This window comes from Camarhynchus parvulus, chromosome 2 (assembly GCF_901933205.1).
Source record: "Camarhynchus parvulus chromosome 2, STF_HiC, whole genome shotgun sequence".
Lineage (NCBI taxonomy): Eukaryota > Metazoa > Chordata > Aves > Passeriformes > Thraupidae > Camarhynchus > Camarhynchus parvulus.
Genome location: NC_044572.1, coordinates 85944078 through 86016166, shown reverse-complemented (window position 1 = coordinate 86016166; position 72089 = coordinate 85944078). Strand labels below are relative to the sequence as shown.

The window sequence follows — 72089 nt, the reverse complement described above, 5'->3', positions numbered from 1 at the left end:
CAGACATTTAGGAAGGGTTTGGTGGTTTGGGGCATTTTTTTTACTTAATTCAAAGCCTGGCATTATCAGTTAACAGCTGTTTTAAGAGACTTGATTTAGGTGTTTCTTTTTTATTTCAACCTATTTCTTCTGTGCCTATGTAACTGAAAGGAAGGATGCAATGGAATTGACTTTTTAGAATTTTTTAGGCTGAGAAACATGGTGGCTAGAAGAAGCACATGTGTACTTACGTATACCTGGACACTAGATAAGCCATTTTTCAGCTGGATCTGAGTAATAATTAAACCTCTTGAATGACAGGGACTGGAGTTTATTGTGAACAACCTCCTCCTGACTACAGGTCACTTTCTGTTCTGATCAGTATGGCACCAAATCTCTACTGTAAGGACACTGGAATTCATTCAAGTGACCAAGGAATGAACTTGTTTAAATTAATAAAATAGGCATGCTTTTAAAAGTACACATGAGGTGCATGAATGCTGCCACTAAGCCTACAGACTGGGAATCAGGGAACATCTGATAGTTCATTGAAATGTCAAGAAAGGAAGAAGAGGGATGATGAAACAGGAAAAAGCAGGTCCACAGTTGTTTTGGTTAGACCTTGGGTTGCAAACGATTCATTGTGTTGTTCTGAAAAATTTCAAGGGAAGAATTGACCTCATTTGTGAACTCTGTGACCCTCAGTGATAATCACAGGGCTGTTGTATGAGACAAAACTGTTTGGTTTCTTTTTTCACAAAACAGCAAAAATGGTGATGTGTTGCTCCCTGAAGGATAGAGTGTTGATAGAAGCACCTACCTACATCACTGGTTAATGGACTGGTGAGGGAATTGATATAATATTGTGTTTAAAACAGGAACTCATTCCTGTGTGGATCTAAAAGTACACATTTTACCTTCCACAGTTCTTTGGTCTTAAAAGTAAGCATGGCCTGCAATTTATAATTTATGGCCATGTTCCAATAAACAGTTTGTATTATTTAGTCTAAATCCCATGTATTAAAAGAAGAATATTAAAAGGGAGGAGGGAGGCTCATAATTATTTTTATTTCAATGTTAGCTTTCATTAAAGTAACACAGGTAGAGTTACAGTATTAGTAACAATGAAATAGGGAAGCAATTAAAAAAGAGTTATGTTTGTCTGTCCTGGGGCTATACATATATGTGTGTGTATATATATATATATATCTATATATATATATACACATATGCATGCATGCTTTCAGTGGGTGGCCTTAATTCTATTTTTGATTTTAAAATTTGCTCATCCTGATATCTCCCAAAGGCCAGGATTTCCAAAAAGTTAAAGCTACAGGTTTTCTGACTGACTGCATCTGACTCTGCCTGCATTGAGGAGCAGAAGTAATCGATAGCGAGACACCTACAAGCTCCATGTACCTGCTACACAAAAAGCTCCATGAGCTGGGAGAAGGCCCTTGCAGTGTCTTTTTTGCTCTCACAATCTGGAGGGTGCTCTCAATTTCACAGAGTGAGAGCCATAACCAACACATCTGATCCTTAAGCTGACCTCTGCAAAACTAAGTTTTGATAAAGGAAAATTAAAGTGATTACATCATTCTGAATATAGTGCACCCCTCTTCTGCTTCTATTCCATTGCAATTATGTGGGTGAGACTTCTCTACTGTAAACTATGCTTCCCATAGTCTGAGGACAATTTAATAATTTATTGGTGTAATGGATCTTAAACAGAGGATTCAGTCTTTTCTTGAAGCTTGTAACACTGAGCACTTTCATTTTCTGCTTTCAAATATATGATTACTACTCAAGTGCTTTTTTGTGAGAAATTCTTCATCCTTTTTTATGTGATCATAGTACAAAGATCCTGGCCTATCATCAAGTTAATGTATGAGAGATATGATTTCAGCTATATAATTTGTGTGCCTGAAGGAAATAATTTTCCTTGGAGTACCGGAGATAGTTCTAGGCAGCCAGACCTTAAAGCTTACCTGCACTTTCTAATTTAAAGATAAAGAAAGAAGGCAGTTGATGGCAATTCACCCCTTAAAGCTGGTACTTCAAAGGACAGGGTGAACCCTTTAGTGTCAAAAGTCTCTCAGGCCTCATCCCTCTGTGTAATATTATGTGTTTATTCTTGAAATATGCTTTACTTTATACGTACAAATATATGCAAGTTTGTATACATATATTTGCCACAAAAGATGCTGAAAAGGATGAAAGTCTATGGATTTCAGATAATGAAACTATAAAGAGAACGTATCACCCAGCAGTCATGTTATCATTACCTCAAAGTCAAAAATACCTAAAAAAACCGAAGCAAAATGTTGTTAATATCTCTTGTTCTTGACTTAAAACCTAGCTCTGGAGTTTTTCAAAGGCTTCTATTAATAAAAACTGGTTGTAGCTTTTTATTAATCTAGTAAATTCTAATCTCTTCATGGTTTATCTCAAGAGATAACTTTTAGAGAGCGTCCACCATGCTCATCCTCTGGGAAAAGAGGTCATTGCAACCTGAGCTTCCAGCCTCATCGTCTTCCCATCTGCTGAGTGTTGTGAAATGTGACGAGTACATTTACAGTGCTTTGGAAGGGTGTGCAAATGAAAGGAAGAAATAAATGAGGTAGCTGAGTGAGTTCAGAGAATCAGCCCTGCTAAAATGAGCCCCTGCCCCAGTCTTGATTCAGCCCTGCTGATAGTTGGGTCAGGAGCAGGGGGAGTCTGGGCCAGGCAGGACCCCATCACTGCATAGGGCTGTTGCTGCTCTTCTGGGACAAAAGTGCCCAAGTATGTAGGGGGGTAGAATATAAGAAAATAAAGATAGTGTAGAAAGTAATCTTACCCCTAAGGAGTTGCAGCTGGGCCAATTATCAAAGATTAGGAACAGGCCTGACTTTAACAGGCACAGGTGTAACCAATGAGAAGAAGAGTGCTATAAAAGAGTGGGATGGCTGGTTGAGAAAGGAACTGGAGTTGGTCGACTACTTTGTGAGGATGAAAGAGTCAGTGCTTGGAGGAGCTGCCCATGAGAAACACCAAGGTATGAAACTTTTATAATAAGGAGACAACAGTATGGAATCCCTGCAATAAGATGACAACACAAGTATCCATTCCCAGAATGCAGAGCACGGAGTTCAGGCTTAACCTAGCCAGCCTAGGAGCTGCAGCAATCTATCCGTTCAAACTTTGGCTGCAGAGGCTCCACAAGGAATTAGCTAGGTTGGGTGTGATGCTTGAGCTGGCCTGCTTGCCGGTGACCCATATAAACTGCAGTCTCAGCATTCCTGAAGCACACAAAGCTGCAAATCACTGTATCTCCTTCTAATGAATGTAGGCTCTGTCCACGCTTGGCAGATTTCTTCAGCTGTGCTGGTTAGACTAATAAAAGATGTTATCTCTCTCTGTGAGTATTACCTCACTTGTATCCTGAGATTATCACAGCTTTGCCACTTGGAGGTCAGACAGAGTAACTTTTTGAGATTAGGAAAAGCTACAGTGATACCAGAAGAAATAACCTGAGAATTATGTTCTTAAACCAGCACAATGCAGAAGGCCAGGGAGGGGGCAGTTGACAGGGCTTTGCAGTCCCTCAGGGTGCTCTGGTTTCATTTAGTGACACAATGCATTGCCAGAGGCTTTCTACCACTGAGCTCCTTTGGCATCATGCTAGGCAGTGTTTCTTCCTGAGTTGTGTGCTGTGCCTGGTCTTGGGCAGGAGCTGTTGTTTCTTTTATAAAAACCTGCCTATTTTTGCTGGGCTTTGAAGCAAGCTGGTCTTAGAACAATACTGGCATGATCTCTTGAAAGAATTTCTGTGGATTGAGGGGAATTTTGAAAGCTCTTGTGTGCATTTGTTGCATGGATTTTACCTCCTTCTGCTTCCTACTTGCTAAATCATAACAAATAGAGGATTGTGTTTCATATTCTTCACTGACTTGGTCATATTTTCAAAAGCTATTTATTTTCAATATAAACAAATGCAACAACCTGCCTAGCCTTTTCATATCTACAACCCCCCCTCCTCTCCATGTTTGCAAAACACTGCAGCAGCCTAACAAAATACTGTTTCTGGTGTTTCCTGCTGTGACCCAAAATACCCACTTGTGCTGTAGCCCAGCCATGCAGGTTTGCTGCTTTTGGCTATGAGCAGTGAATGCTTTATGGCACTTAACTGTTATATTCCATAGACACACATTATCCTATCCACATTCCCTGCCAAGGCAGTTTCCTCTTGCAAAACTTCCTTTGTCATTTTCCCACACCTTTCCCATAATTTTTTTTTTTCCTCTTATCCAGCACAATTATCTGGTGTTGTGAAATGCAAAACAGCTCATTACTTGTAAACATTTCTTTCTTTTTCTCTTCTGGTGCACCTCTGTTGGATTTGATATTTGTAAGGTCTCCTTTCACACATTTCATTTGTCATACTTAATTTCTGACACACTTGTAGTTCTTGTGTCTTCCAGAGCCATGAGCTATTTGTGCTATTATTGCATTGCAGCCTTGTTCAATACTCTTCTCATTTCTATCTTTGCCCACTTGATCTTTAGTAAGAAACAGTGGTTTGCAAGCATTACAGTAATGATTGTGCTTAAATGCACAGTATCGTCTGACTTGGAAATGGCTGGATTTCCAGGCATGGTCATTTGCCAGGATGTATGTCTCAATATTCTGGTAAAAGTCCTTAGAGTACAATGTGTCATATGAAGGGCATTCTGCTGTTCCATCCCATGCCAATATTTGTTGTCCATTATTAAAAAAAAAAGGAAGAAAAACCAAAATAACAACACAACACAAAAAAAAAAACTCCAAAGAAAATTAAAAGCAGCTTGTCAGTGCTTGCTTAATGCAAGTTGGCAGTAGTTAAATCTCATACAGAGCAACAACTTGCAACTTCTGCTATAGGTAGGATATGAAGTTTTTTGCAGGTACGCTCTCCTTTGAATTGAGTTAGGCAATTGAATGGGAATTGGTGACAAAATAAAATAATGTTTCCTATTATGGTGAGTTGCAGTGGTCTAATACATGTTCAGTTCTCTGCATGGGGAGGGGTGTAGGAGGACTAGCCCTAGACAGGAGAGCTGGAAGTTGCCTGTGTGGAGTGGCACACTTTCTCGAGATAGTCAGACATCAGGTTTCACTGGTTTTTCCCCAGTCCAGTTAATTTTTTAATATATACATATCGTTCTTTAAGTTACTAAAACAAAACCCATGTCTCAAACTTCTTATGTGTTACAAAGCTGCTGGAGTAGAGAGAATACCAAGCATGTGTAATAAGTAAGGGGGAAGAAGAGTGAGAGAGGCATTATCACAAATACATTCTAAATTTGCATTTGGAATAATATTTTTATAAATACATAAAATATTCTGAAATATTTATAATAAGCATGCAGATTGAAAAGTCAAACCAACTCATTAAAAAAAACTGAAATATTTTGTGAAACATGAGGTTGAGTTTGTAAGTGGTGAGAAAGTTAATTTCATACCAATTTCATACTAAGAATCTGAATTGATTGCAGAGCAATGGTGTTACAAAATCTGTAGATGCAAGTAAAAAAAATTAAATGGACGTTGCACAGGTCAGAACTGTTTTACTCGCGAATTCTAAGTAGAAAACCAATCAGATTGTAACACAAAAGCCCTCCACAGCTTCAGTGAGGCAGTAAAACCAGAGATCAACTACAGGAATGCCTGAGTCCTGGCTGTCTTACATCCTGTGTCATTTGCACTAGTGCTAAATCAGAATGAAAATGTGTCAGTTTGGATTATTCTGTCCATTTCTCTGAGCTGCAGCAAGTAACACCTTGGTCTTATACACCAGCAGTTTCTACACCAGACTTTCAGATTCATTGCACCTTGCCTGTGAGTTGTGCTTAAACTTAGAAATAGGATCCTGGATTCTGGATCCCTGTTTCCAGAGTGGTGAGGTGCCCAAGGAAATAAAAATTAGAGCTCCCTGTTCATTGTTTTTGTCCCATTCAGTTACAGAGGCCAAGAGCAGGCAAAGTGAAGTGGGTTTCTTTTGGTGGGGGCTGCGAAGCCCAACCAGACATGCAAGGAAATCCAAGCCCTGCACTGGCAAAATCCTTGCTGGTTTTACTGGCAGGAGAGGCAGAGGGGACGCATGCCTTCCATGCCACGCCAGCAGCATTGTGCTGTAGGGCCTCAGCAAGATCTGGGGTCACTGAGAAATTTGCAGAACTGGAAGTCAGCACATCCTCTGCCCTGTACTGTGGTGTTTATGTGTGGTGGGGATGACAGTGTCTGTACACATAGGCTGATATACTGAGTATGCTTGCCAGATATCTAAAGATTTTGTGCTTCAAGGCTTTAAGGGTTTCACTCCAAATTACCATCCATGTACCTCAGGTCACAATTTGCATTTATTGACAGACTCTTCTTAGGAGAGCTGAGTAGAGACTGGAGGTGTCTTGTGAGGAGAAAAGTAGCTTCTCCTCACCAGACCTCAGGTCACAGGCAAGGCACAGGAGCAGATGCAGGCAGGCACAGCCTGATCAGCCCTGCCTGCTCCTGAGTGACCAGACAACCAGCCTCCAGCTCCCTCCACTTCTTCCTTTCATCATCCTGCACTTCCAAGGAAAAATAATTTCATACAAATTTTAGAGGAACATCCAGTTAATCAAAACACAGCAGGCTGCCAGCGCAGCCTGAGCAGAACGGTGCTATCGCGCACCATGGCAATTTCAATTCTGCTGCTTCATTCACTTGACAGAGATATTAACAAAAAGAGGAAACAGGCTATTACCATGACAAAGGCTTTGACAGCACAGGGAAAATGGCATGTTAACTCAGCATCAGGCAGGCTGAAGCTGGCTGGTAATAACCATGCTCCACTCACACACTCAAATCCTTTCTCACTGCTGTGTGGGTGGGTTTGTATGTTGTGGAGCAGGGCACGTATTTCCGTGCACTTTTACCCACATTTTACCCACCTGAGTAATCAGATATTGTAGCCAAGATCCCCACTTTCAATAGAATGGGAAATTAAAAGATCATCTTTAGCCTCTTTTGTTTCAGACCTCGAACCCTCTAAGTTACATCCACTGATATCTGGAGGAAGCAAGTCAGAAGTCACACTCTATTTAATGGATGGGAGGGCTCCTATTTTAAGGGGCAGGCATCTTCTGCTGAACATGTAGAAGCACTGTCATCTGATTTTATTGCAAGCAGATGTTGGAGTGTGCTTGACTTGGAAAAACCCATGAGGCTCAGAATTAGCTACGCTAATTGAGGTCATTTGGTAAACTGGGTGTATTTTAGTTGCTTTAAGATCCAATTCAAGGTTGCAACAAACAAGGATCCATTTTCTCTGGGTCTCTAAGAAAGCTCTGGCCATTACTCCATTAATTTCTCCCTGTTTGAGACCCATTATGATCAGTGTTGGGGAGGCTGCTTTTTTGGGGTTAGGATGCGGTTTAGAGTGCTTTCTCTCTGCCAGTCCCATGCCATGGGTCACTGTAGCAGTAGCACACCTTAGGCAGCCCTGACATAGGGCTATTCTGTCAAACCCCTGTCATTAAATTGGTCAAAAGATGACCAATTACAGTTTTGGATGGCACTCCAGCCATTTTTGGTCTATGACTTCAATTGCTGTTGCTGTTCTCTGGAATTTGATAATCAAAGTAATTTTCCTGACCTCCTCCCTAAGGGTTTATTTAGGTCCTGAATTCCTTAAGCCAGGAACTGCCCCTCTGCCCACAGAAATAAGTGGGCTCGCTGTATTCTTGATCAGTGTGAATAGTAACACAGAGACCAGTTTTGCACAAAGGTATAGCCTCTTCTGTTACATCCAGAAATATGAAAGAGAAAGATAGACAAGCCTCGGGATGTTTATCAAGTCTGACAAAGCAACAGTAAAAAAAACCCCAAAGATTTACAAGGTCACGATGATTGGAGGGTGTCCAGCTACCCAATCTTTTTAAGTGATTTTCCTGGAAAATAGAATAAATGTAAGCAAGTAAGTCTCCTCTTTTCCTTTTCCCTTAGTAATGGAAGTTGGTTTAATTAAGTCAAGCCAAGGCCAAGCTGCTGCCAGACCCTTCTTCCTCTGCCCCTTATTCCTGCTTCTTCCACTGGACAGGCACTGATGCAGGGATAGACATCTTGAGATCTGGTTAAAAGAGCTTATCTGTCTTGATACATATCCCTGGCCCCCAGCTGTTTCTGACCCCAGAGTAGCCCTATGCTCAGGCTAGCAGAAGTATTTCTATGTCCATCCAGTGGATGACGTTGGGAAACTGATCCAGCTGAAGAATAAACAGGGGAACATAATGCTCTTTTCTCCCAGGTGAGCCAGGTTCCTAATTTAATATGCTGAACTGCTGAGAAAGTACAGTTAGAGGCAAAACACAGGGCAGGGGCAAGGATGAGATCATTAGAGAAGAGGACAAAGTCAGCATGAAGACAAGTGGGTTGAGCTGTGTCCTTGGAGCTACAGGCAGATCTAGGCTGCAGGGGAAAGTAGGGCATTGTGACAGCTCTGGCTCATCCCGGGACGAGAGGGGACCCTCCTGCAGCAGCTCTGTGAGCAGACACAGATCTTTTTGAGAGACCCAATAATAAATAGTTACATGCTCAGACACCAGGTCTTCAGAGCAGCTCTGGATGCAAACAGGGAAGTGGTATCCAGATGTCAATTAAGAGCTCTAAATAACCTCTCCTTGTCTCCCTGTCAAGGCCTGGGAATTGCAGCTGTGGGACTGGGGAATTGGGGGTATTAGGACTCCTGCAAGGGAGGAGACCATGCTGTGGCTCCCAGCTGTGTTCAGACAGTGGCTTTTCTGCTGTGCCCAGGATGCGATGGGCAGCTTCTGTTTCTTACTTGAGCACACAGCTGTTGGTTTCAGTGTGTTTTCTTATGCTTCAAAACAGACAGGAAAGAGAGAGAAAGTGATCAGATAAAGGTTTAGAAAACATACAGAGGGTATAGGAACAATCCTTACTAGAGATGGGAGCAAATGCTTTGACTGAAAGAGGAGTTTATATCTGGCATTAAGGTCTAATGTGGTTCCACAACCTCCCCTTTGCCCCCAGGGCTCTGTGGGGCAGCACTGGGCAGCAGTGTGGGTCTCCTCACAGTCTTGATTCCCCAAGGACATTCCAAGGTTTCCATCAGCCCTTGAAAGGAACATGGGCTTCCAGCATTTTTGAAAAAGGAACCAAATGGCTGAAAAAAAAAGGTCTTGTCTTTTGATAGCTGTGCTGGGTGCTGCTGTTGTCCTTTTAATATCAGCCTACTCCACCCCAGCACAACGTCCAACCTAACAATCAGGAAGCTCCAGCTCCATGTTTTGTAAAAAGCCAAACCAACCAAACAAACAAAACTTCTGAATTTTTTTAATGTCACTCCTAAGAAAAAGAAGAAGTTTACCTCAGAGGTAGATAATGTTAATGACTGTAAAATGACAAGAATAAAAATGTAGGAGCCCATAAGATGTATTTTAATGTGAATGTTTACCTGGAAAGTGAGTCAAGGTATTTTGCCAGACTGGTAAATTCAAGAGAAAACTAATAGCATTTTCATTTTCTCTAGTGTTTACCACAAAAATAAAAAATAACACAGGCAATATTGAACTGTTCAGAAATATAGATGCAGCCATCAATATAGGAAGAAAGATTGGTAGGACACTTTTCCTCTCTTGAAAGTAAACTTTAAGTGGCTGCAAAATTTTTAATGATGTTGACACTTAAATGGTCACAGTGAACCTTCAGCACAAAAGTCTGCTGGAGATGAATGAAGCTGCTTATGATTCAGAAATACTATTTCAGCATATGATAGGTGCTGTTTTCAGACACCACATCAATTACACCTTTTTTCACGATAAAGATTTTCCTCACAAGCAAAGCAGAAAGGTTATACAAACCATCAACCAAAAAAAGTCTTTATATTCTGAAAAAGAAATAATAGTGTCAAATGAAGGGAAAAAAAAGGTTACTGAGGAATTTTATTTTACTCTGGATGAAGGTTTTGGTTAGCTATAATAATTTCTCTGCTAGCAAATATATTCTTTGTGCTTTACTGCTGACATAGCCTCCCTTCTTTTACTTCTCTGACCTTCAATTTCAGACTTTGTCTGTATAGTTTTGCTGCCTTCTGCTCCAGGTTGTTGCAGAAATTGTGTGTCTGCTTAATTCTAGTTAGTAATCTTGTGCCATCTGGAGCATGTTTCATTTTTTGTTTTATGTCGCTTATTATCTGTTTCTTTATAAAAAAGACAATTCTCAAATTATTCATGCAAAACATAAACTCTGAATGAGTTCAGAGGAGGGCCAAGATGATGATCATAGTGGAGGAAGTCCTGTCCTATGCAGAAAGGCTGAGAGAGCTGGGGTTGTTCTGTTGAAGTTTCTGTCAAGACACGACAGCATCTTCCAGTACCTAGAGGGAGTATAAAGAGAGATGGAGAGGAATTTTTAGCAAGGTCATGCAGTGCTAGGACAAGGGAGAATGGCTTCAAACTGAAAGAGATTTGGTTTAGATTGGATATTAGGAAGAAATTCTTTACTGTGAGCATAGTTAGACACTGGAACAGGTTTCCTAGAGAAGCTGTTGATGCACCATCCCTGAAAGTGCTCAAGGCCAAGCTGGATGGGGCTTTGAGCAACCTGGTCTGTTGGGTGGCATCCCTACCCTTGGCAGAGGGGTTAGAACTAGTTAATCTTTATGGTACCTTCCTACCATTCTATGATTCTCATTCTGTGACTCTGTGATTTTAACGCTGTTGAAAGGAATTGCCCTGACAGCACCAAGTATCCATTGTCCTGCTCTGCTGACTCAGGGTTACTGGTGCAGGAGGCTCCCAGAAGAAAAGGGGACACGCTGCCTGCAGCCTCCACCCCAGCCAGAGGGTTTTGAGATGCTCACTGGGGATGTGTGCAGTAAAGCCAGTCTGACCTGATTTCTCCTGACCTCCAAGAAACACTCTGCACATGGTGTCAATATGGCCATGTTACAATGAGAAAATGTCTCTCCTTAGGGTACTTTGCCAGGATGCAAAGAGGTGTACAAAATTGCCAGAGCTGGCATCCATGAGGAATCTCACTTTGAGGTATGCCATGAAAGCCTGCACTGAGCAGCCAGCCTATATGCATACCAGAGAATAAGCAATGAGGGTGCGTTTTGGTTTGATTTGTCTTTTTCTGGATATTCTGTTTGGGATTTTTTTTACACAATCAGAGCATCTAAAACAGGGATTGTAAGCTGATGGTTAGGGAAGCCATCATTTACATGATTACTGAAATGATTTATTCAACAGTTACTTATCTCACCAATTCATCATTGTTTAAATTTTAATTCAGTGACAATGTAACCTCTGGAAAACACTGCTTGCATCTATAATTAATAGATTGTTATGCTCCGTAGTTTAAAATTTGATATACTTCCCTCAAAGTCCATGAAGAAATGTTTCATGTGATCTCTTTCTGAATCCACAACAGATGAAAATGGCCTGCTAGGTTTCATACAAGGAGGTTCATTTGTAGGGAGATGCAGATCCAGTTTGCTGTTTGCTGTCTAACACAATTTAGTGGGAACAGCACAGCCCTCCCCTTTTCTCCTGACAGCAATTCTCCCTCCAAAATGAGGTTCTGGCAGTCTGCTTTTGTACAAAGTAGACTCAAATGTAATTATGCTGCTATGACAACTTAGTCTTAAAGCAACTCACAGTCCTTTTTCTTCTCATCTTTGTAGTGCTGCTACAAGTAGAAAGTGATTCTGTGTTTTCTTCTTCCAGTATAAATAGAAATACACATCAGTGAAGTCCAAGTTGTACTGGTATAAGGTCAGGGTCAGTCCCAGTACATTAAACACTTGTCTCTTCAAAATAATGTAATGAAAAGAGGGAGAAAATGTAAACTTCTCAGTCCCCCAGCCCTGTCTAAATGAAGGCCATGTTAACCACCTTGGCCACACATCTACATGGGGAGGGAAACTTTCCCTGTTTGAATATCCACATGGAAAGAGAGCAGCCATGGCCACATCTCTCCCTGCCTCACCTTTCCTCAGGAATAAGCCATGCAAACTCTTCAGAGCCCTTGGCTGCAGTGTTTAGTCCTTGCAAAAGAGTCTTGTCTGTGCTCCCACATGGGGGCTGGGATGGCTTACATCCTGAGTCACTGCCATGTGGAGGTGCCAGCAAGGGAAGAAAACAAAACCCAAAGAACTTCTCTGAAGGAAGGCAGATGAAGGAGCTGGGCTCTTCATGGGAAGAGCCAGTGAGGAGAAACTGGTTGGAAGGACCACACTGTCACCCAGCTTACTGGAGGGGGGTTGGCTGTTCTGGCGGGAGAACATCACAGGAAATGTTAGATAGCTGAGGAGTGTTTTATAAAGAGCAGGCACACGCTTTCTGTTCCCTCCTGCCTGTGTCCTTGTAGGGCTCTGAACCTGACATCTGCTCTGAAAGCAGAATCTCAGCTGTAACAGGTTTCAGCTTCCCCTTAGACCTTCTCATCCAGCCTTTGAGGCAGGCAGTAGAAAATGTCTTTCGAGGGTCACCTCAAAATTTGGAGCAAGGTGCAGGCACACTAAGGCAGAATGCCTCGGGCCAGGCCTGAGGGAAGAACATGTGGTTTTGCCATCAAGATGTCTCCGTTAATTACTACCAAAGCCAGAGGTTTATTCCATGTGTTTACCTTCCATGAGTTATGTCCTGCACAAAATTCTAAGTGTAGCCAACATAACTTAATTCACAGTGACACCCAGGGAGCTATGGAGAGGTGCCAGAGGTGTGATGGAGAGCATTTTAGTTTCGTGTGGCTTCCTGAAGCTCCCTAGAGCACTTGGAAAACAGTCCAGCCATTTTTTTCTTTTTATTTAAGGTTAAAAAATATTCCCTTTCCAGCTGTGAAAGCAACTGCAAAGGCCAGAACAGAAGGTGTTTGCAGTAAAAAGACACACAAGCTTAGCCAGACTATTTTGATCTTTTTTTTTTTTTTCCCTTCCTGAATTCTCCAGGGAGGAGAGGTGCCAGCATCAGAGGACAGAAGAGACACCCAGGGATTCTAATTTCTTTTTTCTATCTGAGCCAAGCTCTGGAAGAACTAGAAACTTCTGTCACTTGTTCTCTCTGTCACACAGGCTGAGACCTGAGGTCAGAAAAAGACTGTTCCCAGCTGGTGTGGCTGAGAGAGTGACCAGAGCCAGTGAAGGGCAGGAGGGAGGTCATGTCACTGCTTCTGAAACTCTTCTCTAGAAGCAGTGACCCAAACCATAAAAGTATCAGGGTCCCTGAAGTCCCATGACCCTCACCCCCATGTGCTTCTTCCTCCCCACCATGCAGTCCCCTTGCAGTGGAGATGGAATTCCCCAGCTTCTCCCTCCCCAAAGCACCCACCCAGAAGCTGCCATGTCCAAACAGGGTGAGCACCAGGGCCTTAGAGGAAGTCACCCCTCCAGCCACTTAGGGTGCCACAATAAAGCCTCAATACAAGCTAAGGAATAACAAGTGCTAATTTTTAGCCCTATATATACTGTGTCTTGCCCCCCTGCCTGTGCAGGGCTCTTTCAAAGTGTGACCCTCCATAGCCCTGGAGCACAGGTGGGACCTAATTCCCTAGACAAGGGAACTCTGACAGCCCCAGTGGGTCTGGATTTCTGTTATGCTCTCCCACCCTGAGTGATTCATTCTGGGTGATCCCGGGTGCTGCGGAGCCTGTGCCTCCTTCCCTGGCTTCACCCTTGGGCGATGTCTGTCAGCATGGGCATCACCCACACCCATGGGTGGCCTAGTAACTCAGACACAGAAAAGCTGCTTTCAAAATGGCATCATCTGTCAGCCCTCTCTCCTCCTCTCTCTCCTGCCTCAGAAACAGAGAACAGACACCACTGCAGGTGTTTTCCCTGTCTCATTTTGACATCTTTGTGAAGTGACACTGTCAGAGAGATCTCTTTCCTATGAAGGAAGGTCTTCTTTTCCACTTGCTCCTTGACATTTTAGTGGGTGAACTAAGAAGATTCTGGCCTCTATTTTAATCAAGTAAGACAGATTTCATGTACAGGCTGGTCGCCCTAGAGCTAGCTACAGCATATGAGAGGTGTCTTGTCTGAAACACAGACCTAAATCCAGCACTCACAGCACAAACACTGTTTCTGTCTCAACCCTCATGTTTGCTTCTGCATGTTTTCTGACCTGTCATGAAGTTCTCTGCTAAGCACCTCCTGGCCCAGACCTCGCATTTGCTCTGGTGGGTGGCTCTTTCTCTGTCTTGCTGCCTAGACTCCCTGTGTTTTGCAGAGTAAGAGTTTGTCTGAGACATTCGTGAAAGCCGAGACTGATCCTTGACAAAGTCATGTTGATCATGGCTGAGTGAGATGAATCTGGAAGGAGAACTTCTGTGATTCCATTGACCTGCTGGTCAGATGGCTGACTGCTGCAGCCTGTCTGTTGTGGGGGCTCCTGGGGAACATTTCCTAGGGGAAATCCATGCATCTCCATATGTGTGATAGCTGTTCTTCTCTAGGCAATCAGTGTTCCCAGGGTGATTTTACATCATGTCCATTTTACTCCCCACCTCCCTTCCCTCTGGCACATACTGCTCCTTACACCTCCTTATTGCCAAAGGGACACCACCACCCAACTTCACCTCTCATCCACTTTGTGCTCTGAGGGTACTTTCCACACAATCCCTGTGCATTTCCACTCTCTGCAGCAGCTCTGCTGTGCTGCAGCTGCAGGCAGAGCTGCACCTCAGCCCCATACATTGGCTGCTTCATCCTGTTCACATGAATGATTCCGCAGAAGTGAAACTCCTGGTTTTGTCTGAGATTAGAATACCTGAGCATGTTCATTACTAAAGTGCACCACATTCACAAGAGAAAGGGGCATATGAAAGCTTTATCTTTTCACAGTCTTGATTCTTCCACAGTCTTGTACCATCAATCATATCCCTGCAGAGTACAAAACAATGCCCAATGCTGTCTCTTGTATTTACTTTCTGAAGATGTTAATGACTGTGGGAGCAAAATGAAGTGGTCCTTCCCTGAGGAGATAATACCATTTTGTTCTGAGAGGCAGGTCATAACAGATGGGATGTATGTGCACTTACTTTCTTGTGTGCACTTCTCATTTCTCCTTCCCTGTGTTTTTTCAGAAGAGAAGTTAGGAGTGACTCATACCAATTGATGGTCAACAGCAAGACAAATATTCTCTGTTTTGAGGGATTTGTAAGAGAAGAAATGGGAATCACACTCTTCCCTCCTTCTCTGCAAAATGAAGTCTCACTAAATGGCAACTTTCTTCCAGATGATTCTTACACCTAATCTTAAAAATAGCAATTTGTGATCAATGAAGTAAAAGTCAACTGATCCAGCATCATAAAAAGAGCTCAGAGCTCATTGGAATTCTAGTTTAGTTTCCTTTGTTGACTTGTATAGTAGTTGGACAAACAATGTTTCCTGGTTCTGATTCCATAATAGATTCTATGTCTCTGTATTTCACAGCCACCATAAAAACAGGTGCTGCAGTGATGGGAGCCGTATAAGAACCTGGATAGATGATAAAAATATTGTTGCTGAGCGCTTCAGGGTGTACTTTGTGTGAGCAGACACTTAATCTAAAGAATAAGGGATTGTTAAATTTTACTATATAGCATATGCAATACTAGAATTTATTAGTCTATTGTTCAATACAGGAACTGATGTGCTGTTTTAAGTATTTTTTTAATCCGTGACATAAAAGAAGTTCCCAAACTTCCTGACTCAGTTTTCCTGTTTGCAATATGTGAACAGTGTTGATACTAAGTGAAAGTGCAGTAAATTAAACAGCAGAACAGGTATATAGCACACAGGTGGAACATGATTCATGTATGTCCATGAAAAGATTTTAGCTTTCCCCAGACTAATAAAGGACTGCTTTCTAGTAAGGTAAGGGCAGAGAGCAGACACTGTTTACTCCCCACATGTTTGAGAGTGTTCAGGAGACCTGGCCAGGGTTATCTGTACTGTGGCACTCTTCAAGCTGCCTGTAACCAATAGTTAATAACACACTGTTGTGTGCAAGTCCAAAGTTGAGACAATTCAGTAACTCAGTCTCAGAGGGCTGAGTACTCATTACTTTCCATGTACAATAATAATTAGTAGAAATTATTTACAACCTTTTTTTTTAATATATACATGCCATCCAATGCATTTTTGGATTCTTGCATTTACATTCAGTTTCTGTTTTAAATTGACAAGTTTAGCCCATAGCTGCTTTCAGCACACTAGGAGAGGAGAGTGCCATTTCTTTACCTCCCTGCTGTTTGAGGGAAAAGCAGTTGTTCTTTAAAATCTCTATCAGTGGCAGCTTTTAAAGACTTTGTTGTGCGATGTCTGAATTTTTAAAAGTTTTGAAGTGCCAGGTTTTTCTGCATAAAAGCTGCTTATTGCTCAACAGCAAGAACTTCAAACAGTTTGCTGACAGCACGTAGACAGCCCCTACTTAAATAACTTGAGTTGGTTGTAGCTTCTCTTGGCAAGTTGGGGAGATTAAGGGCAAAATCCTACAATGATGAAGATCATTATGCTGAAGTCCCTCTCTGCTCTCGATCTCTCCACATCTCCAGGCCCGGCCAGCATTTCCCTGCATTGCAGTGAGTGTGCATCTCTGTTGTGCAGATCCATCTGCAGCAGCCTGTCCCTCTGTGCTCTCTGCATGCTGGAATTTGACTCAGCCAGGAGACAGCCTGGTGCTTACACATGGCTGGGATTGTCTCACACTGCTTTGTGCTAGCTCGCAGAGCTGAAGTGGCTACTTCACCCATTTTGGTGTCTGGTACTACTCCATCCCTCCTCCATGCCTCCAGAGTAGTAGAAGAGCACAGTCCATTTATGCTTTGTTAAATTTGCACAGGAGGCAGAGAGATGCATTTTAATTATTTTCATCTGGGTATGTAGAGCACAGAGGGACAGTGTATTGATTTTTCTGCTTATTTTTTCCATCTCTGAATGAATAAAGCTTTTTTTCTCAGCAGCTGTATGCTCATAATCTCAGGCTCCCAAATATTTGTAATTTCAGTTGACTCTTCCCTCCAACTTTCACCACCCTGTTCATACCTTGAGTATCTACCTTTACTGTAAATGATACTCAGTGTAAGATACACATTGGTATCCACTCCCTGGGTTTTGGGATCTGAAAGGACAAAGTCTCTATGGGAATAGGGACGTGTAGCAGATGGGAAGCTGACCCCTGTGGCTGTGGTGTGTACAAGATGCCAGAGTACCTTTGGGAATACAGACCCTGATGTCTGTGTAAATAGTCTGCTGTAAAAACAGTACAGGGTCTGTGGCATCTCTGTCTGTCTATCCACACCCAGTTTGTACCAGAATAAGCAGAGACAACACAGGTCAGTAGTTATGGGAGAGGAATTTTTTACTAAGGGCTTTTTGGATGCTGTTCTAACACAATTCCCAGCAGCAGGTGCTGGTAAGACACAGGTGATCCTCCTGTGCCTTACCATTCTGTCAGTACTCAAGTCTGGATGCACACCAGGCAGTGGGTGTCAAGCAAGCACTGTGGCCTCACAGTGCGCTGTTTGTCTCTTTTTTAACGTGGTGCAAACACTGGATGTCCAAGGAAATGGAAATTCCTCTCCAACAACAGGCTTAGTCTCAAAATGCTGTTCGTATGGACGCCCATCTTAGAGACCATATTTTCACCTGGCTCACAGGGAAGTCTGCTGCATTTTTTTACTGTAGATGGAATCAAGATAGGCAGCTTCACAAACCTCGTGGAAGTTTTACTTAGCAGGCAGACCAAGGCTATCACTGAATACAGAAAATACTTTTGGAAAGGAGTAAAAACACTGTGAGGCATGGCACTGGAACAGGTTGCCCAGAGGAGCTGTAGATGTTCCATCTTTGCAAGTGTTCAAGGCCAGGCAGATAAGCCCTGAACAACCTGATCTAATGGAAGGTATTTCTGCCCGGGGTTAGGGAGTTGGAACTACATGGTGTTTAAGGTCCTTTCCGACCCAAACCATTCTATGATATCTTCTGTTTTTTGTGCTTGTGCTGATATTCCACACTGAAAATAGCTGATGATCTCTGCCTGGTTCTTTGGACCCCTGCAAAGCTCCAGCAGCCTTCCTGCAAGCTGTTGCTTTAAACCTAGAGAAAAATTAGCAGCTGCAGCCTTTTGGGCTTATTTGGTAACAGCTGTTGCTTGCCAGCGTGCTCTCTCTCTCATCTTGCAAGTATTCCTGTCCTTTTTTCACCTTTGGGCTCCATTCTTCTTTCCTTTTAATGCCCTCTGTGATTTAAGAGAATTGGTCACGAGAAAAAATTGGTAGAGGACACAGAAACTTTCTTTCTGGTACCCATGTGTGGCCGTGTGCTGGGAAACCTTCATGAAGCCCTTCAGCCCTGTCAGAAGGTAGAAATTTGTAAAGCACCAAGTACCACTGCGCTCCTCTGCTTTATCTTCCTTCACCCCGTGCGTGCATGGGATCACTGGTACGAAGGTGATGAGCAAAACCTTCTTCCCTCTGAACAGCCTGGTCCAGTGGAAGGTGTCTCTGCCCATGGCAGGGGGATGGAACTGGATAATCCTAAGGGTCCTTTCCTTCTATGATTTCTCCCCTCTTTCCTGGCAGCCCCATGTATAAACAACCCCCAGCACAGCCATGCCAGTGCCAGCTCATGGGAAATCTCTGCACTGGCAGAAGGTTGTTCAGGAGTTCCTTTCCTTGCCAAGCCCCTAAGTGTGCCTGTCACTGGTGGAAGCTAAGATTTGAAATGCTTTTCCTCTCTTTCTGCCAACACAACATATGAGATGGTTGTACTCTTTGTGATATTTTAGTAGTTAACAAACATGTGCATGCCGTAAGAAAAATCCTGCATGGAAATGAGATGGTGTGTAATGTATGCCTCCCTTTACAACGCCTTTTAAATTATTTTTCTTTTCTTTATTATTTTTTAAGAAGTCTGTGGAACTGGAGCATAACAGAGAAAGACAGGACAAGCTAAGAAGAACCAACTGAAAGGAAAATCTCCAAGTTTGTGGCTATCAGCAAAAGGCAAAAAGGTAGGATTGCATCCATGTGGTTGTTCGTCTTTCACCCACTCACATTGACTGTAGTGGGACTGCTGGCTCTGTCCCCCTGCCTGTTGGACCCTCACTTTATAAAGGAGGAAGGGGACATTAAGAGTCCAGAAGTTCAGGGAGATGGAAGCCAGACCAAGGCAGACTTTAGCAGGCTTGTGCTCCAGATGGTTTAGCAGGCTTGGCTCCAGGAAAGCAAGTGAGGGCTTGTATGCTGTGCATACGAGTTGGCCTTCTCCAACCCTGTGTCACTGTCTCTTTGAGAGCAGCCCAACTTCACCACCAGCTCACATACAAATACATGGAAAAGAGCAAACCCTGCATATTTTTGCTGAAGCAGCTACCTGCTTAGTGTTCAAAACAGTGGCTTTATTTCCATAATGTTAGATGGCAGCATCATAACCTTTAACAGCGCATGAATCAAAAGTTGTCAGCTTTTCTTCTTCTGCCATGAGCCTTGTGATTCTTGCCGTGTGCTTTATTTTCTTGTGGTTAGCCCAAGCCTGCATGCAAATTTTTCCGGTTTAGAAATGTCCATCATTTCCTGTGGTCTTTAACAAGGCAGGAATGGCAGCCAAGGCAGGCAGCCTCTCCACACAGCTCGTTGCTCATACACACTGAGGTTGCTCTCGGTAAACAAGGTCTCTGCCTCTCTCTCTCTTGAAGCAAATTGCAACAAGACTCTGCTTTATGCCCTTGTACTGGCAGGAGGGGGGAACTGGGAGGCTGGAGGGGAAAACTTGCTTAAAAATGTCAAAAAACAAGCCAATCCCAAACCCCAAACAACCAAAAAGAACTCCACAACTTTTTTCACCAGTTGTGGAAAAAAAAGTCTTATATACTTATGTGGAAATTTTCCTATTACTGTTATTATTTCAGCTTGTAGCTGGCCATGGGAACATTTCCAAAGAAACCAGTACTCTGGGAAACCTTTTGTTATCCAGAAAGGCTGTTATTCAAAAGCAATTAACATAAAAACATTAAAATTGTCTAACTTCAGAGACAGAAAAATGGAGGAAGGAAATGTGAGAGTGTGTGCATGCAGGAGGGGATACCGCAGTCTGGGGTAATGTAAGAGGCAGAAGGAGGAGACAAGAGCACTTGGGCCAGCATGGGATGGGTGCAATTGCCAAGGAGGCTTGGGGTGGTGGGACCCCACACACCTGGGGTGATGCAGGAGCTGTGAGGTCAGCTGGGGGCTGCTGTGACCTTGGAGGGCAGCACAAGGCAAGGAGAGGTGTGGGGCCTGGGGCAGCAGGAGTCCCAGGAGTGACAGTAGAGATGCTCAAATGTCTCTCCATTCTTCAGGCCTGGTATGAAATGTTTATTATGTGTTTTGGCAGCTCTGAGTGCCTGTTGTCATGAGGTGCGAGCTGTGGTTTTGAGACCAGGCTTGTGCTCGGCAGCTCAGGACAGTGCTCCCAAATCCCCTTGCTCCCCACTGCCTATGCTTGGTGAAGGCACTGACAGAAGCAGTGCTGAGGGTTTTGTTTTACATTTGTACTGTGCAAGTTTTCTCCACCATTTCTCCAGCAGGTTTTGAACCAGCTGGCTGATTTCAGCCTCACTTGAGAGGGCAGAGGGTCACTAGATATTAAAGCACTGTCTGCTTGTGTGGAAATGGAGTTCGATCAGAGGGAGTTTCCAGATGCCCCAAGGCAGATCTCCCTGCCTTTTTCAAAAGAGCACAACTGTTTTAAAGTGTGAACTGTGCCATATGCAACCTGAAGTAAGGTGTTTTCTCTTACAAGGGGGTACCATAGCTGTAAATGTACAGATTACCTCCTTAGACCTTTTGATGTTTCTTCCTCCTCCTACATTATCTTATCCCTGACCCTGCTCATGTCCACATGCGTTGGTCTCAGCCAGACTGAAATGTGAGATCTCAGTCCTCCTCAAGGGGGACCCAGGGGACTTGGGAGTCAGCCAGAGGTAACATATCAGGGAGGAGACATATGGAAAGGAGAAGCGGCAGTATTGTTGGGAAGGCTGAGTTCACCATGACTGGGAGACATGAACTGGAGTTGCAGGAGTAGATGAAATATCCCAGACTAGCTAGGATTCCCCAGATCAGTGACACTCAGAAGCGCCTGTGTCCCAGAAGCACATTTGAAACAGAAATCTAGAAAGACCTTTGATAAATAAAAGTCTGAAATGCAAAAGCTTGTTCTAAACTAGACAACGGTCTCACACTCTGAAAAACCCAGGGAAGTGGAGCAAAAAGCATTGCATAAAAAGACAAAAGGCATGTGAATAACAAGGCCTGCAGAGCAAAAAGTTACTTCAAAAAAGGCTCAGGGTAGCATGTAGAGACAGTGAAAGGGGTGGAGGCATCTGGGACTGTCCTCCTGCCACAGAGGGAGGCTTTGCAGGTTTTCAGGGCAGTGTTTCTGTGCTGGTATTTTCCTGTAAGCCTTCCCTTCCACTCAAAGGGCAAGAAAAACTTTTAATAGTTCATCAGTAGCTGGTGTCCCCCTACTTCCATCCTTCTGTCTGTTTCAAAATCAAATTTTAATTGAAACAAGGTGTTGTAGACAGGATGGAAGTATAATTATCTATAAACAGGCTCTAAAACTGTCACCTTAAGAGGAATGTATGTGACCCAGTTCAAACACCAATATGAAGAAAAATTGTTAAACACATAGACACAGGAAGGTCCCCTTGTAGATTGTTTTAATCTTTGGAAGATATTTATTTATTGTGTTCCAGCAAATGATAACGCATTTTCTGCTTTGATGCCCAGGAAATGCATTTTGATAATAGATTCCATTCACACCACACGTTGTATTGTCACTGAATTTATGACACAGATAATATGCATGCTTTCTAGTTTCTCCTTCTTTCATGATTTTCAAAGAGTTTAATTTATGTATTCTGTTATCTGATATACAGAAGAGATTTTGTTTGGGTTTTTAACCAAATCTTTGTTTGAAACATGTAATTTTTGATGATATAATATTCTAGCTTGAACAAATGATTTATCTGAGAAAACATTTAAAATATTGCAGAGGTTGTGAAACCCATGTAGGTGTTTAAACTTCCAGTTTCATTTATATAACACAGTATTTAAGTAGTCTGAGCTCCCCAGAAGATTACCTGTATAAGTAGCAAAGGCAGACAGGATTCAGGTTTTGTTATTCAATCTCTTTTCAACATATGATATGCTTTCCCAACAGCTGGTTATGTAAAGCAAGGTTTATTGAGGTTATTTTTCAGTACTTGACTCTCAGCACTTCATATTTCTCATTTGTTATTTGCCTCACTTTTTGAGGGCTTGTATGTATAATCCTTACAGCTGATGTTCTGCAGCAGCCTGTGTATCTTGAGGAAAATATTTATTTGAAGCCTAAATATGTTTTCAAGATAAAAAATGCAAAGCTAGGGGTGGCTTATATTTTAAGTATGCTTTTGCAAGTTTAAATAAATGAAACATGGACTTTTAAACTTTATCCATATTCACTGAGCTTGATGCAGTGTTACTATAGATAGGCAGCACTCAGAGCCAGCTACCATTTAAAGACCAATAACAATACTGTGTTTCTAGAGGTTTTATCAAAATGAACTGCTCCTTATCTCTTCTGTGAAGCTACAGAAAACTATCCTATACAACAGTCCTGGGTTCTTGCACACCCACTGCAGAAATTTGCAAATCTTTTTATACCACGCAATGGTCCAGTTGGAAAAAATCTCCTCGTTGAAGCAGTGGCTAAGTAATGGAACAGGCTCCCCAGGGAAATGGTGGAGTCCCTGGAGGTATTCAGTGAACAAGGAGATGTGGCACTTTGTGATATAGTTTAGGGGGCGTGTGGGGCTCAGTTGAAGGTTGGACTTTATGATGTTGGAGATCTTTTCCAGCCTTAATGATTCTATGAAATTGCTTGAAAGCAAAGTAGTTACTGCTTGGAGGCTAATAAACAACATACTCACCAGTCATAGATGCAGACTACAGGCTTTAACAATCAAAATATAGGTGTCTTTGGGGGTTTTTTGGGGTTTATTTGGTTTTTCATTTGTTTTTGGGGATTTTTTCTTTGTTTGTTTGTTTTGTTTTGTTTTGCCTTTGTTAATTGACCAGTAGATTTAGAAATAACACCCGACTGGAAGCTGTGAGTTTTAGTATCCTAGGCAGTCTCTAGAAGGAGAAGTCACAGAGCTTGCATTACAAGATGAAATATAAAGTTGCCTCCAGCCACAGACAGCAAACAGTTTGTTTTGATAAGGTTTTTGGGACAGGTTGACAGTTTAGTTCATTGTCTTTGCTATTGCTTGAATTTGGGTGTTAATCTTGTTATCTAATAGATATATCTTAGGATGTGTTTTAAACTTGTTAGCCTGAATACCAGGGTGCACAAAAGCAGGATGAAGAGATGGGTAGTAGAGGAGAAAGAGAGGTCCTCTGCCTACAAGATTAAACACACATTCTTTAGCAGAAAAACACAGAAGACAGAAATCTCAGGAGACAACAGTCTGCCCTGTTTAACTTTTTCACCAGTTTGGAGACTTCTGGACACCACATCAAAGGGCCTCAATTGCTTCCATCTCATTATTGCTCCTTGTGGCAGCAAAAAGTCAATGAGAGAACTTTCAACTAGGTGAGGTCTGAAGTTCCCAGCAACGAAGAAGGCCCTTGGGCTCCTGGACCCTCTTGTGCCCCCTACACACCTGAAATGCTGTACTTAGCCAGCCACACCATGATATAAAGCAGATAACCCCATTCAGAGAACCAGTAAATGTGTAAAAGCAGTTTGAAGTATGTGCCATATGAAAGTAAGCATCTCTGTGAACCTTCAAGTTGGCATTTATATTTCAAAGCAGTAAATTCATCTGTTTGCACCTTTTGCAATAAAAAATTCGAGGTATACATGTACAAGGAAGGACTTGGAGTAGATATCGTGAATAAAACATCATCTTGGAAGGTGTATCTGCAAGCACAGAAAGAAGGTGGGTCTGAACTGCACATGTCCAGGTTTATATGAGGTACTTTCTTTTGCAAGAGGAGGGAAGACTGCTGAATTTTCTAAAATTTACTCTCTCCCTCCTTTCAGAGCCTTTTGATATTTTCCAGATAGTCCTGGCCTCTATATCTGGATAGGGAATAGAAACCATATTCTTTAATACCAGTGACCAGCCACACAGCATATTTGAATCCTGAACAAAAATTCTTGGAGATGTTGGTACCATTCAGCAAGCCGTAGGCAAAAAAAAATGATTTTATTGAACCTCTTCACCACATGGTCATCAGAAAAGACTGTAAGAAATGTTATCCATTTGTGGTCAGAAGTATCAAGTACAACAAATTACCCTTACTGAATACTTCGGTTACTGTACTTGGCAGTGGATTTGCTTTAACTCCAGGAGGGCATTACGAATGAAATCTTTAGAAGATATTTGAACCAATTGTGCAATACTGGACTTTTCGTTCCTCAGGCCATAGTCCTGCTCCCAGTCTCAGATTCACTGTGCCTATCAATAGATGCATTCTACTAAGAAAACAGAAAATGTGAGCAGTTCCTAACTACAGAAGGCAGCATAGCAGCTAAGATATTTGGAATGAAACCACCACGAGACAACTGCAGTTCCAGCAGGATTTGGCTCAAGCATCATGTGGGAAGCCTTTCCCCTGCCAGACCAGTGATGAAAAAGAGATGGGGGGTGAGGGGAACACAAGTTCCAAGTTGTGAATCACCCCTCGTGCTGGCCAAAGAGCCTGCAGATGGAAATAGGAGGGAAGCGACCACTGAGGCTGAGCTCTGCAACCTTACTTCACCTGGTCCCCACTTGGAAGAACTGTGCTTTGTTTGGCTTTCTGAAATTTGCCTTTTCATACAGCATTTGCCACCATTAATTGGAGCATCTCCTTCCTGCATCTTAATCAAACAGTGCTGGCAAAGAAGAATCATTATTACGAGCTGTGTCAGACATGTGCTGGCCAATTCAAGCCATGAATTGCTTGCCTCAGGCCTGGCAGGTAGGGGTCTCCATTTAATTTTATTCAGAATAAAATTACTAACAGCAATGAAGCTTGTGTAGACCATCCAGAAAAGGAAACAGCCCCTGCTGCTGAGAGAGAGCTCAGTTTCTGTTTTTCCCTCAAGTACATTTAAAACATTGATACTTTCTCCCATGGGAAGAAAATACCACCAGATAAAAAAGGGCAGCAAACACATTAAAATCGGTGCTACACAAAAAATCAAGAGATAAAACCAGCCGAGAAACAGTTCAAAGTCAAAACTGCACACATCCAGAGGTGCCCTACATCTTAGCAAGCATAACTTTCAGGCAGGGAATTCCTACTTCAGGGCACAGGTCCTCTGTCAGCCACAAAGTGGCTTCTAAGTCTGGGTTGTAATGTACCCCAAATGTAGTACAGAAGTGAAATTTTGCTACCAGGAAATGTTCTTGGGGGCCTGGGCTGATTTATCAAGAAGCACCAGAGACCTGCACTCACAGAGTGAACTTCACAAGAATGTAATTCCAACAGGGGCTTTTCACCCCGTTTCCTGATCCCTAGAGGAACGACTGCGGCTTTGCAGCAAGCCTGACGCCCTGTCGCAAGAGATGGAGCCACCTGCGTGTGTGTGGACACTGTGCCCGTGTCCAAGGCAAACAGCTCGCTTCCTGGAGTGCCCTACGGGCGGGGAATGTCGCGGTGCGCCAGCGCCCGGAGCGGGAAGCGGGCGGTGCTGCGGGAGCGGAGCACTCGCTCTGCCCGGCCGGGCTGCGGGCAATGCTGCTCCGGGGCTCGGCGCTGCCGAGGGCTCCGAACTGCGCTCCATGGCTGCCGGGAGGCACGGAAGCGGGGGAAGGGACGGGTTTTCCCCGGAAACTTATCTGTCTGGCAGACAGCAAGCCCAGCATCCGTGTGTTCTGGGAGGTTCCGATAGACGCGTTCACCGCTGAATCAGCCCCGCAGCCTCTTGGCTTGGGGTGGGTTTGGCGGGCAGTCCTGCGTAAGCCTACTGGAAAAGTTCAAAGGGTATTTTCTCGGTTTTTCCCCTTCCACTGCCCCTGCCAAGGCAGCTAACCTCTGCTTCCTTTCTCAGAAACGAACTAAAGCTTTGCTCCACTAAAACGTAGCCACCATGAAGGGGAAAGAAAAAGGAAAAAAAAAAAAAAACAGAAAGAAAAAAATATGTCAAATATAATGGTTAATATATTTGAAAAATTCCTTTTCTCTAGAGAAATATGTTGCAGATTGGATGACAGTCATGTTTCTTTCCTTTTTCTGTTTCTCTCCCTCTTAGCCATGCACATACATTTTTTCTGTGGTAGGGTTCCAATCACTGAAGTTTTGGGCAACTTCCATCACGTATTGCTGTAACTGGGACTGGGCTAGGACAGCAGGCAGCAGGCCAGCTTTCTGGGATAGAAGCATTCCCCCTGTATGGAGAAGGAGGAGAAAGGGACAACATGCCTCTCTACTTTTCTTGTCAGCATATGGTGGTTTAGATAATGATAAGGCACGCTGAAGAGGAGTGTGTGGCTTTTAATCTAAGCTCATCAGTATGGTGTGTGTGAAATACTGGCTTTAGTGAGCTGCACTGGCTCTGGATGGAGGGGAGATTTTGCAGTGCTTCTGTCTAGCCTCAGTTCACCCAGCCTGGCTCCCTGCAGGAAAACTTATTTTAAGGTGGATTTATGAACCAAGATGCCACCCCCTTCTTGCAAAGCTCGGTAGCTGCTTGATTGCTTTTTAGCGTGAGAGTTCAGAAAAACATTCTTAAACTATGATGTCTCCAGAGGTTTGTGGTAAGAAAACAATGTTAATTTGCCCAGTCTAGAAGCAGAAAGATTAAAAAAGAGTAAAGTACACTGTGTTCTTTGTTCCAATTACCTGAAATTAGTATCTTTGTTGGAGATAAGTGCCATAAATGGCTTTAACATTTCCAGGTTTTTCTCTCATTTTGGAGCAGTGCTGTATTGCTGCCACAGCACTGCTGCACCACACAGCACAATCCACCTATTTGCACTTTTTAATGAGCAGTGACTCTACTGTAGCTATTGCATTAGCTGTGCATCCATGATTTGATTTCCAAAGGAGAGTGTGTCGTAATAAGCTTCTAGAAAAGTTCAAGACAGCTGCCTGTGTCATGGAAAAATAAGACTTGATTAACAGAGGATGTAGGAAGCCAAAGTAAATACTAGAAATGTGTAAAGCAGTTATGGTGGTGTAGATTAGTACATATGAAGGGAGGTGTAAATCTGAGTGCTTGACATGATTGATTCTTACGTCGAAAGGGAAGTCATTGTGTTATTATGTTTTTAGTCAGAAGTCCCTGCTGACAGTGTTGGAGCTGTTTCAATGTCCCACTCAATTAAAAATCTCAAATATTGTGAAGAGCTGGGCCTGCATTCCCATTTTTCCTGAATTTCAAATGTGGAAGGACAAGTAACAAGACAGGAAATGCTAAACTTTGAATACTGTGCCCGACAGCAAAAACTACTGGCGTATACATGCAGCACCTCTTTGTTGAACCACATAACTCGTGTTTGAGAAGTATCCTACCATGAGAGGTAGATGTGATGGTAGCTGGGTGACAGGACCATCTAGAAGGCAGGAGGAGAGCTTTGTGAGCCTATGAGTCTTGCAAAGCCTTTCAGATGTTCTCACCTCTCTCGCACATTGCAGACAAGTGGGCGAAAAGCTGCAAGTTACTTAAGTCAGTCACTGTGACACATCCAGTTAGCTTGGTTATGAAGAGAGCATGAATTATGATATTCTACTCTGTCATTTAAAGATAAATATTTTACAGCACAAATCCCATTATTGTGTGTACATTTTTAAAAGAAAGATTGTGTTTTCTTTTGGGTCTTTTGGTTTGCTTGGTTGGGGTTATTTGGTGGGGTATTTTGTTGCTGGTGTTTTTTTAACAGCAATTTTAAGACATTCAGTCTTGCTAAGAGGTAGGTCCAAGTTGTGGTTAAATCCTGCAGACGATAGTCTTGCTGATCTCAGGATTTTCCAAATATTAAAATACATGTCTGGATTTCTCAAAACCCCACAAAACTTCAAGAACATTAGACCCATTTCACCTTTCCCCAGATAACTGAGATGGCCATAAACTGCTTGATTGTCCTGGTCCTACCGACATTTCTTATAATAAGCAGTCTCTTGAATAGCTTTTAGTGACTTATTAGCAACTTCAGGTATTATATTTTAGCAAACAATATCAAAGTTTATCCCCTAGCTTTTGCTTAACTACAATAAATTATTTATAAGGTGCAACCCTATGTCATGCAGAGATGCTTTTCCCAGTCATGTTGTTTTATATGACATGTACCATTAAAATGTCATTTTGGGGGGGTTCTGTATGGAGATGTGAATGAAGTTGGAGCAAAGAAAAATAAATCTTCCAGTAAACCCTGTCACTCTTGTGACTATGATAGCTGTGCCATCCCCAGAACTGCTTCCTACAGGAGCCTGAGGCCAAGGCTGGAGGTTGGTACATGCATGGCTCCAGATGTGGGCTGGTCTAGATGAGAATTAGTTTTAGCAGAATCAAATGGAAGTCCTTTTCTAGAGATAAGCCTGAAGTGCTCATGTACTATTAAGTTCCTGGCAAAGTCTTTACAATGTATATATTTACACTCAGGATTTGTACCTACATTTACACTCGGGGTTTTAAGATATAGTTACAGTGTGACAAATATCCCTATCTAGACTAGTTGGCAGGAAAAGAACAGAATAAGTACCAGAACACTAAAAGAACAGAATAAGCGTCCATGTGCCTTCTTGAGTGAAGCCTGGAGGGTTTTAGTGAGCCTGGAGTGTGTGCATGTGTCTTTTTCTTTATTTACTTAAGATGGTTTAAGTTTCTCAAGTGGTAACTGGAAGCCTTGGGCAGCAGAAATACACTTGCTGGAGTATGCTTGTCCTGCATTAGGACAGCTGGCTGGCCCCATGGCAAACCATTTTTTATTTTTAGGTGGAGCTTCTGGCTTTTCCCACCCTGGCATTTTGTTTATCCTCTGTAGAAGTCTGTCTTTTTTGGCAAAATGGGCCATTAGCTTTCCTCTTGTGGTTTCAGCTTTTCTTCTTGATTTTCACTTGGAAGTTTTCTTCTTTTAGTGGTTCTTTTCTCTTTACAGGAAGCAGTTTCTGCAAATCCGGAGGTAAATTCTAGTCACTCTGTAGAAATTCTTTCCTTTTATTAAATCAGTCATTTATTTTTCAGTCCTCATTCTTAAGATGAACATCACAGAGTTGTGGTTTGCAAAGGGTTTTGGTTGATTGCTTATTGGAGCAGGGAGGGGAAGTGAGAGATGGAGGGAATCACATCTCACAGGGAAGGTGCTGTTACTAATTATGCCTTGGAGATTATTACTTCGTGGCTCAGATATAATTAGTACTTGATCAAACTATGTGCTATTTAGGACAAAAAGTATGACCCAAAAAGCCAGCTGTTACTTCAAACATTCACTTGTACGGGTTCAGGGAACTGCAATTCTGTAATTCTTATGGGTCCTAACAGCCCCTGAGCCCCTTCCAACAGCTACCATACCTGCAGCCCTCCTCTTGCCAAAACTTTGCCACCTATAGCGGTACAGAGGTGCAAAGGAGTCCTTTTAGGACCCATCTTACTGCTGGATTCTGGTTGTCTTTTGAGAACTCCTTCGAAAATGTATGTTGTAGGACAGAATTTTTAACCTTGTCCATGTCTTATACATGTCAAAATTCACTGAATTGGTAAGACTCATTCCCAAATCTTCAGAGAGCTGCAGATCCCCAATAGAATCCAGGCTGGAGTTTAGCCAGCCTATGCCCAAATCTGCATTCCTCTATCCTCATAGCGCTGCTGACTGGATGAATTGGTGTTACCAAGCTAGCTGAAGCTCCTGCCTTTGAGCATGCCCAGAGGCATGTCAGCCTCATCCAAACTGAGCAGCTCAGTGCCAGGTCTGTCCCCCAGCAGCAGATGCAGCTCTTCCAGACTGCATCTGCAAAATAAAAGGCTATTGTAGGCTACTGCCTTTGTTTGAAGTACAGCAGGGGTGTTGCTGCAGCTCCTGTTCTCCTTACCCCATCACCCAGGGTAAGGATGCTTCCCTGCACCCAGCCTGGTCCTCTCATCTTTCAGCTTCTTTCTCTCAGCTAACAGATTCAAAGAAGCTCTCCCATTCTCTGGGGCATGTCAGAACTTCCAGGGTTGTGTATAACTGTTTTACACTGGGTGCAATCCTGGTTTGTAGAGCTGGAAGGATTAATCAGGAATCTGTGAAGTGCAAGGAGCAAGGCATGTGTGTGAAAGGTGGAAGAGCAGGATTCCACTGCTTCTGCCAGAAATCATCCCTGTGGCTTATGCCTACTTTTCATGAAGGATATAAACAGACCTTGGGGTGACAGTTACTGCCTAAAGGCAGTAACAGAGAAGTCTGTGAGTCCCAGTGGCATTGTATACAGGAAATGTACGGGAAGAATGGCATTTGCACTCCCTGTCCCAGTGTGATGCTTCAGAAGGACATTTCAAGGTCCACAGAGAATTTGGCTTTCAATTCATTATTAGGTAAGTCATACCCATGTGGAGAAAGTTGTTTCATGTGTTTCAGGGCTGTGTTTCACAGTGGGGTCAATGTGCTGTTTCCCAAGGGTTTAGGAGGCATGGGCCAAACCCATGGACATGGAACACTTTGTACCTCACTAAAATGGTGATAGTAATTCTCAGTCTACATAGATCATGGGAAGGGCTCACATAACACTGGAAAGGAGTTGCTGGTACTTATTTCTTAGCTCTCTGATTTTGTACAGCCTGGTAGAAGAGATGAAGCATAACAAATTAATTCTTGGTTGTTAGAGGCCAGAAATGTTTGGTTGATTGTGCTTTACCACCAGTTTCAGTAACACAAGCCACTTTATTTGGAGGAGAGTAAGGTTTGTGCCTATTAGCTGCTGCCACTTGTACACATGAGACTGATGTCAGCCATCAACTTCACATCACCAGCTATGACATATATACACCTTCTTGAAAGGCACAGTTTGAAGTGGTCACTTAAGCTCTATTTATATTCTTTATTTCAAATATTAAGGCCACCATAATGCTGTATGTATTACTTCAGAGGATTACAGATCACACCACAGAGTGTTTTATAAATGATTTCTCTTCAACATAGCCTTATATTGTCAGGGCAATTGCTTCTACAGTCCTACTTCCAGTCCTTCCACCTTAGTCTATGTCCAACTCTTGCTGAAATTTCTGAGATTCTTTATTAAGGTTATTATCAGATCCCACACTGCCTCTGCTGCAAGAACAAGATTTGGGCCCACAGACAATTTATTAAAAGATGCTTAATTCTGTCCCCTTTGCATTGTCTTTATCCATTAGTCATGGAACTAATGACCAGACACAGTATGTAGGCAATGTACATGTATTTATGGTGTCCTTTTAAAGGCATTTCTTCCTCCTGGGAAAAGAGAATTGAGAGAAGCTGCTGTTCCCCAGGATATAAGTGGGATCTCAGCAAAAATTCAAAACCTCCCTATTACCCTTGCTTGCTCAGTGCCCAGCTCACACCAGGCATCAGCCAAGCAGACCAGGCCTGCCTCTCTGCTCACAAGGGTTTATTGCTGTACATTTATCAGCTCCACACAGCAGCACTGAATGCACACACACCCCATTTATTTCACTATGACGAGGCAGGAAACACTTTCTTCCCATGCACGGGTAGGCAGCTGTCTTCTCCTTTACCAAACTGTGCATTGGATTCAAGACTTGCTGAGAAAAGGGACACTGTTCACATGGGCTCTGACTTGTAAATGATTTCTGCACTTGAGAGATGTTTACATCCCAGACTGGGGACCTTGGAGAAGGCTTCAGGCAGTCCATGAGCCAGATGCGGTTTCCTGGGCTGCAATGCTGGGTGCAATGCTGCAGTTAAGTATCCACAGCAGTCAGCATGCAATACCTGAGGGGAGCTCTTGCCCACAGGAGAAGATGCTGGTAAACAGAAACCACAGCCAGCCCCAGCTCACTGTCTAGTGCACTAGTTCTATGCTTTTTGTGTAGAGATTATTGATTTTAGACTACAGTGCCAAGAGACAGCAGTGGTCTGTACAAGTGACCTCATAAGTCATAAACCATGTGCAATTACACAGGCAGTACTAAACTACTACAGTAGTTCAAACAGTGTTTGTTAGTTGTTGTTATTACCTCTCCCAAGAGCTTAGTGCTATTGCTGTCTATAGGCTGTGATTTACAGTAGTGTAATCACCTGAAAATACTGGGTTTGTTAAGCTTCTCAGGTAATACAAAAACCAGTCAAGAAATACTTACAGATACCGAATGGACTTAAAATGTTTTCCTTGGCTGAAAATGTATTATTTTATTATGTTCCACCCATCCACTCACCAACAGACAAAGTCTCGGGGGGGGTCTTTCATTGGGGAACACTTACAAAAAAAGAGAATTATGAAGGAATTTCTTGACTTGTAATATTAGTGGTATGACCACCATAGTGTGACTGAATGTTCAGTAACAGTACAGATACCACTTGACTCTTTTTTTAAAGAGCACTAAGTCAGGGTTTTCCTCCTGAAACATGACATCAAGTCTGTGAAACTCTCCTTGCTTGAAGTGATTCAAGAAGAAAAGCTATGTGCTATTTGAGAATGTAAGCCATACACATTGTTAGAAATTATAAGAGACCTTAAAATCCATTGGTTAGTTTTCTAGTAATAAGTTACTGTTGCATGAATTTATTAAAGATTACTTAGCCCTTCAGGAAAATGATTGTAATCATGATTTTCAAGCTTTTTTTCTGAACAGGGTGGACTTGTAAAAACCTTTTTAAGCTTATACTGGTTAATTTTCAGTTTGATATTTTGTAATAATAAAAAACCCTCCCCTTTGCTCACTTTAATTTTCCTCTGTCAAAGGAGATTAAGGCACATCTCCTTGAGTATGACTGCTCCTCCCGTCCTCCACGGAAGCCCATATATAGCAATTCCATAGGGATCTAGAACACTATGATGGGAGAAAGCCAAGAAATACAGGACAGTGAAATGGAGGGGCTCCAAAATGAGCTGGCCCAAGGCCTCTCTCAATTGAATTTTGCAGCTTTCTAGGATGTGGGGCCAAGGTCATTCCTACTTCAGATGCAGCAGAGGGAAGTGCTGGGACAGGAAGTTTCCATGGGCACACACCTGCTGTTTGAAACAGCCGTGAATAATCAAGGGAAGAGCCTGGAGCTCCAGCACCCTGCTTTCCCTTCCTCTGAAGAGCACGGAGGCAGCAGCTGTGGCTGTGATTGCTTCATTCCTGTCACAGGTCCCAGTAGATCCCTTCCCTTGGGAGCAGCTGGCTCTGCAGTCCCTGATCCCACTGGCTCAGCCCCTGCCCCAGCTCAGCACTGGGGCCACACCAGGCAGTTCAGCTATAATGGTTCTGCTGCCCTGGGGCAACAGCTGCCTACTTTGTCTTGGCCTTTGGGGGCAAGCAGATCCACCCAAACCTACTGCACTCTTAAACAAAAACAGAAAACCCCATGGTAGGCTGGAGACAACTCCCATCTCCAGTGCTTACTGGGCCAGTGGTGTGTGCTGGGCAGGAAGCTGCACAGGAAAACAGGAGCTTGGCCTCTGGGATAGGGTAAATGAGGCATGGAAAACGTGCTTTCCACCTGCCAAAAAGACTGAGGCTAAAGATCTGCCAATTGGATTACACCTTGAGAGGTGTTGCACAAGCTCACCTCTCATTAATGGCATTTAGAGGGATTTCTGTGGGCACTTAGCAGCTGGTGCTGCAGGCCCTTACAGGGGGAATGACAGGAAACGTCACAATGCAAATGTGTGTGAGGCTGAGCCATCCATGGTCTGTGTGAAGTAATGCACTCAGGTGATACTTCCCACTCAGTAATGGTTGTACTCTAACAGATTACTCCTCACCCTGACTGCTGGCTTTTGCTTCAGTGATATGGGAGTGCTATTAGCCAAAACACATTCTCCCCAAGTCTGAAATGGTATTTGTTGCTGTTTCTCTTTTAAAAAGCTTCCCATTTGTCCTCTTCTCAATTTTAATTCAACTCATGTATGATTATCTAGATAATATCCTGTAAGTACTTTTACACATAAATGTACTTCTCAATTTTTACTTCTTCTGAAACTGTCAATAAAACACTTTAAAACTGCTCTGTGGCACAGATAAGCTTTTCACTCATACCTGTTTTCTCTTAAATAAAGCAAGGGAGGTACTGCTCAGTTCTCTCATAGAAGGCACTGATGAGAGCAGCAGGTTCACGTGCTGTTTTCAAAAGGAACCCAGCAGGACTGAATGCCATCGCACATGTTGGCCACTAGATCTGTTGTGTCCTCAGCTTCCTGCTAAATGAAACATGGTCTGATTGTTCCACATAGTGAACTACTGTTGATTGATGTAATGCTGAATGGTGCTGGTGGCTGATTCATCACTCTTGGCTTGACCATTGCACAACCTAATGAGTAAAAGGGAGGTACTACTGGCTAGGAACAAAAAGCCAACAAGGGAAGAAATATGGAAGGGAAGAAAAGGGAATCTCATAGCCATCATATGGACACAGAACATTGAGAGAAGAGTCACTAAGTTTTTTGCCAAATTTAAGAAGTATTTGATTTTCTGATGCTGATTCATTCAGCGAGACACAGATTTTGAAAACAGAATGTATAAACACTGCATGGGAGAAATTAGCTGAGAAGCAACATCTTAATATAGAGTGCAGGAGTACAAGGAACACTTCTGACAGTGGAGGAGCCTGGGCTCCTACACAGTCATTCCCAAAGAATGTTAAAAATATTTGTGGGAGAGTATAAGCTTGTGAAATCGATTTTCTGAGCTGCTGTCTGCTTATTTAAAACAAAAATGATCTTACAGCAGTTCTATGTGTTTCCTTTTCATATCAGTGTTAAGCTTATCTTATAAACACATAGTTCAGTACGTAATGTAAGTTTAAAATATCCATTATAAAACTCAATGCAAAGAGAATGTGGCTTGGATGCTTGTTGGCATACAGAGAGATATCCTGTCATATTCTTTTTTGTACTGCAATACACTTGTAGCATTACAGATATCTGGGGCTTTGAAGGACCTATTGTAAGCATGTCAAAGACTTCTAGAATTCAGTTTTGGCAATATTAGATCACAAAAACTGAGGAATGAGTCCCACAAACTTTCATTAAACAATGAAAGTTATTGTTTTTCCTGTTTTGGAGTTTAAATTAAACTAGCATTAATACACTCTGCATATTTATTCTTTCAATCAGAAAAAAAGATCTTAACTATTATCATGTCTATAGAAAAATGCATTCAAAACACAGATTAGATACTGAATAGTCACTACTGTGTGCTGCTTGTGCAGGCAAAGAGAAGAGTGTGCCTTGCACAAGATCCTGATGTCCATGGTGGAGTCTGCTGAGTCAGGAGTGCTGTCTCCTCACCAGCACCTCACCTCCCCAGGGACCTGGGGAGTCCAGGACTAACTATGGCACTAGTGTTCCACTGGGCAGTTTTACACGTGGGGAAAGAGCATTCCTACAGCAAGTGGTAACTTGTGTAGCAGCCAGTTCTAGTGCCACCACTCCAGAACTGTTGATGGAGTGTGGGAGTGAAGGCTGTGTAACTGTGGGCTGGGAACAGCTGAGCCTGAACTTGGGAGTCCAGATTACAACCTAGCAAGAATTTAAGGCTGGGACAAAGACTCAGAAGTGGGAAGACAGTAGCTTGTCATAAGAAAGAGGACAGAAAGAAAGAATGGGCAGAAAACTCTCTGCTCCTTTGCCCCTAGACTTAGTTTCAGGAGGTCATGATCATTCTTATGCTGATGTGTTGGCAGGTACCTGTCAGCCATCCCCCAGCAAGAGTCCAAACTTTCTTTCAGTCTCCTTCTCCTAAAGTATGACAATGCTCTGACTTTCTTTCAGTCTCCTTCTTCTAAAGTATGACAATGCTCTGTTGCTCTCAAGTATTCTTTTGGTGTCTCATGGTGCTAAATTCAGTGTTCTAATGTAGAAGGTCTTGCCCTGCTGAAGGTGATCTTGGTGTCAGAATGCCAATGGAGAGTGGAACTCCTGCTTCATACCATTTTTTTTTAAAGGCTGGGAAATTAGTACTTTCTTCATACTAATTAATACAAGTACTGTAATCACTAGGAAAGGTAGAAGAATATTTATACTGTGAAATGAAGCACTCAAAAACTGCCAAGTGTCATGATTAAGAGTTACACAGTGATTTGACTGGATCCTGCTACACTTGTTAACAGATGAACATGTAACAAGCAAAGTATTTTACAAGCAAGTTTGAGTCCAACTTTATTTATGCTGGCAGTTAATTAAATACAAAAATTTGTGTCATCATTTCCACAGCGCCACAGAATCCTGAAAAGTCATCACAACAGCAGCACTTGCTGGGTATTTTAGCTTCATTTTACAGATGGGACAACTTCATAGCCAAGTGGCAAGCACATCTGGTAAGGCAGGTTTACACATTTGGATATCTTGTTACCTTTTCCGTAAATCAAATGACAGTTTCTTCTGAGCCAGGCTAGTACATAAAATATACAGGGTGGAGATGAAATCCTGTCTTTACAGAAATTAATATAAATTATAGTACATGAGACATTTTAGAACAGATACATATCCTTACGGTCTAAATTATTCTGTTCAACAAACTAAATTGCTAACAAATTGGCAAACTAACAAATATCAGTATTTGTGAAAATTAAATCCATATGTTCTTCAAATGCCTGTATCATCAACTACTTCCAGATGTAAAAATCCATGGGTAGTTTTAAAGAATCTCAGTCCCACGGTCAGTTTCCACCATGATACTCCAAATGAGCACAGTTCACAAGCAATATACAAGAATATTTAGTCTGTTCAGGAAACAATACTTGTTGCTTTCCTTAGAGCCAGGTATCCTGTAACCACATCTGAAGGGAGCATCCGAATATAGGCAAATTCTTCAATAGTACTAAATCTTAGCTTGCTCTGTGGATCTGTGTAATTTGCCTGAAAAAGAAACAACAGCAGAGATATGATTAAAATAAAATCTCTAACCCTAATAGCGAAATAAGTATCTTAATTACAAGACCACAAAACAGTCAGTTTCTCTTCCTAGTAACAGCACTGCTGTTCTACCATGTGGCCACAAGTCTGTCTTTTTTTCTTTCTTCTCATGTGAGGACTTATGAGAAGTTAACAGACCCCCTATAAAATCAGATTAGAAATGCATTAAACATAACAGAGGGCTGAAGTAAGCTTCCTATAAAACACAGTGCAAAAGAAATTCCTCAACTCTCTAAACTCACCCTAGCAACTCTGTGCCTTGTGCAGTCTCTCTCAAGGCAGCTCTCCAAAGAGTCAGGCTGTTGCCAATAAATTACCCACAAAGAGGCTGAATTATGGGTGCTCTGATAGCTTTGGACTGCCTTTCTCTTGCTGCATACAACTTAGCTTTTAATTTACTTTAAAGTGGTTGTTAAAGCTAGGGAGTCTCAGCTTATGGTTCTGTGACTGAACTGATAAGAGATTTGAACCCAGCATTGTGGTTTGCTCCAGATGCCTGCTTTCAGGATAGCAGCCAGGCCAGCTCACCCTGGGCTACACTTGTATCCTCTGCTATATTTGGACCCTGGGTGCCTGGGAGCAGTGCCAGTTTCCTTCTATCCTCTCCCCTTCCTTGTTGCTACAGAAACCTGGAGCTCGGCTGAGCTCAGGGGTAGGCCAGGAGGCTGCTCTGGGGGAAGGCAGGCATCAGGGCATTGCCTCTCTACATTCAGCCTCCAGGACAATCCCTGCCTCTCCAGCATTGGATTACCAAGTGCCTGCCAAGGCTCCAAAAGTGTCTTCTGTGCCTTTCTTTAGCACAAGATGGTGGCAGGCTGCAAGGCACAGGCAGTTGAGATCCCTCAAGACATTGATACTAAAAATAGGAAAGGCCAGGAAGAGCTGGAGCAGTCCCCCATGCCGCACAGTTATAGTGCAGAGCTCTCTACATTTTTATGTTGGAAAGCACCTGTTGACCATGGTAACAATCCAGCCAATCATTTGTTCTGATATGACTTAGAAAATTTGGTGTTATTTGTAGCTTTGTTTTCTTTACAAAGAAATGCTGCCAGGTTAATTAAATGTAGTCAGCTAACAGTTCAAGCCATCAATTAAGTTTCAAAGAAATGGCAAAGTTAGAACATTAGGAGGTATAAAATTATACAACAGGTATAAATCTACTTTTATTTCACTCTTTACATCTGGCCTCATGTAAGAAAAAGCTAAGCAATTAGACTGCTTTTCAAATGTGCATAATTCTGTAATAGAATAACCAAGCAATATCTGCAATTTGTATTGTGCAGTGATCTAGGTTAAAAATATTATGGCAGCTCTTGACTGTTCTGGTATTATGTATTGGGCTGTACTGTTTGCAGACACTCATGTATCATAACCAGCCATTCGTGCCATGGCTTCAGCTTGAAAACAAACTTCACCAATACTCCAGCAATAATTAGAGATTAGAATATTAAATTAAGATGAATTTGCAAAGAAAAAACTCTGTCATGTTTTAAAACTAAATCAAAGGCCATGAAGACATGCTCTTAAAATACAATAAACTAGGTATCTCAATCTGTTTCTATAGTAACAGGTCTGATCCATTTTCAGAAAAGGAAGAGAAATAGAAACATTTGAAGGTTTGGGTTTGTTGTTTGGTTTTTTTTTTAATCTGCTTTACAATAAATTACTCTGTTTTGAATGTTAAAATATCTAAATATTCATTTTGCAAGTTTGGAAATAATAGGTTTATTTTGCAGTGTCAATACAGTATATAATAGCTTTAGAATTCTAGGCTGCCTTACAAATATAAATTGGCTGCTCTGCTGAGACCATTGGTAAATTTAATTCCATTTGTGCTACACACAGAAAGAGAAGGGGATCAGTAGAATTTAATTGTGGCATCTAATATGAGAGCAAGTATGCTGATTGAGAATGTTTTAATACACTTCTCTTTTTGTACCTAGTAGACAATTTAATTCTTCCCTAAATGGGTAATGCTAAGGAATTCCTTTCCCCCCCACAAGAGGAATCCAGCATTCCCACAGAAAATATATTCTTACACAAATGCTTTTATATTTTACACAGAAAATACAGGGGCATTTTTCTAATACTACATTTCTACAATATTCTATTGTCCCACATATGCTCCTACTAGGACGTGATCTTGAAAGCATATTTAGTGCTTCTTATGAAACATTTCTAGCCTAGAAATTTAAAGGGCACACTGTCTCAGCTATTTTAATAACAAAAGAGGTTTTTTAAATGTGGTAATTTTATCATAGTCTGGAGAAACCTTGCAGGGCAGGTAAAATAGGAAACTTGACTCACAATGCAATTAGAGGATGGAAAATTAAGGGGAAAAATGGAAAGAGAAGAAAAGAAAACAAAAGCAGCACTGAATGGATTTGTATAGAAAGTATCTATACTAAGCTAGAAGAGTTACAGTACTTAAATCACCGATGGAAAGGAGGCGCTGGTAAAGAAAAGCTGAGGAACTGAGAGAATTTCCTAAGGTTTAACTGACCTTTAACTGGTAGGGGTGTGGTCTCCACTCCCACCTATACCCTGCACCATCAGCTCACTATAGGTGCAATGACTGATTAGTTTTGAAATACATCAAAGGTTAGTGCTGGAAAGCATTATCTAGTTCCTTGGAGATGGGGCAGGAGTCTGCCTGGCTGGAGGGAATTACCTTCCCTGGGTTTGTGAGCATTCTCTTTCATTTGCTGTCTGCCAGTTCATCTGTGAGGGAGATGTTGCTTTTCCTCTCCCTCTTGAACACCAAGGGTTACCAGACTTTATCTGAGCAACTCACTCCCTTTCCAAACCACATGCAGAGGCACAGGCTGGACATATGCCACCTCCTAGGTGCCTCATTTAAATGTGTTACTTAAAAATAAAGTCCAAGAAAATATATGCTACCAAATCAAGATCAAATGCTAGGATGTGCAGGATTACAGTTGGAGCTATAGCTATTCTTTGATGCCTTACACTAAATATCCACTATAAAGCAGCCCTTAGTTAAGTGCTCCCCCATTTTCTGTCCTAATGAGGACTTTTTGCCTAATTCAGTGCACAGAATGCAAGGTGGTATGCTAACCTGCATAACAAATATGTACCTTTAAGGACATCTCCAGGAGATGATATTAAGCCTGTGAATGTGTGCTAGTGCCCTATGGGTGAGAAGCAGATTAAACTGAGGGAAGTGACACAGAAATTCTGTGCAAGGCTCTTTGATATTACAAATTTTTCATTAGTGTATCTATTTAGTGTAACCATTACTTAAGCATTTTTTTTCCAAAATACAACATTCCAAATTCATTTCAATTGTAAGAAATGCACAGACTTCTGCAAAATTAATCACTGGCATTTAAAGGTGAAAAGTGAAAAGATATGCTGTTACTAATACCTGTTTTGTTGTAAGTAAAATTATTCATGTAACATAGGAACCGTTTCAACAGGAGACACAAAATTTTTGTTGGACAGAATTCAATGACTTTACTCCTGTTTTGTGTTAACAGAATCTTTGGGGAATTCAGGCACCAAATTGTAACTACCAAGACCTTCTGGAGCATGTGCAAACTGTATCTAAGTCAATTGTGGTTTGCCTTTTTTTCCCCCTTTCTCCTCTTTCTTTAACAAAACATGTAAAAGAGCCCATCTGTGACACACAGGCTATACACCTGCCAAACTCCAACTTCCAGCTCTGAAGCATAGGGGTATCTGAAATTCTCAACAGTCTATGCCAAGTGTCTGTTTCAGGCTGATTTGTTTGAGGCAACGTTTGAGAGCAGTGATAACAAGGCTGGGTTTTTTTTTTAACCTGGTGGAAAAGAGCACAAACAATAAAATTTTGCCTAATCTCATTATTGAAAATTGCTGAGCCATCTTTTTAAAACTTCCTCTACAAGATACAATGAAATAAATCCACATCAGGCAAGCAGCATGGAAAGTTTCAGTCATTGTGGGCATACCTTGGCAAAGTCAACAATAATGGAGACTGTGGACTACCAGCTTTCCCTGCAGCTATCTTAAGAATTAGAAATCATGGGCACCAATGTAGATTCTACAGGCGAGAAAGAGGTGTCATAGGAGTTACTTGGCAGGACAAAGTATTTAGTCTGTCCTGACATCTATTAACAACCTAAGGATTTTGTGATGTAGTGGCAAGTATTTGGGGTTTGGTCATAAATCACTGGAGAATTATTAAGCCCAATTCTGAATATGAACTTCAGCACATACATCTTTTACAAAACAAGGCACCAGCACTATTTCATTGTGGAAGGTGAGATGTCATTTTTGAGGGGAAAAAAAAATACTTACTGGAAGTCCTGAGATGTCTGAGTATTTCTTAGCAGGTTTAAAAGAAGGAGGAGCATCAATATTAAAATCTAAAGAGAAACAAAGGCATAAAATCAGTCTCACATATATATATATATATATATTCTATAACATAAACCTACTGTCTGAGGTCTCTATTAACTAGCAACACTAAGGCAAAGGAATATGAAGCAGAATCACCTCTAAAACATTTACTCTGTTAGCATGTAAATCACAGCCTGATCCTGCTCATCTATTAATAGAGTTCAGCAGGCAGAACTGCCCTCCCCAGAAGGAAAATGCCAGAGACATTTGAAATGTGTCCATTTCTTCTAAGTCTTAATGAATTCCCTTGCAGTCAGTCACGTGCAAAGAATAACCATTATCAAATGCATACTTTATTGTAAGACTGTGAAACATTGCTCAAGATTGCAGCTCTGCAATACTATAATCCAGAAAAGCAAAGTAATCTTTTAAATCAGTTAAATCTTTAAGCATGTACCACTTTAAGCCCAGTCAATGACCTAGAAAATTGTCTGAATGTTTAAACTGAGGGTTGGAAATTGCTGTTCTTTGGTGCCCTTTAGATAGCAATTATCATTCATAAACATTTTTAAGATACAGTTGATATGCTTAAGTAGTTAAATCCTCTATTTTGGATGTTTACAAAAATATCTTGTATTTGAATGATTTCTTTCCTCTTTCCTGATCTCTCTTGCAATTCATTCAGATGCTATGTTCAATTCAAACACTCCATCCATATCAAATTTCTAACCCATCATCTCATAATTCAAAAGACCCTAATACCACAGACAACTGGTTTTAAATATGAAACTGAATTTCTTTTCCCTCCTTCTTATAAAAGTACTGCAAATTTCTGGTTGCAAACAGAGCACAGTAGAAATAGCAACATCAGCAGATTGTCAGTTACAATGGCTAGGAACACACAGTAGTCTGCATTTTTCTGTAACAGTTGCGTCTAAAACACTTCAAAAAACGGCAAGCTATTTTTGGATAAAGCACCAAGTCTGACAAAAAGTGTGTGCATATTCTCAGTTTTGAAATGCTTCTACTTGCCTAAATAAAATCTGAGGATTGCATTCTGCCAGCAGCTACGTTCAACAGTATCCTACTTTACAAGCAGACTTGAAGAGTATCTAGATTAAGACCACTGCTGTAACTCTGCTCCCGTGGATGTAACCAGCTAGGACTGCTAATCAGCACTGCTAATAGTGTAGTTTCAGCTGTGCTGCACTAAAGAGAGGATGTAGGATTTAAATCTCCCAAGAATCTAGGATAAGGAGCTGGATAGGAAGCTTGGGCTGAGGTCTAAGCTACTGCAGGTATGTGGCTTAGCAGAAACTATTTTAAAAGTACTCAAATATAGCTAATCAAGCAGCAGCCACCCACCAAAAGACCTCTGGACTGTACAGAGGAAGAGGTGCCTAACCAGTGAAAAGGTGACAAAAATCTCTTGGGAATAAGGGTTTCTGACTTGGTTTGGATAAATATTTTTTCCTTATTAAACTCTCCCCCCCAAATGTATTTGAACTTTGCCATGATACTCCAAATTATATGCTTCCCCCTAGTTTCCACTTAGGGCTGATGAGTGCAATTGGAGAAATCTTAAATGTACCACTGGACCCTGTCCAAGCAGGATACTGCATGCACTGATGAAATAATTTAGGTTAGTTTTAAAGAAAGTTATTTGTGTGGATTCTATTATTTATAAATACATGCAAAGCGTCTAAGCAGCTTACAGCTAGGATCATTTAGTTGCCATGGCAATGCCCTTTCAGAAGCAAGAATTTGTTTTAGGTTCTTCCATGTTCTGTTCTTCTTGCCAGCTGCTGCTCCACCAATGCCGGAGTGCTAGAATTAAAAATATGGTGTTTAGAGAAAAAAAAAATAAACAAAGAATACTCTTTCAGAGCATGACACCTCTATTTCATAGTCTTTCTGATATGTCTCTTCTTGTCGTGAACCATTTGTTATTCTCACTTATTTCATCAGCAGGCTACTGTACTGTACACTCTAATCTTGTCTGCAGGCAAAAACAAAGCTTTTTGGACTGTGTCAAAGCTTCTAAGTTTCCCATTAACTGAAGGAAATTAAAATCTGTTTTTTACATGGAAATAGAAAATCAATGTGGTTAGGCTTAGCCTGAGAATACAGGATTCTGTATGTACTTCCTATTGTATTAGAAGTTATTACTATGAAGTTGTTTCTAAAATTGTGATTATACAGCTAAATTTTCTCTCTCCTTTTTATGGCATATTACAGGTACAGCTCTTTTACAAATTATCCATGACTGCAGAAAACACAACTGATCTTGCAAAATGTAATAAATACTGAGAAACTTTCTGGAAATTTTATTTTTCTTTCAAAGGCTAGAAGACAGAATAATAGAAAAAGAATAATAAACAGAATGTTGGCTGCCAAGACAATTTTGCATTTTGAAAGGAACACTAATGGAAGGCTTGCCACAGGTACTATAATGGCAGCTGCAGTTATCAAATGCGATTGCTACAGAGTAATTTATTTATGTCCCTCCAGAGACAGAAGCTGCACAGCATACTGTACTACTTCTAAATGATCAAAGGACACAGATTTACAGCTTAACTTCAGAAAAAGAAAATGTTCTTACAATTGAGAAGTTGCTATTTCTGTTAATAATTACTACTTGCCCCATGAGTCTCATTGAAACTCAGCGAAGTTCTGTAAACACACTTTTGCTGTGAATGTTTATAAATTAACCACTTAAATTGATGAGGATGACAGGAGGAAGGATTCAATGAGAAAGCTTTTTTTGTAGACATAAGATATATTCAGAAAAGATGCTCACAAGCTGATGATATACTGGGTTTTGGTGATGGATATCTGATTTAAAAGACAGAAGCAAATATTTGCTCTTAGGGTAACACCTTAGTCATCTAAAGATCATTGCATAATAGAGACTGCTACAGCATGAGATGAAACTACATGTACTTCCACACCACTAATTCAAATTCAATGCAGTAATTTTCCCCCAAATCACTGCAAAATGATTTTTTGTGCAGTACTCCCAAAACCAACCTATTTTTATATGAACTTATGCCTCCTGAAAATGGGGCTGAGCATGACCTCACACACTTACAATGAAAAGGCAATGACCGCCAAGCATATATGAACCAAATAAAGTTCAGAGAAAGCTGGAGCTAGGACAGGTGGAGCTACTGCTCTACAGCAGCTATTGCTCTACCCAAGTGTCAGAAAGTCTTTTTCCCCTCACCCATTGCCAATGAAAGTAAATTCCAATCTGAAAGTTTAGGAAAAGGTAATTTCTTCCTCCTTCTCTTCTCTTAAGTCTATCCTCTGCAGTGAGCTAATGATTCAAACTTGAGCATACATAGGAGAGGGAGAGACTATTTGATTTATTTTCTTCCTTTTAAGGCAAATTAGGCTGGAAAGATGCAAAAATCCATCCAAATTATTACTGCCAGGTCATACCAATGAAATGCTGCTTAACATGCAATGCATTTCTTCTCAAATTAGTTACTGTATTGGAGGGGACAATTTCATGGTTTTTATTATAACTGCCTATTATTTCTGCAGCAGTTGCCAAAGACCCTGTACATTCATTATTATTTCAAGCATGCAGACATTAGTATTGACTCTTTGGAAATGGTGACATCCCTCTAAGAACTGAAGGATCAGCTCAGGGCTTCATAGATATTTAAATCCTAAGTGGAAGCTACATGGGATGCCTCTGGGCACAAAAGGAGCTTTTGCAGTAAGCCCCATTTCTCAAAGAAGCTGGTGCTTGCTGGAGGATTAGTGAGCAAAGTATAGGGTTGTTTGAACCCCCTCTCATGACTGAAGTTGTCTGCAAAACAGATGTAGAGCAACTCACATGTCAGAGATTAATTTCATAGCCCCAGCCAAACCTGTGCTTAGTGAGCTGTGTGTTGCCCGATTACTCATTATGTTCTGTGGGATATTGTATCTTGTTCATGCAGAGTGATATCTGGGATAAAATCCTTCTTTCTAAGTACTGGCTTAGGACCAGCAGTCTGAGAGGTTTGCTTGTGTAGAAAGCATTTGTACAGTGTGCCAATGAGTTGGCCTTGGCACAGCAAGATAAAAAGATATCAAAAACAAACACAGCATTACTAATTTAAGCTTCTTCACCTTCTCTCCTAGTTTAACCCTCAGAGTGTTAGGAGCCTGCATTTCATCAGCTGTCAGTGTTTATATGACTGAATGCTGGCAGGCCAGACGTCTAGGGGGCACAGAGCATTTTGCTTCTAAATCTAGCCATGACTGGAAGACACCACAAATCTGTTAAGAGTTTCAGGGACCAGAAGAAGAGCAAAATCTCAGTTGCTAATGACTCTGGCTAATTTCTAGCTCAACTGCTTTGCAGCCTGCCTTGACTTGGAACTGGAACATGGGATTCATACATTCATAGTATTAATTGTTCCTCTCTAGCTGTGGTAGTTTGTGAGATACCATATCATAAAACTTCCACACTTACCTGCACCTAACAGGTTTCCTCACTCTGTTCCAGAATTTAATAGAACAGTTCTACCTCTGGACCAGTGGCATTCTCATGCTATAATACAGTGTGCACTTTAGACCGTGGTGTTACATGGATTGAGGTGAATTTCTTAAAAACTGTCAACCTTTTATTTGTCTACTAAGCTTATTTTCTTAATATTTACACTAGGAACATGGTTAAATAGAATCCTAGTAAGTCTTTTATGGGAAAAGTTTGAAATTCAAATAATATACTTACGATGAAGTTTGGGTCTTTAAATGGTAACGGCTTGGCAGTAGTTTCCACTGATCCTGTGCTGGAGTCTGTGTTCAGAAGTTTATTTTCACTCACAGCCTCTCCACCTGCACTCTGCAGAAAAAATACAGTCTTATTGCTTGTTACTCTGAGCAGGTTTAACTGGAGATGGAGGCATGTGCTGTACTACCTACCTGTTGCCTTTTTGCTTTCCTATCTCTTTTGCATCTAAAGATGTTGTATGCCAAGAGTGGGGAAGCATGAAACAGAGTATTTCTCAATCAATTTACAACTGACACACAAAGGGAGGAGGGGAATAGAGTGGCCAAAGCCCACTGAGTAAAAACTGCATGGGGTTTATTGCAGTATTAATAAAAGCTACCTCATCTCACTTTATAAAGTGCAAGACAGTATGTGCAACCCAAAACAGCAGAAATGTACACTCTTTTAGAATGTTCTGTATAAAGTATTAACAGGAATATATAAAATTTATAAAAAGGCTTTTCATCAACTTTCTAAAGAAAAATGAATTAATAATTTTATTCTTCATCCTTGGTGCCAGCTGTGCTTGAACAAGGACTGAGAAAAAGTATTTTATTATATATTATTTTTATATGCAAGCTTCACAAAATCTACATGGGTGCTAGTTAGTATTTTCAAGGTTTTCTTTATGGTGTGTTTACTTATTTAGCAGGAAGAGCAGTCAGAAAAGATGTGTGTGACTGGAAAGCTAAAAAAGTTGTGTGGCAGTCTAAGCAATTTCTGATAATTCTGCACGGCTGAGTTTATGGGTTTTTAAAAATTTGTTAGCGACCTATAAGGTTCCACATTATCAGAACTAGCCAGTGCTACACACATAAATATTTATTTGAAATCCTCATCTACCCCAAAGTCAGTGCAAATTTTGCCACTGAGTTTGGTAGTTTAGTCAATAGGAATTCGTTCCTTGATTTTTTTTTTTTTTACTTGGAGTAAAAGCTTGGCTAAAAGCTAAGTCAGTATTTACTGAGTGGACGGTTAAAATGTTGTTTCATGTTATGTTTAGACAGATAATACTTAGGGGGAAAAGTGTTTTCCTGTAAAAACCTTTTGTGTTGATACAATACTCATTTAAGTATGAAAAAAAGGACTGCTATTATTTGTGGCTTCTTGGAAGCACCTCTACAAACTGAGCTATAGAGCAAAGGCCATGATTCAGCATATCTTGCTCCATGTGACTACAAGGGAAGTGTTTTTACTTTTAATACATGCAAAAGTAATTACAGGATTAGGGACTAGGCAAGTTGAACTCTTCTTAGGGGAAATACTTCAGTCATTCTACAGTGCCTGTTTTCAACATAGCAAAGAGAGATCTTAAATATTGGAAATATAAAGTAAAAAAGCAATGTTTCTAGTGCCTTACTAAAATAAAAATAATAATAGAAATAATCTGTTTTCAAAACAACACAGTCCTCTGTAAGTTTATATTACAGGAGATAAGGCAATAATAACATCAGCAGAAGCAACACTGAAGCCTGTAGCTTAAACTTGATTCTTCCATTGAGGACAGAAAACATTAAAAAGCAGTGACTGTCAGAGAAACAGAACAAATGCAGATGGATGTTTAGAAACATGTACATTATGTGGCAGTGAGCAGAGAAAATATCTTCATCAATCCTGAGTAAAGTGGCTTTATACACTGAGTTTGTAGGTTTCAAAGTATATTCTTGTACATGCATGCTTCCAGCACTTCAGATTTCAGCAGCAAACATTAGTCAGCTTTGAGAAAGACAAAATTTGAAATACAAGATTATTTTTCATGAATTCATTATCTCTGATACTGCTCATTATCAGTGTAAATTCTCTTAAGTGGAAGAATCAGCACTCAGATTTATTCTTCAAAGCATTCTTGCCTTTTCTTTGGTACCATCTGGTTGGTTTTAAACCCAGTTCTACAGATAATTATCGCTTTTGCCCCTTCAGTGATCTTCGCGTAAGTATTCTGGTTTCTATGAAACAGGCTTTGAGTAGTATTTCAACAATAACTCAAAATAGTAACTAGTACTTTGAGACTCAGCAAATAAAAATAGTCAAACAGTAAAGGGGAAGAAACTTCCTTATACATATAGTCTGTAATTTCTGCAGCTGGATATACTTACATACTATCCTCACTGTCTTCAGTGTTTTTTTCTGTGTAGATTCAGTGCTAATCTTGCTGGTGCAGTGGGAAGGAAAGTAAGGAATTGTTCCTGGCAGGACAATTCCTGAATGTAAATATTACATGTAATTTCTTTTCCGTACCAGCTCCTAAGGGATATCAGGTATTAGAGCTGCTAAGAGTCAGGCTAGTTCTCATTCAGGACAGATGTTGATATTATTGGTGCCAGTATCCCTTGCATGGTGGTAGAGGCATCATGATCTAGAGCAGCAACTGCTGCTTTTTGGGTTTGCTGCCCATCAGGTTCATGGGATCACCCAAGTCATCCTCCAGTGCCAGTGAGACATAATGCCAGCAGTAGCCTCTGGATCTGTCATGGACAATTTGAGAGCAGCAGTTTCTTGTCCAAGGCAAAGGGTGCAGAGCTGTAAAGCAGTTTTCATATTGCTGAGGCATGCAGCTGATACCATGATTTCAGAGCCCTGTGACAGATTGGGAAGCAAATAAGACTGAGTATTATGATTCCTGTTAAATGCTGGGTACTGAGATAAAGACATACTGCAGAGGCATGCCAGTTCACTCACTCAGCACTGCTTGTACGAAAACTCTGAATTTTAGCAATGGGATCATGGCAGAGAGATGCTCAACTAATGTGCTTCTCTTTCTGGAAAAACATTAAAGAGTTGAGCAGAAGCACTGCTTCCCGAATAATGGGCTATTGCACAGAGGCATGAACTCTGGCAGTACAGAGCTTTGAAAAGCTCTTCCCATGCAGCCTGCAGAAGTCTCAGCTGATATCCTTTGCAGCTTTATAGCCACAAACTGCAAATGCCAATAAAATCTACAAATCTCTCTGGCCTATGTTTTAAACATCAGGATTTAAAGCACAGGAAACTTCATGTAATTTTTCAGGTTTGTTTTCTGAAAGTTTTTTAAAGGCAGGGGATATGGATCTACCTTTGTTCTGCAAAACACATATTTCCTGAAAGTGAATAATACAGTGATAATACAAACCATTATTTACAGCCTGAAAAGCGATTCCTCAGTGAACAATTACTACACAGTAAAGGTAATATTTAACTTTTAATATCAGTTGAACAAATCTCTCCCAAATGTGCTTGTTCTCTTGGTCGTTTAGATTGGAAGACAGTTCATCCTTCACTGTCATGTGCTGGGACAAACAAACAGGAAGAATTCAAATGCCCTTTGTAGTCCTGCGAAGTGGAAGTGACGGTGGTGGCGTGAGCACAGTGAGGAAGTGTCTGTCACCAGGGAACACACTCTGCTCAATGTGTGCTGTAACCCCCAGTCACGTGTGGGGCAGCTTCCCCTTCCTGCCCAGTCCATAGCCCATCCCCAGCACATTTTCCCTACCGAGACACTCTCTTAGCTAACTCCGTCACCCCCAGACTCCTGGGATAATCCCACATGCTTTGCTGTGGGGCTAAAAAGAAGGTGAAACCATGGGCTGAAATGCTCAAAAGCTTCTTTAAAGTTTCTTTTTAACTGATCTTGTAAACAATCTTTATGGGAAATTCAATATACACTTCAAGGAGAGAGCAGCTTTTAACGTGCACTTTATAACTAAATTGTGTCTTTTAAATGGTTGTTTATGTAACTAGGACTACAGGGAATTTGTGCTACATTAGTCACTAAGTAGTATGTTTTTCTCCATAGTCTGTTGAAGATCACAGCAACAAAGATTTTGGAGTGGCTTTACGTTTACAGGCTACACCTGCATGGAAAAATGAAGATGTAACGTCAGTACAGCTGAACATGCTTATGCTAGTTTTACCTCAAATAAGGATAAAAACCCTGCAGTAAAGACTGCAGCTAAGTCATCAGTAACTATCAGTAACTTATCCTCTCCCAGCACCTCTTTCTGTGGCTATTAATCCCCACTGAAGTCCATGTTGCCGCTTCTCATGTTACCCCTCTCTGTTCTTCTCTTCCTCCTCCCAGTATCCCCAGGCATTGAACAACCTTGACTGGAATGGCATGTATCAGAAGTCATAAGCAGCAGGTCAAATACTTCTTACAGGAGCACTTGTGCAATTTTATTCCCTCTGTAAAGTTGTGTTTATGTGCTGCAGCTGAATTTTAACCACAACCACAATATGGCAAGTTGGCAACCTCTATCCTTCCTGGGACAGACGAAAGAAATAGCGAGGGGGTGAGCTTCTATTTTGCAGCTCTTTTCACAGGACCATCTATCAAGTATTCAGAGCATCCCTGCTGGGTGGGACAATGCCCTCCCTGTTATGTCCTAGGACTGGGTGACAGTCGTCCAAGGGAGAAGATGGCAGAGGACTTGGTAGCAAAAATTTGAGACTGAAAACCTGCAGCAAACACTTGGGAGTCCTAATAAATTTGTTTTACGAGCAGCCAAGTCTGGGGAAGAGACCTGAGCTAAGCTTTGCTACCTTTCCACTGGTTTCTTTAGAGTAAAGCCAAACCCCAGGAATGAGCCTAGCTTGGACCCTGCTGTATACACTGTCTGTACTGGGAGGAAACACACTGGGAGGCTGCCTATTCACATACTACTTTCAGTATTAGGCTTTGGTAGATCTATTAATGTTTTGTATATATTTTGTTCCAAATTCCCTACCGCAGATGTTTTTACATGATTTCCAAAGACTGAGCCATCTGTCTGGTTTTATTTAGAGAGGACAAGCAAAACTTGTAAACCATGGAAGCTGATTTCTTTGTTTTGGCTATTTCTAGGTGGAATCAGCATTGTGGGGTTTGGGATGGGTGTCTGCAATGACACCAAATACCAGGTGAAATTAGCTTATTATGAAAGTCCTTGTTTCACACATAATTTCTTTTTTTTTTTAATTCCCCCAGCAAGGATTAAAATTGCACAACATCAGTATATATCAGAATAGCTGATATATACTGAAGTAAAATTTCTTAACTATTTAATTTCAGATTATATTCTATAATTTTTTATTACTTTAGACTAATAGGATTTTACTGTGTATTAAAAAACCCATGAAAATATGAAACATAAAGTCAAGATGTAAATACATGCATTTCTGGCATCCTATTGCTGCATACCACACATGTCATGGCTTAGAAAAAAAAATGGATTTGCACATCAGTGAAGGTATACTATGACCATCAGTGGCCAGTTTCACTAGGTGTTAATAGTTTTACATGCTAAAACAAAATTTAAAACCAGAAGGTAACTGAACAGTGTGTTGGTAAATCAAAACTTAAATGCATAACTAAATTCTATGAGAACTGTAAAGAGAGTTTCTAATTTAAGGATGCAAAAGCAATACTGAAAACATTGATTCTTTCTGTTTTCTGCAAATCATTAATTTGTTAGCTTTGACAATATATTGAGTACAGGAATTGTAGATGAAGATCTACACGTGTTGGATTTTGGTTTGTGTTTTTTTTCTACATTAAGTATTTCTGAAATGTTGGCTTTGTCTTATAGTGATGATGAGAGTATTGTATGTCACCATTGAAAATGAAGTAATTAGAGGGGTCTGGCCCCAAGCACCCAGTTTACTGAGGAACCCACTTGTCTTCAACCTTTCTATGTGAAATTCAATAAATAGTTTAAATTACCTTTATCTTCTTCTGGCAGCTGATTTTCATAATCACAATACTACTACAATGTTTCTTTAACTCAGCTGCAATAATGGTGTATGTCTAATTATTCCTGTAGAAGGTTACTTCCAAAGCAGCAATATCCAACTTGTGGCAACTTACTTGGCTTTTAGTTGTGATAAGTTCTGTGATATCCTGACAAGAGCTGTGGCATGCAGCCAGAGAAGAAAATGGTAATTTATAAAATCGATGGATAATACCTGTATTTTCACTACCAGACAATTACAGTGAGTGAGAATGCCATGTGGAAACAGAGCAAGAATGTCACTAGATGACAGCAGCGATGATATGAGCAGACTTTTTAAAATTGGGAGTAGAACCTGAATGTCAGCTATTTAACGGAATGCCAGCTAATACTGCTCATACTGGAACATATATTAAGCTGTTTGATTAATATATTAGCTCTCACTATAACAGGGCTGGCCCAGGCTCTTGCACATTCTGAATATTTAAATCATTTAACTTTGTATGATGACATGACAGGGGCCATTAAAACTTGAACACATACCCTCTGGCAGACAAAAATGCAGCTCATTACATTGCTGGAAATAATTCACTGAGAAAGGTGTCAGATTTAGACGTGTTTAAGCTCAAGTCAAAATGATGGTTAAAAATTTTCACATTTCCAACATTATAACCATGCTAGATTTCTGAAAGCGAACTTACTGAAGACTCAGTAACAATGCAGGACTGATGAAACAGTACTGTCTAGAACAAGATTAACTCTATCCACGTCTGCGACAGAAGGGTTGGCTGCAAAGACGCTTTCAGTAAGATGTATAAACACGTCTTCCTCATCTGGTTGCATTTTACTAGTTCTTGGATTCAGCAGGAAAAACTTTTCCCTCTTCCTTTCCACTCACTAAAATGAAGCTCAGTGCAACTTCCCCATCCTTTTCTCTCTCAGCATTGGGGTACATGGTAGTATTTTAGGAACGTTCTCCCTTTACAGAAGGTCCTACCTTATTTTGGGCATAGGACAAAAAATAGTTCAGCTTGAAAATGTTTAAATGCCAAGAAGGAAAAAAAACCCCAACATCCTAATCTTGCACATTCACAGCAAATTCGGTTCCACAGGTCATTGAAAAACTGAATTTACTTAAAAAAACCTGAAATTCTGAGTAGTATCCAGCTATTAAGTACAGTGCAGATCCTTGTCCTTGATTTCAAGCAGCTACTACGGTTGGTAAGTCATTTGTGTATACAGTTTAAATTGGGAGTAAATCCATCTAAGTCAGTGGGTTTCATCACTGTCAACTCATCTTAAAAGACAAAGGTCCTGGCATAGGTTTCTGCTTCCACTGATATCACAAGTAAATATCCCAAAGGCCTGACAACAAAAATATTTTTGCTTAAATTACCACATTGTCCTCAGATGCTACTGCTGTTTTCACTTATAAAGAAAGCTGAAAGAGGGTGGTTAAACACAAACATAACAGCACAAAGTTTGAAATGAGATTGCTGGACTATTACAATAATAGTTTACAATTCCAAGTACATGTATCACTAAATGCACTTCTAACCATTTCCCAGAGGATTTTTGTGTCACGTACTACTTACCTGTACAAGACTTACAAAACCTGCCTTTCCTAAAGCAGTGGTTCTTTCCCTCTGACTTGCTGAGTATTTCCACTGAGCATCAAGAGTTAATCAACTGTGCAAATTAACTCAAACATATGACTAAAATTTAGATATAGTCTCTGCTTTGGGTATAGAAGAGTATGGGGGAAGGTATTTGAAGCAGGACATGGAAAACACTTCAACTGCAATTTAAATAAATAAAGATAATACACAAAGCCACATAAGCTGCCCAGATAGCAATCTCGACATTATGCTTTCGAACTTCTGCTGTTCTGAGACGAGTTAAACATCTCACATTCCAACTGCCTCAGAAAGGCTGAATAAAATTTTACTCATGCACTAAAAGATTGGACTGTCACAAAGTGATGGATGGCTTTTCTATGCTCTCTGTAGGGCATTTCAATACCATAGACTCCAAGTGCTCTTGATTAAAAGGCGACATTCTCATTTAGGGTTCTGTCAGTGCCTGAGCATAAAACCATTATCATTCACCTGCACTGGTGGTTCCAGTGACAAAATACTTACCAAAATGTATAAAATACTAATTACTTTAGTCACTTTGATAGAGGTATAAAACACCCTAATGCAAAGCTCTATTATGATGTGCGAGGGTTAGAATTCAAAATTAAAAATGCAACCAAAGGGAGAATAAGATTTTAATTACATTCCCCACCTCTCAAGCATTTCTTAAAAACCTGGGGGAAAAAGACATAGCAATTTCATGACACAAGATCTCCTTTCATAATGGTACTGCTCACTTAAAAAAAAACCCAAACAACAAACAAACCTAGAAAAACTCAAGTTCAATTTCTTCTCTTCAAAATTATTAAGCAGTCAAACACAAAATAAGATGGCAAGCCTCAGTAAAAAGCTTGGATTTATTCTCAAGAGATTTCAAATGCCAAATATGTTTTCCCATTCAAAGACATTTACGTACTGTGATAGGCAAATTTTTAGAACTTACAGATATTTAAAGGAAAAAAAATTACTATTTCCTGTGGGGAAAAGTCTCAAATAAAATGTAATTGGGACACAACTGTGAATAGCTTCACGCTATCCCAGAAAAACTTGGTTTAATTTGCATTTGCCACAAAGCTCCCTTTGGCTTAAATAATAGCAAGGGATCTCTCACTTTCAGATTTCATTTGGTGGATTGGGACTACTCTGTGTTTATAAAGTTTGACAGTTTTCTATATTAAGAAATTTATAACTTGGACAAATTCATAAGCATAAGCTGAACAGCATTGCCAAAGTGGCCATAGAGCTAAAACTTTCAGTGTATGTTGAGTCCAAAAGCACGTGTTGGGTCGTACTTGAATCAAGGGTAAAAGTGAGCTCAGCTAACAGAATATTTTGATCCTTCTAAATAAAAAAGTCTCCTAAATTGATGGGCTTTAAGACTGAAAATGGATGGAAGCATACTAGCAAAAAAGACTACAGTAAGTCACAATTGGATTTTTATAAAAAAACTGCCAGTATCTTCCTTTCTCTATCAGAAAAAATCAGTCAAGGACTTTGGCTAAACTGCATCTTAAAGTTTAAAATACATCATTTGATACAGAACAGCTAAGGTCAAAGTACTTCTGGAGAAAAGAGTGGAGGATTACAATATTCCAATATGCTGATGTGCTGTTAACATTGCAATGCTGCTCAAGGAGCATACCAGAACCCCTGTGCCGAGTAACAGCCTTCAGCCAAGGTAGGAGAAGGATCCAAGTCCATTCATCTACATGTGACTGAATAAAGGACAAGGAGAGCAAGAAGTTATCAGCTCCTATGATTGATGGGAGACTGATTTCACTCTGAAATAACAAGAAAACCCCCTTTCAGTTTCCACATTGTAGTTTATTCTGTAGAACATTATCCATTCTGATGGGATATAACACTTGAGTAACAAAGAGAAACAAAACATTTCTTCAAGGAAAGGCAATTAAATAGCTTTAACTGAAAACAGGGGGTATCTTTCAGAGCTCCTACTCTATCTATTTTGCTAAGGAAAAAACACACCTGGATTAGAAGAGTTAAATTTTACCTTCAAAATGTTATGGACTATTGGGCAAACCAATACAGAAAAATAAATATTCACTTTTGCATTTTTCCTATTTTTTGCACATTTTAGCACTTGATTCTGTTTTTCTTGTCACCTTAAGAATAGTAAAATTCTAGTTTTATTTCATTTCTGCTAACCACACTACTTCTGCCATGGTGCATTGCAGTCTGAAGTTACTTAAAAGAAGGTTTTTCCATTTGTGCACAGGTATTTAAGATTGCCATACTGAAACACCATGTCAGAAACACAAAGCTTGGGTACACTGATCTATGAAACACAGCGATGCTACAGGAACTGAGAATAAAAACATTCTTTCTACAGACTTTCAAAAAGTTATCAAAGGTATAATGTATCAGAGACCAGTAATTTTATCAGATGCTCCAGAGGTCTTTTAAAGAAGATAAGAAAATAAACTATACCTCAGACTTTAAACTTCTTCAAGCTAAATCTGTCATCTTTATTGTTTGTCTCATATTACTGGACAAAAAAAAATCTGGTTGCACATGCCCTGAATATTGCATTCACTTTCCTTTCTCTAGTAAACTCACTACCAACCATTCCAGCTTTGAATAGTGCACCAGTTTCCTGTACTCAGCAGAACTGTAGATGCATTATCCAATGGATACCTACATTTAACTGGATAATGAAAGAAAAAAACAACCTGACAACTGAACCAAAATAAACATATGGCAAATTCTAATTTAGATGAAAATAAGGTAATATAAGTATCTCTTGTAGACTATTTTGAGGCAGCTCAGGAGAAAAAGGGAAGACAGAGTTGTATGGTAGAGCTAATTTGAAGGCAAATTTCTGACATATTTCTGCAGAAACATTTGTACAAGTAGGTGGTTGTTTACTCAGCTATGCAAGTTCTGTGGCACTTCACCCTGATACCATATATTGAGGTTGAGGAACTGCAGCAGATCTGAAAAGTGCCAGACAGTTCATGTTTTCAAATAAACTTCTATCCCAACTGCCTTTTTTGCTTGAAATAAAACAGAACTATTAAAAGACTTGACTTGCCACTACATTAGAATCAGTGAAGTTTTGGTATCACATCCACAATTGTAGGTGAGAGGGGAAACATAGTATTTAACATTTTGTGGTGCATTTAACAGGATCCTGTTTTAAGACATTTCCCACAATGAATTATTCAGCAAATAAAAAAACACCTTTTGGACAGATAAAAAAAAGGACAAGCATAAAAAAGGCAAGTCTGTGTCTGTAAAAAAAGGCAATTCTGGCTGCAACAAAAAGTCAGATGAAAACGGAACTTCTGACTGGAGGAAATTCAAGGTCATTAATGTGAGACTTAAACTAGCACTTCTAGTTCTAGACTATGTAAATAAAGATAATCAACTTAAAGAATAAGACCTTTCCAGATTACTACTTTGGTTTGAGGAGCCTGAGTACACTATGCATACATCAAGGAAAAATGGCCTTCCTCTATTCCAGTTTGCTGATTTTAACAGCTAATTTTGTTGTCAGAACATTGTCCTGTCCTTTCAAGGGAAGAGCAGTTCTACTAAAACATAACCATTGTTACAGGACAGGGAGACTTAATACTGTCTAAATGGAGTCGTTGATTTTTGAGGTAATTTTCAGGTTTGAATCTGCCTATGACAGGAGTGGAGGACTGTTTGTTCAGGGAGAGGACACACCCATCTTAGTCACACAGTCAGACATCTGGAAGGTGACAGAGTAACACTGAATCACTGAGGCTGGAAGGGGTCTCAGGAGGTCACCAGCTCACCTCCTGCTCAAAGCAGGGTCAAAACTGACCTTGGACTAGATTCTTGGGGCTTTGCCCCAGCAGGCCCCAAACACTTCCAAGAGCAGGGACTGCACAACTCTCCATGCAGCTCTCCGCCTCCTCAGCTAGAAATCAATATCTTATAAAATAGAAAACACTGGTTTTAGTAACAAAAAGCTCTTTTGGTCTTAAGCAGTCATATAATTCACATTAATTACTGCCCTAATTTCTGCATGTTCCAATTCAGCAGTATTTTGCTGTAGTCCTGATGGTTTCAGGGCATAAATGTAACAAAGCTTTTAAGCAGAGGAGTCATCTTTTATTAAAGGTACCAGTTTATCTGGAAAATTAGGACAAGTTTTTGGATCGACTGCATACCAATACACCACAGATTAAACAGAAAGACTTTTTATGGGACATAACTTTCACACAGTTTCCTAGAGGGTTTTAACTCCCTCCACCTTTATCCTAAATGATGAGTATTTTCACAATACTTTCTCCCTTGCCCGATAAACATTGCCTATACTCCTGAGATGCCAATAACCTTTGCTGAAAATATGGTCTCCCTGATTCATATCTAACCAAACTCTAAGCAATAGTTCTGTATTTAGCTTGGGAAGTTGCTGTTTCACTTTTAAATATGAGAAAACACTTAAATGCCTGAAATTTGATTTGAGCTTTCCAGCTGTACTGCTTAAGTGACACTAGCCACACTTGTAAACCTTGTCTAATTTATGCAGAAACTATCATAGGTGTCTCAGCCTTTCCTGCCTTTCTTCTTGGTCTTTCATTAACTCAGAAAAGTAAAAATCTGAGGAAGCAATAAATAAAGCTGTCATTATAATCACACTGCATCCTTATGAACACTAGGGTAAGTAAAGCTACAAGCATGTCAACACTCCAAGGGCAAGAACTCAAAAACCTGAGTTGCTTAAAACTTTGTAGAAGGTTTTACCTCTAGGCCTGTGGATGTTTGCAAAATGAGCTATCTTTTTTAATTACATCAGGTTTTATGTAGTACACAGGTAGGTTGTACACAGAAGCATGGAATTTTGTGTGTTTATTGAAAATTGATTAATTACACAACAAATCATACTTCTCTGTTTAATAAATGATAAAAAGGCAAATATGATACTAAGAGTCTCTTTTCATGTGGTAAATCTGAGCAATGGCCTAGAATGCTTCATAAAAGGAATTTTATCTTTTAATTCTCAAAAACACTCCTTATCCACAGTAGGGTCTTTTAATCAGCAAGGACAGGTTTTCTTCCTGAGTCAGCCAGTACTTACATCCTGGGGCAGGACAATTACAAGACATGTAGCCACAGATATTCACCCCTTCCAAAATGATGGCTCTGCCACAGTGTAAGTATGTATTACTCACAAAAGAGTTTCCTTCTATACATTTCAAATTTATTTCTTGAATTAACAGTATTGCATTTTACTACAACATAAACACATCTTATTAGATGGTATGACAATTTCACTTTTTGTCTAGAGTTTAGAAAGGAAATTAGTTCTGATCCCTGTTTGCAGAACTGTGTTTTTTGTATTGAAATTATCATAAGACAAAACATGTAACAGAAATAAAGGCCTAAAAAACATAAGCAGACCATTCTGATAACCATGTTCATTACCAAACTATGGATTTGTTCTCTTTGGAACAGAGAGCAAACCTCCATCCATGGCTGTAGAGAACATCTTTCCACACTCCCACACCAGACCTGCTTTTAGCCCAGTGGTTAGGGTGTGCTTGGGAAAAAAGGGTTTGAATCCCTTCAGGCAGTGGCAGGAACAGGTAACATCAAGTAGAACTCAGATTAGGGAGTTGTAAGGACAGATGATATAAAAAGCAAGTATCAGTGCATAAGTGTGCTTCTGCTTTTGAAAGAAAGGATATAATACCTGCTTTCAAAAAGGCAGATGTTCATGGTTCTGAATCCCAAGCAGAACGAGTTTCCTAAATCTTCAGGGAGAAGTAAAATTAGGACCAGTACATATTTCTTGATAACTTATTTTGGTGGCATTTCAAAGTTAGCAGAATCAGCTGAGGGACTTAGAGGCTGACAGACAAGCAATATGACAGCTGAAGCTGTTACTTTCCAGGCCTTCCCGCAGGCAGGGACACGGGATCAAGCATTTCATTTAGTCTGTTACAGTCAACTAATGAAATCTGGAATTAAGAGTATGCAAGCTCATGAAGTAGGTTGCTTGTAGTGGACAAGTGGTTTTCCTTGCCACTTGGTCGTGCCTCTTCCCTGTGCTACACCCCACAGCTGTTAGAGTTCCCTGTGAATCAGTCCAGTTCACCAGGGCAGCAGTAATGCAGCTTCCAGGGGAGGGGGAATGTTTGGCAAATCCTGACAGCACACCTCTGTCACTGGGAACAGGCCTGGGGAGAGCCAAAGCTGGCATGATGCGCACAGCTGGAGCATGCAGCTGAGACTTGTGGAGGTGGATAAGAGGGAAGATAGGAGGAGACTGGGACTCCAGTAATGAGAAACTGATCCATTTGCCTAATTGAGCCTCCTAAAGTTGCAGGTGTGCTTTGCAGTGAGGCAACACACGCTGTTTATGGATGTGAATTCTTGTGTCAGGGTCAGGCATTCTTCCCAACACAGAGTGTCACAGCTTTTATGGCTTTCTGCAGGTTTAAATAAACAGCCAATCTCTCCATTCTGTTTTCTTGGAATGTTTGAAAAATGTGTTCACAACCCTCCCTGGCTAAAAAATTAATATTAGCCTTTCTAATCCAAAATGAACACATTGAATAAATTGATATAATACATAATTGATATAACTACAAATGCCTTGCTACAGCAAGAATTGAAGTTACTACCAAACACAATTATTGCACTTTAGAAAAATGTGAAAAACAGTTTTACACCACTTCAAATCTACAATATCTAGACAGTTAAGTTACTGCAAATTTTCTTTTGTTAATCTGAATATTTTACAGCACTAACTGGATTCTGAGATCACTTTTTAGGGGTACTACCTCTCCAGAGAAAATTTCATGCTAAAGTACATGTATGAGGTGTTTTAGATTGCTCTTTCCCCTTCAAAAAAATAACCTATCCTATTTTATCCCCTTATGATAGAAGTGGTGAACCATCCTTATTAAGTCTCCTAAATTTCCTGCATGTTTATTATGAATCTTGAAACCAGGTGTGATCATAGTAAGACTCCATTTTATGTTAGCTAAAGGAGAGATTAAAATTGTCTACTAGGACAAGTGAAGAAGGGTAAAAAACCCATGACACCAGCATACTGATGCTCACAGTAAAAGGCAACACACATATGCTTTTGCCTTTCTACAACATAACACATCTATGTTTACTGTAAAACTAAAATCTATTCACATTTGGTTGGGGGAGGTAGGTAATTCTTTGAGATGGGCACTGTCTGGTTTAGTAATTCACATACTTTGATGATTATAGATCATCTGAAGCCTTCAAAATGTGATAAATGTCAAGCAAAGTTAATTCTTAGCTCCGTTTTGACAATTTCCATTTTAACCTAGATTGCTCTAGAAAAGCAATTCCCTTTTTAAAATACAGCTAAGCATAAAACACACAAAAATTTTGCCAGATTTCTGTAGAATATCTGCTTTTTGTCTTTTAATTACCATTTTTCTTCATCAGGGACTGGAGGGATTCTTGTTCTTTAACAGATTTAACTTCAAATGTGCAAGTGACAAAAAATGGGGCTTCGGGATAATCCTGTTTCTCCTTAGTGGACTGCCTGAAAATAAGATGTATTTTGGGAAAAGTATTGCAGCTATTCACTATCAGCTTTATTGCAGAAAGTATCTTTGTGGTGCAGACTCTGAAAGGATTAGATATAAGAAGTGACCCTCTGAGAGCTTCCATTCGAGAGCTGCAAGTCTGGGGGATTTTCTCTGTGGTCTGGTGAGATGCACTGCAAGGCCAGAGCATGTTAATATGTGTGGGATAGCTCTGCCAATTGAAATGCTACCTGCTAAAACTTTTGTTAAGACATGGCAATTTGTTTTGAACTGGCCAGTTTTGTAAGAGCCAAAACTCTTGGGTAGGGTTTGGTACAATTGCGCAAGAGGCTGAACTCTAAGAGCTCACCTTAGCAGTTTTTATCAGTAACTAGCAATCACCTGCAATCTATCATGGTATCTGTATTTTATCCAATGGAAGTGTCATTTAAATCAATTTAATTAGGTTTGAATTAACATCCCGTGGGAACACATTGTATCTTTTAAAGATACTATTCCAGGCAAGCAGTAGCATCAGACTGGAACTGTTTCACTGATGAAATTCATGTTTTTTTGGTTACTGTTACAATCTTACAGGATGAGAGAGGTTTTAAAACAAAAAGTGTAGTCTAGAGCATAATGACGTAATACCTTTTTAATAAACTGGCAAATAGATACGTACTTATATCTCCCTACTAGTATGCTGTGTCAGGTTCCTTCTGTCTTTCAGGGCAGGTGGATTGGTGAGAAACACTGCTTGTTTATTAAATTCTCAACTACAAAGCAGAATCATGCTTTTCTGTAGCAGAAAGTTAATATGGTCTAGCAGAAAGTCTGTAAGTCTAATAAGCCTAATACTAAAATAATTACAATAAGTTTGGTATCATACTGATTGCAGTAAACAAGGTCTGAAGTGGTAAGTAGATAATTTTTAATTTTCACTCAGAAAGTTGTCATACTGTGCACACTAAGGAGGTCCTCTAAGAGGTTGTCCCAGAACATGGTGACAGCAACAACTCAGCTCAGTAGCTCTAGTGGAACTTGCCAATTCTGTAGTTAAACTCATTCACCCTAACCTTGATTTTCAGGAACTAACAGCCAGATCAAATGGGCTCTTCAAAAAAAAAAAAAAGTTAATTTAAAATTTATTTGATGGTTTCCTATTAAGAGTGCTAGGCTTGGTAAAACAGCATGACAGGAGAATTGATTAAATTTACTGAAATTTAGGGTCAAATTCTGTGCTGTTTATGTACTAGGATAAGCTCCCTGACTTTAGTGGGCAGCTTTTGAGTACACAACAGTAATCATGTTAATATGTATATATTTAAGTCCACTTATTGAACTTACAGCTGTCTATCAGAACTGTGAAATCTGATGATTTTTTATCTCAGTTTATGAGATAAAAACATCATAATACAGATACACCTAAAATAAAAATGGAGTTCTAATTGTATCAGAGTCACTCCATTTATTTTTGTGTGGTGCATTAGACGAGCTTATTTGACAGGATAGCAACCAAACCACTTTATTTTCTAACATTGTTGTATAGCTTTTGCTGTTAAGCATAGAATGAGAAATACAGAAAGCATTAAGCGGACATATCAGTAGTACTGCTGCAGTAATAATAATTATAGATAAAATCAATATAAATACCTCATCAGTTTAAGTCTGAAGTTATTTCACAAATAATGTAAGCAAATTTACTTGACCACATTATTTAGCATACTTTCTCTCTTTAATTTTTCCTATGATAAAATCAGAAACTTTTTTCCAAATCATTCTCCTATCTTACTGCAAATGCTATCTTTAAAGATTGTTAGCTCTCACAGAAAAGCGTTTCACTTTGTTACTTACATCTTGATCTGGAATATACCCTTTTAAAAGCTTCCTGTTGCAGTATAATTTATAAAAATAATGGTGTGAACATTAAGGTAGAGCAACTGGTGGCATTTTAAGATCAGTATCAAAGATCCTATCCCAGGTTAAGTGATAGTAATTAATGAGACAGGAGACCTGGAAACAAGTCTGAACAAGAGCCAGGGATGGAGCTGAATCAGCAGCTACTGGGAACCACTGGGCAGGGATATCTAAGGGAATGGTGCTGTATAAATCACTACACAGCAGTGGTTTTGACACATTAATGTTACTATTTAATATACATAATAATCCTCCACAGGGCTGCAGCAAAGACTGAGGTATTTTGCAGTGGCACAACAACATGGGAGGAATAATTGTGTAATGCTGATGAAAGTGAAGTAATCAATTTGCAATCATGCTTTCCTGTAAACTCACTTTTAATATCACATTTGGTAAATACAGGCATTATGTCCAAAAAGCATGTGTCTCCTTCTGCAGACATGACTGACAAGCCCTATGAGCAATATGCTTCCAAAACAAATATGACTCAATACCTTTGGGTCGGTAACTCACACAAATCACACAGAATGTTCTGTGTTGGAAGGGACCAACAAGGATCATCAATTCCAGCTCTCAAGTGAATGGCCCATATGGGAATTGAACCCTGAACCTTGGTGTTACTAGCATAACACTAAAAAAAAGATGAAGAATGTTTTTTGGTAATGTTCCTAAGGTGTATCTTAGAGAAAGTAGCAATTCACATGTTGGAGAAACAAAATCAAAATGTGGTTTATAAAAATCTGTATGCTGTGTGATAATTGTGCCTTTTTGTAGTATATACACAGTCACTCAAACTAGCTGATTACACTGCAATTCTTAAGTAAACTTGTTATATAAAAAATGAACACATTCTTGAAATTTGCAGTTTTACCAGATCAGCGTGTCTTTCGGGGTAAGCATTGTGACAGCTGCTTGTGACATAGAGCACATGAGAGAAAAACTAAGTATACAATTTGCAGAACTACCAAAAATCCCTTTTTGTTTAATTTCACAAAGATAGAATCAGAGACATGAGGATGTTCCCAGTTGGCACAATGTGAAGTGTATTTTCACATAGGCAAGCACGAGGTTCTCAGCAGAAGTTGTTACTTAATACAACAGGGGGTCCCCAGATCTAAGTTGACCTCTGCAGGTAGTTTTAAACCTTCCAGTAGGAATTATTTTACCTGAAGTTTGCTAGTTAACCAAGGAAATAATGTCAGTTTACTTAAAACACAAACCATTTAATGCTGAGCTATGGCATGATATGTTTTGGTGAGCTATGGCATAATCAACATTTTTAACTCAAAACATGCAGAGCCCCCATTTCATTTCTGTTTGAACTGGCTTACTCCAGGGCTAGCCAGGAACATTGAATGAGATTGCTAGAATGAGCTGTTGCTTGTCCCATTCCTGAGGTTACACATTTTCCGAGGCATTTTTTTATTTTCCTTGTGGGATTGATCTGCACTGCTGAAGTCAATGAATGTGTACGATGACATGGATGTTGTGTTGAGAAATTACTTCTTTCTCCACTGAAATGACTTGTGAGAAGAATTACAAAAACTGCTTGTCACACAGTATTGAAACCCAGCTTGAGTAAGAAATCATGGATTGTCTCATAACACTGGAAGCTGCCCACAAGATTAAGTTTGGTGTCAACTTTGGAAAACAGTTTTAGAGGCTGAAGGGTGTGGGGAAGTCTTAAGCATAAATTACTTGATAGGCATTTAAGTTATATACCAATATATAATGCTTTATATCTGCATATACACACACACACATGCACAGAACAGACAGGTCCACACTGGAAAATTCAGATCATCATCATCTCTATCACACCTTGAAAAAGTTGTCAAACATGATCATGTCAGGCAGTAATTTTTCACAGTTATGGTGCAGTTTGTTAGTGACATTAAGCACTGTGGTGTGTACTCCCTGTCCTAGGATAAGCCCACCAGAAAAGAAACCATGTAACTGCCACGGGCTGAAAACGAGAGCATCATTCAAATGAGGAAGAGTTTGTGTCTTTGCTCTCGTGCGTGCACAATGGCTTCTATTTGTCTGGAGAGAAGATTGCTGAAAAATGCATGAGCATTTTTCCTGATGTGAAAACAAGCAACCTAACTGACAGTAGGGCAGACTTTGTAGCTATGCTACTGTTATAGCTCATGAAATATTACTGAGAAGAATCATTTCTTGGGGAAAGAAAGGAGTCTGCCATTTTTTCCAACCCTCTTTTGAGCACTGTAGCTACCAAAATCTTTCTAGAAGTAATCCAAGACATAACAGCATCTCAAGTCTATAGAGATGTCATATACACGCTGACTCTTTACATCTTCTAGGACTTCATTTTGGAGCATGAGATGCCACCTCATCATCAAGAGGCAGATGCAGAACAGAATTTTTTGAGTGATTTCTTATTTCTATAATGGTGTGATCTACACTTCATCATCAAGAAACAGACGACATCAACTTGGGGATGGGTGCTGGAGTGACACAATACAGAAAATGAGGCTGCACCACCCACTGGGATTGAGGTTTGGAGTTTAGGACAAACTGACATTAATATATCCCTTCTCCCTCTCTGATTGACCCTGTTCCCCAAAACTCAGGCTTTCTGACGCTACATCTTCATTTCACACGTAAATAAATCTTCTATCCACTCAGTCAAACTGAGAGAAGGCCATGTGCGCTGCACACAGCAGATCTAGCAGCTGCTGGAATGTGCTCTGTCCAGCACTAGTCCTCCCTCCGCGACAGCGCAGCTGCCTCACACTGAAATCAGAATCACGGAGGGTCGGAGATTTGTGAATCTGGGGGTCCGCACGGAGCTCGGGCACGGCGCAACCCCGCGTACAGAGCTGCTGCTGGAGGCGAGCGGAGGGAGGGAATAGCGAGCTGCGGGGCGGCTTGCTCAGGACGTGCCACCCACCACACGTGTGTGTCACCACACGCGGTATCTCGGTGGTCACACACGCATCTTCCTTCCACGGCATCCCGGTTATGCTTTGCCTCATGGGGCTGCACACTGGGCCGGGGAAGGGGGGAACGCCGCCACAGGCCCAGCTGTGCCCACGGCGGGGAGGGGAAACAACATCCACGCTGCGGCGGCACCAAGGAAGGCCCGGCACTCGGCTCCCGACCTCTCAAGGGCCCCGCCGGCCCGAGGGATACCGCAGCGGGTTCGGCAGCTTCCAGCGCGGCCACGGGCGGGACGGGAGAGGAGAAGAGCAGAAAGGGGCGCCGGGGAAGGCGGGTGCGTCTCGGGATACCTGGCGGGAAGGGGCTGCGGGACACGCTCCCAGCACAGCGGGAAAGGGCGGGGAAAGGCAGCTCGCTACCGCGCATGCGCGCCGGCCGCCCCCCTCTCACCATTACCTGTGAGCTGCTAGGCGCCGTCGCCTTCTTTTTCTTGGCGGGGCCGCCGCCGGTGCCGGGGCTCGCCGGGCGCTTCTTGCTGCGGGACGCGGCCCCGGCGGGAGACGAGGCGGCGGCGGGAACCAGGCTGGCCATGCCGCCCCGCTCCGCGCCCGGGCCGGGAGCGCTCCCGTTCCCCGGCGGCTGTGGCGGCTATGCTGCAGCGCATGCGCAGTGATGGCGGCGCGGCTCTGCCGCCCCGGGCCGGGCCTGGTCGGGGAGGCCGAGGGCGAGCAGGGTTTGGCCGGCGCCTGTGAGGCCTGGAGCTCGGAAGGAAGCAGCTCTGCCGCCTCCTCGTTGCCCTGCAGTGTCGCGGGCCCCTACTCAGAGACCTGGCTGCGGTGGCAGCCTCGGCCCGGGGTAGCCCGTGTGCTTGGGAGGTAGCAAAGTGTGCTGAGGTGAGGGGCTCCTCCCCGTAGAGGGTGAGCGGGACTGCAAAAGGCGCTGGATCTGAGTCAGTTATAGCATAGAGGCCTTTGCAGTTGGACTTAAAGATGTTAAAGATCTCTTCCAACCTTGACAATTTTGTGGTTCTAACTGTGTAACCTTTGGAAATGCCAGTTATTACAGTTGACATTAAAAATGTCTACAGCTGGCTGATACTGATTGCCTGTGGGTAATTCGTACTGCTTAAAATTTGGTTGCTTCTACAATGTTTTGGCGTGGCCAGTGGCCTGGTCTATAGGTTTTTCCTCTTCTTGGAATCTGGAATAGTTTTGCAGTGGAGAAGCATAGCAGAATAGATTAGAGGGGATTTGGACTGTGCTCTGATAAGTTTTCATGGTCCTCTTACTGTGTGTGCTGTTTTACGCCATGCCCCAGAGAACTGGTTGGTGTCGAGGTGATGTTGCACAGTTCTTAAACTGCTTAGTGGCTGAGAAAACTCCTGAGCTTTGTGCTTGCATGCACCTGCATTCAACATGCTGGTCAACTTATTGCCATGTTTGTTTGAGCTGCTTCTACGCAGTGCCAGTCTGCCAGGTTTCCAGCTGCAGCTGTGTGCGATCCTGTCCCAGCACATGCCTTGCGGAGAGGCAGAGGTCCAAGAAGTTGATATTCAGGCAGAAAAATTAGGTCACGTTTATAGACGGTGCTGTAATGAGGGCTGAGCTTGGGCACAGTAGGGGTGCCAGGCAGTGCTGTGTAAAACAAAAACTTAGAAGGTGGCCTGAAAGAGAGTTGAAGACAAAAGCTTGGACTTCCAGGCTGTGTTCCAGGCACCTGTGTATGTAGCAGAAAAGCAGGACAAGATTTGCTTTCCAGGGGCATAAGCAGGGCCTTGTACAAACAGCCCAGTCCCATATTCTCCTTTCTAACTGTAGATGCTGTCTTTCTGTCTGAGCACGCAGGCTGCCAGCAGCACCACAAAGCCAACTGGTAAACTGGATTGCATTTGCCCTTAGTGAGCGTTTCAGGCTTGTGTGTGCTCTGCAGTTCATGTTTCTTCTCGCTTCAGTGGACAGCATGCTCAAAAGTGGGACCTGAGTGTGGAATTAGCAGGGGCACTGGGAATCACAGGGGAGTTGTGTCCCTTGGTAAAGCCAGATCTGCTTTGCTGTGTGCTCAAAACGTTGATCTTGTCTCAGTCAGCCTTTTCTTGTTCCCAGGGCTGGGTCCCATCCCTTTCCCACGCACATGCTGTATGCTCAGCTCCCAGGTATGCCCAATTAAATAGGAAGCATACCTTATCACAGGGACGTTTTTACTGAGAAGAGCATCTTTAATGCAAGTGAATCATGCAGAGACTTAACGTGCTGCATCAGTGAAAGTTTTTAAATAGTGCTTAGCCAGGCATTTTCTTACCTGTACCCATTTTTATCAATTGGTTCACTAAAAAAAAAATCACAAGGCCTGTGTGTATTGCAGCACTGCTAAGTACAACAGAATTTTACACAGTACCAAATGCTTTGCAGAGTCACAGAGTGGGTCAGGCTGAAGGGACCACGGTGGGTCATCTGGTCCAGTCTCTGTTTAAGCAGGGTCATCCCAGAAACATGACACAGGATTGTGTCCTGACACTTCTTGAGTATCTCTGTTGGGGCAGACCCCACACCCTCTCTGTTCCAGTGCTTGGTCACCTGCACAGTAAAGAAATTCTTCCTCATATTCAAGTGGAATTTCCTTCATATCAGTTTCTCACTGTTACCTCTTGTCCTATTGCTCAGCACCACTGAGCAGAGCCTGGATCCATCTTCTTAGCACCCTCCCTTCAGATACTGACAGACATTTATGAGGTCCCCTCTCAGTTGTCTCTTCTCAAGGCTGGACAGGCGAAGTTCCCTCAGCCTTTCCTCGTAAGAGAGATGTTGACCTGCTCCAGGAGCTCCTGTTTCCCCTCTACTGAGGAGCCAAGAACTGGACACAGCACTCCAGAGGCAGCCTCAGTAGATCTGAGTAGAAGGGCAGGATCACCTCCCTTCACCTGCTGGCAGTGCTCTTCCTAATGTGCACCTCAGGATCTTATTGGCTTTCTCGGCCATGGCTCATGGAGAGCTCACTCGTGGACAGCTTGTTGTGTCTGCCAGGACTCCCAGGTCCTTCTCCATAGAGCTGCTTTCCAGCAGCTCAGCCCCCAGCCTGTACTGGTGCCTGGGGTTATTCCTTCCCAGGTGCAGGACCCTGCATTTGCCTGTGTTGAATTTCAGACAGTTCCCCTCTGCCCCTCTCCACCCTGTTGAGGTCCCTTTGAAGGGCTGCCCAGCCCCCTGGGATATCACCCTCTTCTCCGAGCTTTGTGTTATCAGGGAACTTGCTGAGCAGGCTTCTGCCCCTTCCTCTGAGTCACTGATGAACAAGTTAACACTGGGTCCAGTATTGAACCTTGGGGGACACCACAAGTGACAGGCCTTCAATAGGACCCTGTGCCACTGATTATGACCCTCTGGGATCTGCTGTTCAGCCAGTTCTCAATCCACGTCACAATCCTGGAACACCCATAGCTCATTGAGAAATAGGAACAATGACAATGTAAACAGTGATGGTGTCTGTGGGGCATGAGTAATAGAATTAGGGATGAGAGAAGGGCTGGGGAGTTGCATGGTGCATTCTCCCTGCTCCTTTGAGTGGCTGTCTATAACCAGCCCTGCTGAAAATGAAGAGATGTTTTTCTGCTGAATAAGTGTCATATGTATCTTGCTGGGTTCCTGTTACACACTTAAGTAAGCAGTTGCTTTGTGATACAGCTCATTTGAACAAGTGCAAATTGCAATTTCTAACCTGGTTTGGTGCAACGAGGCCCTTCCTGCTGTTAATTTTGAACCTGGCTTGAGTTGAATACCTTTCCCTTACTGGTGTTGCAAGGTGTGTTTTTATATGCTACGTTGCTGATATGAAAATTAAATACAGCTCAGCAACAACTCGGCGTGCTTTCTGATGTGAATAGTCTTAGGGAGCTGGAAAAGCCCCTGGTACTTTTTTTAGTAATATTTGGGGCAAAATGCAGGAATTTCCTGAATTAGGGAAGAAGATCTTAGGCCCTTATCTGAGATTTGTGATGTGGGGTGTTGGCTTTTTGTTTGGTTTGGGTTTTTGGCTTTTTTTACCCTTTGGCTGGATGAAAATTGACTATGATAATTTTCTCATCATGCACAGGGGATTAGTACAGTGTGAAGCTTTTTGAGGTGTGTGAAGGGTGGTGGGTGCCTCACAATTTAAGATTCAACTTTTTTTTATGGAGGAAGAAGGTGCTGGGAGAAAAAAACAGTTTGGAAAGCCAGCAGAAATATCTTTTGTGTGAGTTAGGATAAGCAGAGTGGAGAGAGCAAGGTCCCCAGGAGCCATGTGAGTCAGAGCTGCTCCCTGCCCCAGCCCCAAGCACAGCTTCCCAGCCAGTGGAGAGCTGTGCCAGCTCTCTTCCTGCTGGTGAGCTGGCCCAGTGGAGTGGCTGCCTGTGGTGGGAGGCCCTCTGACTGACACATTCAGGCTGCCTGGGAGGAAATGTGCTGGATGCTTTCAGTTCAAGTGCATGGCTATTCATCTGCTCCATCCAAAGGAAAAGGCTAGTATGTGTAACTGTGTATTTATTTTATTTCAAGCTTTGAACTTAAATCTCTCTCAGTACCCAGCTTACATCTTTCCTGGCTGTTTAGCTGTCAATATTCCTACTTCTGTACTACAGAAAAATGTGTGGATTAAAAATGAAATTGTGACTTTACTCATTAGCAATATTGCAGGTTGTAAGTTTATCAGGTACCTAAAATGATGCAAGAGAATATGTATAACCCCTTTGTATATCGCTGAATTACAATGAAGAGTTTAGAATTCTTAAATAACCTCTTCCTGGTTTTTTGGGTGGTGTTTTTTGTACCTACAAGGTGGGGATAACCTTTTTTTGGATGGTAGGTTGAAATGAAGATAGGAAGCTGTGGTAGTTAAGAAATAGCTCCTCGTGATGGTTGCATAGTGATTTGTACTATTACAATTTCCTGGCAACAGTATCCAACACGTTCAGACAAGATTTTTGTTAATTTAGCCATTTTTAGCAGTGTTGCACAGGTGCAATTTGTGCTCTAATTTGTAAGGTTTTGACTCTTCAAAAAGACTCCAGTTGTATAAAACCAAAAACAACTGTTTTTTCCCATTTTGGTTGTGTATGTGTCTACTGGGTATCATGGTGAATTTTCATAGAGGCTCTGGAAAAGGAAGGATTGAAGTTCTAATGTTCACTGCTCTGTCAGGTACAAAGCAATGGATTCCTGCAGGGTAGCTTGTGGGGTCTTGGTGATGTTTTGTACCTTATTCTTTAAAAGTACTTGGCGGCTTTGATGACTTTTCAGAGCCTGCAGTGTGAACTCTTGTGATTTGCATTTGTTCCCTGCAATTTGCAGCTGCAGGCATTGCACTAGCTTTGTTTAAATATAATGCCAAATGCCTTTAAAATAGGTATTTGAACTGTGGATTAAGAAGACTACTTTGGTAATATTAAAGGCCTTTTTACTGCACACATCAAATATCTAACATGCAATGCAATCTTCCTGAAGCCATTTCTGTATTCTTAGTAACACAAAAAGAGAAGCAGGGTCTTTAGAAATGCCTTTTGTCATTTTCCTAGTAGTCTCTCCTTCTCAAAGTTTATTTGAAAATTTGACACATCAGAAATGAGCAATAAGAGTCAAAGTGCTGTTCTGTTTGCAGTTTAGTTGTAGTTTACTTGAATTTTTGGTACTAACTTAAGTAAACTTATGTTGATACGTATCGATGTTGTTACTTGAAGTGTGGACTACTGACCAAAAATTATATTCATGCTATACCTGGCAGGTTTTACCAAAATACTGTGAAGCAAGGAAATCCAACCCAAAAAGTTTTGTTAAATACAGATTTCACTATGGTAAAATAGAGTTTTATGCTGGGGAAAAAGAAATTACATGTAGTATTTGACTTTGATTTTAAACATGATTCTGTTTGCATACAGTATAAAAGGAAGAACTGCCCATTGTGCAAGTTAATGGAATCCTGTATTCTGTATATCCCAAATAATTAATTATTAAGCAATATTTTGTATATTTAGATCCTGTCTCAAAAGATTTATGAAATTAGTTTATCATATTAAATTTAATCTTTTCTTTTTGAAAGTGAAAATAGGTTAAGAATTTCCCTATTTAGTTTGCATTCAGAGTCTGATGAATGTTTTCTGCAGTTATTCATGTGAACAAGTTCTTGATTTCCGAAAGGCTCAGCTGAGAAAGATAAAAATGTCATGATACTAATTTGCATAATCTTTAATGTAGTAACCACCTTGGAAATGCTGAGGGTTTGTAGACTGAAAAATATGTGGATTAGCTGAATA

At 41.1% G+C, this 72089-nt stretch overlaps 1 protein-coding gene across 1 annotated transcript; it reads right to left on the bottom strand.

Moving 5' to 3' along the window:
* Positions 1–36275: 36275 nt before the first annotated feature.
* Positions 36276–66653, bottom strand: INO80C (INO80 complex subunit C). Its single transcript, XM_030943362.1, has 5 exons — positions 66266–66653; positions 46121–46231; positions 43104–43215; positions 41347–41414; positions 36276–36987 (listed from the first exon to the last, which is right to left on the bottom strand). The coding sequence occupies exons 1-5, from the start codon at positions 66398–66400 to the stop codon at positions 36856–36858; spliced, it is 558 nt and encodes a 185-aa protein (XP_030799222.1). The 5' UTR covers positions 66401–66653; the 3' UTR covers positions 36276–36855.
* Positions 66654–72089: the final 5436 nt, after the last annotated feature.

Coding starts and splice junctions, on each gene's coding strand:
- INO80C (XM_030943362.1), bottom strand. CDS start 66,400: ATGGCCAGCCTGGTTCCCGCCGCCGCCTCGTCTCCCGCCGGGGCCGCG. Junction 43,216..46,120: donor TTAAAGACCCAAACTTCATC/GTAAGTATATTA, acceptor TTTTAATTCTAG/CACTCCGGCATTGGTGGAGC. Junction 36,988..41,346: donor CAGACATCTCAGGACTTCCA/GTAAGTATTTTT, acceptor TTTCTTTTTCAG/GCAAATTACACAGATCCACA.